This window comes from Euleptes europaea, chromosome 3 (assembly GCF_029931775.1).
Source record: "Euleptes europaea isolate rEulEur1 chromosome 3, rEulEur1.hap1, whole genome shotgun sequence".
Classification (NCBI taxonomy): domain Eukaryota; kingdom Metazoa; phylum Chordata; class Lepidosauria; order Squamata; family Sphaerodactylidae; genus Euleptes; species Euleptes europaea.
Genome location: NC_079314.1, coordinates 62,642,735 through 62,714,823, shown reverse-complemented (window position 1 = coordinate 62,714,823; position 72,089 = coordinate 62,642,735). Strand labels below are relative to the sequence as shown.

The window sequence follows — 72,089 nt, the reverse complement described above, 5'->3', positions numbered from 1 at the left end:
ATTGACAACTATATAGAAGATTGCCCTATGCAGTTTCATGACTCATTTAATCTAATTTAGGATATAAATTAGTAGCAAGACAGTTTTAGGAGACAAAGGAAACTCAAATTTTACTTTGTGAAGTACATTTGTAAGAAAAGAATGTGCAACTATGCTTAAGGGCTAAGTACCCTCTAATTTCAATGGAACTATTGACATTTAAACATAAATACAAAGCAGGAAATAATGAGGCCACCAACCTACAGGTGTGAATTCAAAGAAGGAGATTAGGGTGATATGAGTAGTCTGGTGTGAAACCAAATCTGGATATTAGTCATCCCTGATGACCACAAAATGGTTCAAGTAAGTTTGCCAATCACATTTGCTGTCACTGGTTAACCCTGAGCAGAAACAAATTTCAATTAAAATGAACAAGTAGCAGAAAACAGCATGTGACCACCAAGGTGGATTGCTTGGCTGCCGATACCATCGTCACAATGAAATACACATTGAATACCTTGAAGTATGAATGGATAGAAACTTGGGGCTGCCAGTTCAAAGAATTTAAGATAGAAGAGTAAAATAAGTCAACTATCAGAGTGTCAAAATGTCACTTAGCTGTTTGAATGCTATTGTCTTCCTTTACTTTTAATTCTTAGGTCTTCTCATAGCAATGGTGGGGATGTCAAAGCCAAGTACAGAGCTCTAAAAATGTCTTTCCAACATCTCAGAACCACAGCCTACTTCAGATGAAACAATTATCCATCTTTTGGGTAGGAGTCTGAAGAAACAATTTTGTGTGCAGCAGCAGAGTACACTTTGTCGTTCGCAAATGCCACACAGCTGAAAGGCACTCTGTAGGCCATTAAGACCCTAGGATACCCTCTAGCTAAATGTTCCTCTCCCCACCCACCCCAGGATAACATTATTGGCTTTTCTTCATGTGGTTTGCCTCATGATAAGCTTTGGCCACATCCTTTTCAGGAGTGGGACACAGTACCATCTGGGTGGATAGAAACACAATACTACAATCACTGTATATGATTCAGGATATTTACGGAGTTTTCTCTACTGTCCTGGCAAAATTAGAGCCATTAACATCTTGTCTACCCTATTCATACATAGACTGTACATTGGAAGAAGCCATTAGTTTAAGATAGAATAATGACAACTGTCAGGTCTTTAAAGGAATTTTCTGGAAACCAGTTCAAGCTTTGGCTTGACTTCAAATCAAAACCTCATATATAATCAGCTCAGTTTTCCATATGTCCCACAAATAACCTGATGTGAAATTTAAATATTTGCCTGATCCCAAGAACTTGATAAAGTGCTTATGTTTTTTTAGTATAATTGTGACTAAACAAGCAGGTATTTTATTATTTATGCATTTTATGCTGCCTTTTGTCCAGGGAGCTCAGGGCAGTGTGCCATGTTCTCACCTCCTGTGTTTTATCCTCACTCATGACCACCCCATGAGATAGATTAGGCTGACAGAAAATGGCTGGGCCAGGGTGAGTAAGCTTCATGGCCAAGGAGGACTAAAATCTGGCTTTCTTATCTCAGTCTGGCAGTCTTATCCATCACACCAAAATGAATCTCACATTGGTGTGGAACAGAATTCTCCAGTACAATCCACTTGCAGTTGCCTAGTTGATTCATGGGTACTTCCATGGAGAACTTTGTTCAACCTTCTTCATATAGTGGCGTTGATCTGACCAAAAATCTCAGCTGACAGGAGGATCTCTGTCATCACAGCATGCCTTCATCTCCTCTGTCCTACTGCAGTCCAAAGTGACCCCCCCAAAAAAATGCTGCTCATAGGGGTCAGAGGACCCCCAGGAACAGCATGGGGGCATCAGAGGATATCTTTGGCAGCTGGAATCAGAAAAATCACTTTCCCTTTCACGTGTGGAAATTTTCGCTAGAACCCAACCCATTATGTTTAAGGTACCTACATGCACCATGAGCATCAATTATTGCAATGTGGATTAATAAATACACCTGAGACCCAACAAACCTCTCTGTAGAATGTCCATGGGTCAGTCAGCTTCATTCGCTAGCTATTCAAGATACCCATTTCAACCTGTGTTCCACCCTTCTCACCATTCTTTGCCCTCTATGCCATGAAGAGTCATAGCTTACAGGTAAAGCGTTACACATACAAAGTTCAAAGATCATTACCTAGCATTCCCATTTTCAAAAGGACCTCAGGAAGCACACCTGGGAAAAACCTTTGCCTAAGACTTTATAGACCTTTCCTGAATTTAGAATAGATAGTACTAGGCTGGATGGGCCAATAGAATGACACATTTGTGTCCACAAATGTGCCTGACAAATGTAACCATGTGTATAATTCTAGCAACAAGCAAGGAAAGCCTCCAATATTTATTTATTTATTTAACACATTGCACTTGACCACAGGAGGGAAAACACATTTCTTTGGAGGCTGCTGGGAATGGAGGGAAGCAGAACACACCTCTTTTACATTGGTGCAAGGCTACATCATGAGCCTGTGCATCATAGGGGCAGACTGTCCATTTGACTTACAGGGAAAATTCCTGGTGGGCCACTGTTCTGGATGGCTGCTGGAAGCCAGAGACAAACAGAATTAAGGTCCAGCATCTCTACCAGCACTGCCCAGGCCACTCAATTCACACCCTTCAGCAGCCACATTGATTGGTGTCAGCTCTCCAGTGGCCTCCTCCTGCTAGTTGGCAGTGTGTGAAGAGGCTGGGAACTCCCAAGAAATTGAGGAGTGGGAGAAAAATGGCCTCTGTGTAGTAATGCTCCAGAAATTTCCCCCAGACTTTAATCACGGAGATCAGGAGAAGTAGCCTAGAGCATCACTTGGAAGTGACATAACACCCTCCCCAAACTCTGCCTTCCCCAGGCGCACACACACCCCAAAAAAATCTCTCAGCATTTGCCAAGGCAGTGTTGGATAAGGCAAGATAAGGCAATGGATAAGTTGATACACATCACTGATGCCTCTGACTGGGTCTGAGCTGAAGGGTCTGTGCAGTGCTGACCTGAAGTGCTGCAGTGGCCACTCAGCTTGTCTACCTGGACCATTTTAACTTCACAATCTGGTCCTGATGCATCATGAGTTCCAAGGAAGATGGCTACTGCAAACACACCCATTGCCTGCTGCTCCTCCCCTGACAGAAAACAGGTAGAAAAGGCAGAGTGCCCTTAGTTTGCAAGAAGCAAGAAAAACCAAATACTGGCTGTTAAAAACAGTAGCTGGCTACCAAGCTCACCAAAAAGGGCGCATCCCCATGACTCAGTCTAACTTGCCACACACACACATACAAATCAGGTGTTGTTAAACCCTCAAATTTGCAAATCAGAATTATGCAAAGTAAAAAATAATTGCCAGTTTGCCAGCGTGAGAGCCACTGTGGTGTAGTGGTTAAGAGCAGTGGTTTGGCGCGGTGGACTCTAATCTGGAGAACCGGGTTTGATTCCCTGCTCCTCCACACGAGCGGCAGAGGCTAGTCTGGTGAACTGGGTTGGTTTCCCCACTTCTACACATGAAGCCAGCTGGGTGACCTTGGGCTAGTCACATTCTCTCAGCCTCACCTACTTCACAGGGTTTCTGTTGTGGGGAGGGGAAGGGAAGGTGATTGTAGGCTGGTTTGATTCTTCCTTAAGTAGTAGAGAAAGTCAGCATATAAAAACCAACTCCTTCTTCTTTGCTTAATTTGAATAATTAATGTTGATCACAGAATTTGTGTTTTCTTGACATATGTTATGGATTGTATTTGGTGCAAATACTCCAACTCCCTGCTTACTCCAAATCTCTTTAGTTCTATCATGGAGTCTGGGCAGAGAGTCACTTACTTATGTCTTCCAGTTTGGCTATGGGAACGATGGTAGCCCAAGACTCCTGATAAATTGATGGTCAAGTCCATAAACTGGTGAGTAATTACTGAGCAGTTACAAAGAAACTGTAGTGTAATGGCCTGTCACCCAGTTATTATTTCCTGATTAACAATCTTCCAGCAATTTTGGGGCAATTTTCACATTTGTTCCTCTTTAAAAATGGTTGTCAGCCCCTGTGACAAGTTGTAGAAAACCATCCGACTTGAATACCGGCTTTATGCCACAGCTTTGGCATCAATGGCTGTCATTTTATATGGTGAGACAAAATCACACAGGGGGAGTAAATACATCTGCTAAGTCAAGATGCTGAAGATGAGAACTGAAAAATTATATGGGACACTTGGACAGAAAATGCTGTTTGGCTTCCAAAGGTAGCAAATGGAACAATTTAAATACAGCAGCCTTCAACAGGTAAAGCTAAAAATAGCAGCCCATCTAACAGACAATATGCAATACATTGCCTGCTTTTGCATACATATATTCTCACTTTCTACTTAAAAGGGACTGTCAAGGGGGAAATAGGCTCCTGCTTACACTGATCAAAGAGCAGTACCAAAGTTCCATTGCCACAGATAGAAAAGTAATATTTATACATTAGTGCCTAAAATTAAATGTGAACATTATAGACCATTTACATGAACACAGAGTTCCTGAACTTGTTTCCATGGAAATCAATGGAACTTCAGGGATAAGTTCCAGGCGGATAAATGTGGCTAAAATGTAAATATGGTGGAGACTGAAGTCAGAATCTCTTCTATTTCTCAACAAGAGTCAAATCATTGTCACTATTCTGTTTCTCTCCTCCACCCTGCCAGTTGTGATGCAAAGTGCCATGTCTGGGGTCCTAAACACTATGCATAAAACATCTCTTCGGCAAACCATGTGGTTTTAAACCATCCTTTCAGAAGCATGGCGATCACAAAAGCTGTAACTCGACTGACTCTTTTCATTATCAGCTGCTGCATTCGTAGCAAGGGTTGCAGAATCTCACTGTAATTGATACGACAACATAGCATATTTGCCAGGCTCCAGCTAAAATAATCTGTGTGCGGAAACAGAGTTCTGCCTCCGGCTGATCCTTTAGATTCCTCCTGTGCATACGGGAAGCTGCTACGCAGGGGGAAATCCCCTTAATATGGCAAGCATGTATACACACTGCGGAAGGGATGATCAGTACTGTCAAACTACCCTAACTTTTGCATAATGGCAATTTTAAGCATTTCCTAGAATGTGCTGCATGTCTTGCAAGAGTCTAGTGCAGGAATGCTCAGGCAGCATTTGAAGAATCAAACACATTTAAAGTGGGGGGGGGGAGCTACCTGCAACCCTCACTATCATTATAAGACCCTTTTGTTTAGCTGTATTTTTAATTGGAAACTGAGCACTCCCTCTCCCCTGCACTTGAATGTGTGCTGCCACATTTAAAAAAAAACAGAGGCCAAACTGTAGTATGGCGATCCCCCTTGTAACCACACCCTCCCCCATATTAATGGGGTTTAGAGTTATTGTGCTGGATCCAGACTAAATTTTCCAACAGCAGAACAGAACGTTCCTGCTCCCCCTTCAGTCTACTGATCTCCACAACATGCTGCTCTTAGGGGACAGGGGACCCTGAGGAGTGGCTTGAGGGAAGGTGGAATTTGGCTTGAGGGAAGGTGGCCAGCCCAGTCTGGATCCAACCCAAGAAGCAGTGCTGTGTGTGTCCTGCAGTTCTGCAGTAGACTTGGGTCACTGGCACAACATTCTTCCACAAGTGAAGGTCTATTGGATATAACCAGTTGTCTCTGAAAATTTCCATGTTCAGAGGTCTGAATATCTGTGATTGGGGCATGAATTACAGCGCATCTCCAGACTACAGCGATCACTTCTCCTGGAGAAAATGGATGCTTTGGAGGGTAGTCTCTGTGGCATTGTACCCCACTGAGGTCCCTGTCCTCCCCAGGATCCACCCCAACATTACAAAGAAACAAGAACCAAGCGTACTACAGGAGAGCGTCGTGTTTATTAAAATGTGTAGCCCCAAATGATAGGCTGGTCACTAACTACTGCCACCTTCTGTACATTGCAGTGTATTTCAGGTGACTAGTGAACCCTTCCTTTTCCCACCACCTTCCATGGGAAAGAGGTACATGCAAGTCATATTTCATCTGATTCCAGCTGTCTGATATTCGGTTGAACATGTTCTCAGTGTTCGTATTATTGAATCTGTTTTGAAAATCTGGAACAGGGCCAATTCCAGCTTTTCAGTGGTCCAAGGCCCAAAGCACCCAAGGGCCTTTCTCTGATCACCACCATGTGCCCCATTCACACCTCCCTTCCCTTCTTGCCTGCCCACCCACTGGCATGACCCCCAACTGCTTGTGTGTCCTTCCTGGGCCTACCCATGATCACCCACACTCACAGCCTCCTGCGAGGCTCACATGCCCTTTCCTTCACAACACTGGGTGGTATGTGCAGTAAGGAATTCCTCCTCAGTGGCTACCAGGAGTGCTGCTACTGTATACTATCTGTACACCTTTCTCCAGAGCCACTGGGCATCAGACACAGCCAGTAATGCAGGCTGTGGAGTATTCACACAAGTGGGTGTGGAGTATTCACACAAGTGGGTGGGGGAAGGGCTCACCAATGTGGGGGAGTCAGCAGCAGTGGATCCAGCCAGAAGCCATGGGCTGCCCCTTAGGGTATGCTGACACCCTCCCTGATTTGCAATGCAGGCTTACTTTCCCCTCCCAGCTGTGTACCTGGGACTCAATCAGCATTAGACTTAATGGAGTCATTTTCTTTCCCTGGGTGGCTATCAGGTGTGTATGATTGTGAATACAACAGTACAGTATGCTATTACAATGAGAGATCCATATACCTTTCAGTCACCCCTCTCCTTTCCAGGTAGGGTTGCCAACCTACAGGTACTAGCTGGAAATCTCCTGCTATTACAACTGATCTCCAGCCGATAGAGATCAGTTCACCTGGAGAAAATGGCCGCTTTGGCAATTGGACTCTATGGCATTGAAGTCCCTCCCCAAACCTGCCCTCCTCAGGCTCGGCCCCAAAAACCTCCCACCGGTGGTGAAGAGGGTCCTGGTCCACAAGTTGTGACCAGAGGAGCAGTGGCAGGTGGTCATCCAGGGGAGAAAAAGGAGAGAAGAGGACCTGTGACCAAGGCTGCAGCCACGAGCACATGTGTTTTTACCCCCATTTTCTGGGTTTTGTACATTACATTGGATACTTTTTAATAGGAACATCTTAAAAAGTATATCAATACATTAAAATGAAATTTGGAATCCCAAGTCAAGGTACTAAGAAGCTTGACCTGCTGATGAAGCGTTGACGCTTTCCTGTCATCCTTTCTATGTGTCGGCTTCCCCCGAGGGAAAAAAGAGAGAGAGAACACAGTGTTCAAAGGGGGAAATCTTCCAAAGAAGTAAATGGTGCAACCAGACTTGAAAAGAAAATGCAAGAGGAAACAAGAAGCTGGCTGAGAGCCTTGTTTCAATAGAAGAACCTCACAAACAGCTCTCCAGCTTGTTCCCCTTTCTCGGTTGTTTTCCTAAGTAGCTTTTGGGCTCTGGAAGCCAGCTTTAATAAAAACAAACCTCAGTGGTATACAGGGTGCTTCTCATTTGCAAGAACAGTTACAGGAACTCTGAATTGAAGGCAGCCAAGAATTGGCTGCATAATTGAAATTTTGCAGTCATTTGAGTCCAGGGTCCACAGTATCTAGCCATGCTTTCTAAAAGAATAGTGAGGGGCTACACCTTCAAAGAAAGCTTGTGGGGGTGTCTTTTGTTCTCTGAGGTACACAATTAGGCTGAGATGTACTGCTCAAGTTACATTGTGCTCAGGAGTGACTGTAATACAGTGGTCAAGGAAGACTGATCTAAGGACTAGGATAGCCCTGGTTCAAATCTCAGCCATAAACTCATTTGATAGCTTTCAGCAAATCTTTGTCTTTTATGGCCCCTCCTAATATGCATATAATAATACTGGCATACCTTATTGAGTTGTTGCTCTATACTTGTTGCTGGTATTATTGAGACAGTGTCTGTGAAACACTTTTTAAGCAAAAGGAGCTACCAAAGTGCAAAAACCTTCTTATAACAGTAATCCATGCAACACCAGGGGCCAGCAAGAGCTCATTCAGAGCCTCTGCAGAGATCAGTGAAGCCTATTCCATAGACCAGCTTGGAACCAAACAAGATGTGATATCAACCTGTGAATGGGTCCCTAAGGGCCCCAAATTCAGACTATAGAAGAAGAAACCCTGGACTTTATCCAGGGTTGCCAGCTCTGGGTTGGGAAATACCTGGAGATTTTTGGGGTGGAGCCTGGGGAGGGTGGCAACCTCAGTAGAGTATGATGCCACAGAATCCACCCTCTAAAGCAGCTGAGGGAAATGATCTCTGCAGCTTGGACATCAGTCGTAATACTGGGAAATCTACATTTGGATTACTTATAGGGTTGCCAGGTCCCTCTTTGCCACTGGCAGGAGGTTTTTGGGGCAGATCCGGAGGAGAGGGGTTTGGGGAGGGGAGGGACTTCAATGCCATAGAGTCCAATTGCCAAAGCGGCCATTTTCCCCCGGTGAACTGATCTGTAGCAGCTGGAGATCAGTTGTAATAGCAGGAGATCTCCAGCTAGTATCTGGAGGCTGGCACCCCTAACTTGATCCTTAATGCAAAATGTAGAACCAGTTGGGAACAGCAACCACAGGGCTACTAGCTAATTGAGACAGTTGCTCAGAGTAGTAAAAAGCAGCTGGGCACTGAGACAACCGCCTCCAGATCTATGTGTGGAATGATAACTTGTTGTATTTATTATTGTCAAGTATTCCATTTTTAAGCCTGTATTGCTTGTTGCTATCTTTATTTCTAATACTTTGACCAATAAAAACCTGGATGTTTCCCTTTTTTATGTCCATTTCCTTGTAGTTTGTTTGCCCCTCGTGAACAGCATGGTGCAGGCAACTGCATACACCTCAAATGTAAGAAAGACATAGCTGGGTGAACCTCTGTGAATCCACAGTTATCACATCACACCAAAGAAGACTGTACTCAGGGGCAATCTTAAGGCTCTACTTAGAGGCAATCTGGCCAAAAGTGAAGGTGCCCCCCCTCTCCCCTTTTATTTCCACCCAACTCACTGAAGAATTAAGGGAATGACTTACCCCAAGATGTGTTGGCCCACAGTGGGGGGAGGGGGGAGCCACCTAACATAGCAGAGCTCACCTGTTTCCCTCACCTGCTTCTTTGGTCCCCTGTCTGTCACCCAAAAAGAAGCAAGGGGGATAGGTGGCAGTAGAATCCACACCACTTCCCACTCCCTTCCTTGTGCTCAGCCGTGACAAGAAGGTATTGGTGGCTGCACAGGCAGCTGTCTTCGTCAGCTTTCTGGGGCAGATCTGGCTGAGCGAAGCAGGCAGGCAGGTGGGTGCCACAGCCCACCAGCGCCCCCTCCCTCATGCCTGGCGCTGGCCAGCTGTCAGAGAGGGTCTCGATCTATGGTCACCAACCTCCACCAACCTCACCCCAGGGCCCCAGTCTCTGTCCTTGTTTTTGTATCTTGAATTGCTGCTGCAGCTATGGCAGAGAGGGTAGCGGTACCAAAAGCAGCAGCTTGGTGGTCAGGACCCTCCTCCCCGAGCATGGGGCTTGGTTTAGCTGCCCCAGTTGCCTCATAGCTAGGGCAGCCAGTTCTACATTTTATATTTTCTGCATTTATTGAAACCTGTAGTCCCTAAAAATAAGACCAAGATCCAGCCATGCCCAACTAACTTACCTGCACAAAAATACGCATCCTGCTAGTTCCTTGAGGTCTGATTGAGCATTGTAATGCATAACCCAGGTGAAATGTCATGTGCACACCTATTCCCTGCTTTAGCCCTTGCTGGATAAGGGTTCCTAGATGGGAATGGTTGCCTTACTAGTAATTTACTGAACATCAGAAGCAGTTCATTCCTTTACCTGTTTTCACAGGAGAGCAAGATATTAAAATGGAAAAACATGCTGCCGTTAGATGTTAATTTCCTTATAAAGATGAGAAACCACCGAAATCCCTCATCAGGTGGCTGATACACATGAGACTAAATTAAATTCTCTGCAGGTTGTAACAGAAGCATAGAGGGAGAATGTTTATCTCTTTTTAAAGAAGTGAATCATAGGGAAGTCTGATTAAATGCAAAAAAATATTATGTTTTGCATTTGCTCAGATGGGATGGAAATACCTGACAAAGAATGTTGATGTTTCAACTCTAAACTTCTGACAAAGTGGGCACCAGTCCCAAAAAGCATGAACTGCAATAAAATCTTAGTGCTTCAAGTCTCCTCTTTATTTTTACATGTGCTGGGAGGGGGGAGCTTTTTGATGCCAGTGGGACACAGTGGGACACAAAAAGCATTTGATATGTGCCTGTGCAACATTACAAATCAATGTACAACATAGAGAGAGGAATCCTAAGCACATCTACTCAGAATCTTACTTAGGGGGGCTTCCTCCCAGGAAAGTGTTCTTAAGATACATCTGAACAAGTGAGCTGTGGCTCACAAAAGCTCATACCCTACCAGAAAATATTTTTGTTAGTCTTTAAGGTGCTACTGGACTCTTGCCCTTTTCTACTAATAAATAAATGTTCCTGGAAGGCTCAGGGAAGCAACGAACAAGATCACCTTCCTGTTAATCCAGCAAGGAATGAATTTGTCCCAGGGACTGGGAGTATATAAATGTATGCAGGCAACTTCAAACCAGATGAATGCCAGGTGCTGCTAATGGGAGGGTGTGCTGTGCTGTGCCTCTAGGAGTTTAGTTAGCCATCAATAGTTAGGTCTCTGAATACACCTTGGAGCCAGCTGACCCCCATTCCATGCCACAAGTCCAAACATGAGGGGATTCCAAGAGTTGACCCGGAACTTTCAATTAAATATTCCCAGTTTGACATCAACTGTGATACATCGTGTAAACCTAAGCACAGAATCAACATACAGCGGGTGAATAAATCCCTATTTCTCCCCCCCTTTTCAGTTTCCTTTTCTTTCTACCCCATTTCTTATTTTGCCAACCTAAGAAAAATGTAGAGAGCAGTCCATTCCTGCTGCTTCAGCATATGCCTACTAGGTATTTATGGACGGGCTTAACCAAAGAGGTTTGGCAGAAGCAATCAAGTATATAATACAAGAATGCTTCATGATAATTAGATAGCTTTAGAAAAATAATCTATTATAAGTAACCCACAGAGACAAATCAGTTGGCTTCTGTTTGCTTGGATCATCAGGGGTGAAAATCAGAGTGATTACTCTCTGAATTATAGTCAGGCAATTTGTTGAGCTGCAGCGCAGTGCCAGCAATTTTAATATACAGCATTTGACTGCATTGTTAGCTAAGATAAATAAAAGCAGGTAAACCTAACTACTGTAGGTAAACCTATATTCCTCTGGTACCCAGTAGTGGCCCACTCAGCGAGATGTGCTGATATCCTTGGCCACCATCACAAAGTGGTGCTTACTATCAACAGTTGCTTGGGAGTGTGTTACTGAGTTGAGGTAGAATGGATTTATTATATCTACTCAGAAGACTGTAGTAGCCTGGACCAGCCAATGGCAGCAAAGGCACAGGCCACTAGAGGCTTCTTCAGAAAGTCAGCACCGCATGGCTGCACCAGAATTACACAAACCTGGCAAACCACCACGCTATTTCATGTGCCTCCAGTTGATGGCAGCTGGTTGGTAACCCAACCACCTCCTCTTCGGAGCCAGCACTTGGGAATGCTAGTTGAGGAATGCATTACTGTCCTGGCTGCTCATGATTACCCCATATACATGAGATCACACCACTTAGCTCTGTATCACTTAATCCAGAATAATCAACACCCTTTGATTCTGTATTCACAATGATTCATATGTCACGCATAAACAGTCGCTGAAATGGTTGGAAGATCCCAAAATCTTTTACTGGTATTTAAGCACTTTGCATATGAGTATGACAGTGTGGTTTAAGTGTGTTATGAAGTAATTAGGGGCCAATTCTTACATTGCCTGAGTTGCAACTTCTGGGTGGTGACATGCCATGACACTGTGGTAAGAACTGAAATGTGGAAGAGAACATGAGATCATGAGAAAAGCCCTCCTGGAGCAGACCAGTGGCCCTGGAGAGCCAACAAACAGGGCAGAGAGGCTGAGGCCTTCCCCTGATGTTGCCTCCTGGCAACTGTATTCAGAGGCTTACTGCCTCTAAATATGGAGGCCCATATGGAATACAAAGAGAAAATTTTATGATGTGCTACTGATTCTGCAACACCAGCAACACTCCTTCCTGGGAGCTGATAGTGCCAATGTGGAAAGTGACACAATATGGCCCTCCAACTTGGGTTGGTGTTTCAAGTGTTACCGACATGATATGGGAGGTGGCCTTGCAGAAGGACTAACCAAAGCATTCAGAAAACAAGAAAGGGGGTGCCATTCTTCTGTTCTATATGACTTCTATCATTGTGATGTACACAGCAGCTTCTACTACTAGGCTAAACTAGTAATCTTTTGCTAGAGGTGGCCATAAGATGCTTTATATACCACTGACTCTCTGTAGTGGACCACATGAATCTGTGTAAGACAAATGTACAATATAATCAGCTAAGAGGTTGGACTATGGTACATTAAAGGAAGTGACAGGTAGGCATGCCTTATTTGTTGACAATGGCTTAGAATGTACATAGCACAAGTGGAGTTGTGCTAAATGAAGGACAAATCTTCTACCTCCCTCTGCTGCTGCAACCTTCTAGGTCCTCTAAATTGTATCTACAAGGGTCAGTGGACTACCAGGTCTCTATAGTATGAAGGGGGAATCAGCAAAAAGTACTTTCCCCCATTTCCACAAATAGAAATACTTTCAGCAAGCAGAATAGGAGCACAGAATCCAAGGCATTACTTCTTGTCCTGGTGGGATGAAACGGATGTATAAGGAGATTTGATGTGTAAGAAAGCTCTTTTTCAACTGATTGCAGTTGCTGCATGCGTACATTGGCTTGGATCCACTGGAAAATTGTGCTTGAACCTCTGGTCCAGGAATGTAATTTAATAGAGGGAATGGGTCTATCGGTTCTTGTAGGTGATCCGGGCTGTGTGACTGAGGTCTTGGTATTTTCTTTCCTGATGTTTCGCCAGCAGCTGTGGCAGGCATCTTCAGAGGAGTAACACTGAAGGACAGTGTCTCTCAGTGTGAAAGTTTGTTGGAAGAGTAATATATATAGTCAGAAGGGGGGGTTGAGCTGAGTCATTGTCCTGCAAAAGTATCAAAGGTAATGTGCTAATCATTGCCCTGTAAATATCAAGGTAATGTGCTAATTAGGGTGTGGTATGTTAATGTGGAACCATTGTATCCTGAATGCCAAGCAGATGCTCTAGCACTGAGCCACTGGGCCATGATCCCTCCCCAAACTCATGGGTCTGATGAAGCAGGCTGTAGTCCACAAAAGCTTAAGCTTTAAAAGAAAGCAATGCAATGCTGCTGCAGAGCTAATTGGAGGCAAAGCTTTGGTCCTTGAAAGTATTGTAGTACTGAACTTATTGTATGACTCTCATGGTAGCTGATCAACAGAAAATAACACATTCTTTAGTATTTAAAACACCCTGGAAGTTATCATTTTCCCCATCAGAAGCAAACTTGTCAATTCTAACTGCTGCAGAAGAAGCAGAGTGCAGAGTGGTACTGCACCCTGTTGGTCTATTCCATTATAAGCAACCCATTTTATACAGCATCCCTCATTTTCACAAAATCTATCAAAACAATGTGATGGAAAATGCATCACCTTGGAGAAATGTGTGATATGCATAAATAATAGCTTTAACAATAGGCTGTAAGATCCATACTATGTGCTGAAGTGAAGGAATACAACTATAAAAGATTCAATTGGATTCTGCTCAAATGGCAGAAAAATGTAATTGTGAAGTTTAAGAGAGATATGTGCTTTATTTGAGGGACTAGAGAGTTGTTTGTAGAGGATGTGGCTGCAGCTGAATAAAGAGTACAGATGAGAAATTTGGAGTTTGTGGGTTGGATCCAGCCAACTTCCCCATCAATCTCACCTGATTCTCTTCCTTACTACAGCCTCCATTGCCCACATATTTTGTCCATGCAAGTCCCATGAACCTCAGCACAGTCTTTTTAGTGTCAAACAGGACCCTTTCCTCCCTTGCTCTCCTCCAGGAAATCTGGTTCGATCCAACATCATGCTCTGACCCCAGCCTTTTTGAGCCTGTGGGCTCCTGTGGAAATCTGACACAGCATGGTGGGCGCAGCCACAAAACGGCTGCCAACGGAGATGGAGCCAGACACAAAACGGCTGCCGCAGCTAACCTACAGTAACACAGTGAAGATCCTTGTGCTGTGGTGGAACCTATTGCTAAAGTAATGTTTTGTAAAATTTGCACAACCCACCAATTCCTCAGCGGCCAATCAGAAGACTTTCTGGGCAAAAGCCCCACCCAGCCCTACCCACTTTCTAAAAACACGTTGTGGGCTCCAGGAGAGATGTCAATGGGTGTCATAGCACCCAAGGGCACCATGTTAGGGACCCCTGTTCTGTCTTGTAATCTTGTACATGCTACAGACACTGGGAAAAGGGAAAGGTAATGTTTGAAGCATCACTGACAATGCAAAAGTCTACTCAACAAGAAGAGAATATGTTCTGAAATGCTATTTGCAACTATTCAAAACAAGCATTAGGCTAGATTTAAGGCCTCACTCTGTTATGACCTTGTAGTAAGTATCTATCTTCTCTAGAGCTTCCCCCACGGGTCCAGGTAGATAGATTAAAGCTTTGTTGAGTTAAGTAGTGATTTATGGAACATATTCCTCTATTACCTCAGCTCAGTTTATCTCAGGTCCCTTTCTATCATCTATTGAGATCCAATCTGTTTCAGGATTGTATATCTCTATCACTGCTGTTCTGGGAACGCCCAAGGATTCCGCCCCCGTTTACACATGTAGAAGTCTCCCAGTGGCTGATTATCTCTGTATTGCTGAGATCTGGCACCAAAAAGCATCTTTTCTCCACCATCCCTCTTTCCTTTCTGGCTCAATGAAGCAGACCAATGTCCCCAATCAATCACTGAGCTTGTTACCACAAACACTCCGTTGCTATGAACCCCTCGTTGCCATTTTTCAATGTGTTCCATTTTGACTGAACAGAACTGATGTTACTCAACCACTGGCCTTTGGGAGGTAGCTACACCTTTACACTACACAATATGATGTGTGACAGGGGACAAAGGCCTTCCATACCTTTATACAAATTCATGTGTTTTTCCACCATTTGTAGCCTTGAATATGGGGGGCAGAGAGAGCTTTGCCCATAATCATTTGTGCCTCTGAAGCGAATGAAACATGACATCCACCCCGGTTCCCATAGTCTAAAGTCAAACATGCTTTGCTCACTCATGCACCATAATGCAGCTCAAGGCAGTTCCCTGCTCATTCTTGAACGGGGAGTTGTACAGAGATGATTTAGGACTTTTCCTGCAGGGGCTTTTGCTTATCACCATGGCGCTTGTTTAACTTCTAAAACTACACTCTGAAGGATGACTGAGAAGCACCAAATATTTAGATGAATGGTTTGTTGACAACTTATTCCTTCCTATGAGTTGTCCTTTAACTTTCACCCATAATATTGTCTTGAAGACAACTTTTGCAGACGACTTGTCCAACATTTCCAAATAGGTGGTGATGCTTTTGCGCTGGTGAGTTAGGTCCTCATATACAAGCACTGGGGCTTTATAGGAAGGAAAGTCAAACATTTTTGGTTCCTTAAGGCAGATGTGGCCTTCCTACATCATTTCCATGAGACAGGCTGCCATCAGACTTCATCCAATGATTGTTTTAGTTAAATATGCAGATAGATTCTTGATACCTAGTGTCTGCCTACCATTTGTCTCATGTTGATGACCTCTCACTAGGTATGTGGACTGGAAGCCAAATAAATAAATAGGGATGAAACAGAGAGCTGTTCCTAAAATGCATGTGCAGAAAAGCCCAGAGATACAGCAGATCTGTATATCTAGAGCAGGGGTGTCAAAGATATGGCCCCTGGGCCGACTCCGGCTCCTTGGGGGCTGCTGTCTGGCCTGCAAGGCAGCCACACACACACACACACACACCACTCCTGATCTGGGCTTAGGGTTGCCAACCTCCTGCTATTACAACTGATCTCCAGCTGATAGAGATCAATTCACCTGGAGAAAATGGCCGCTTTGGCAATTGGACTCTATGGCAGTGAAGTCCCTCCCCTCCCCAAACCATGCCCTCCTCAGGCTCCACCCCAAAAACTTCCCACCGGTGGCGAAGAGGGACCTGGCAACCCTATCTGGGCTGCAGACTTTGCAGGGCCATATCTGGGCGGAGTAGCTGTCCCCCCCCCCGACTGCTGCACGCACCATCCTTCCCCATCACTGAGGCTGGCTCCAAGGTGTAGTGCTGTGCGCGCACGCACACAAACAGTCCAGCCGGAGGCTTCCGCAGCGCACAGATCTGCTCCCCAAGTGGGGCGTAGGCAGGCTATAGGTGGGAGGGGACTTCACCAACCCACTCCCAGCGGCAATTCCCGGGGCAGCTTGGCTCGCCCGGGGTGCCACCGAGCTCCCAAAGCACCATTGTTGCTGGGTCACGTCAGGGACTCCACTCTCGCTTAGCCAGCCGTGGCTTCTTCTTGCCCAGCAGAGCGCGTGCTCCCCGCCCCGCCCCCACTGAGGTGGCCAGAAGGTGAAGGGGCCTGCCTGGCTGACCCACACCCTGGGCTGGCTGGCCTCGCCGATGACTCCCGGCAGCCAGGAAAAGTTCCCAAGCAGCAGCAAAAAAAATCACACAAGGTTGGAAGAGACCACAAGGGCCATCCACTCCAAACCCCTGCCATGCAGGAGCCCACAATCAAAGCACTCCCGACAGACGGCCATCCAGCCTCTGCTTAAAGACCTCCAAAGCAAAAGTTCTTCCTATTGTTTAGGTGGAATCACTTTTCTCTTAGTTTAAATCCATTACTCTGTGTCCTAGTCTCTGAAGCAACAGAGAACAAGCTAGTTCGCTCATTAGTACCCTGCGTTTCCCCTCCCCTCCCTTCACTGAGCCAGGACAGCATTTAACAAAGGAGAGGCAGCTCCCTTTTGTTTTGCATCTTCCCTCAAGCTCGGTTTGTAGGGAAAGGCCCACCCCCCCTCACCTTTCCCTAAACTAGGAGAAAGAGAAGGGTAAGCTTGGCTCCTGCCCGTTTCCCTCGCTAGCCAGCCATCCCAGGGAAACAGCTGCTTTCCCCCAGGAGCTGACGAAGCCCAGGTAGGGGCTGGCCAGGAGAGAACGGGGCAGAGCATGAGTTAAGGAGCGGGGCGGTGGAAAAGCAGGGCAGGGAAAATGCTGCCCAGCTGGGTTAAGGAACAGGTGGAGGGAATGAGGAGGAGGCAGGGATGGTAAATAAAAGGAAAGGTGACAAAACGGCCGGGGAAGAAGAAGGCTGGAGGGTCTGGTCCAGTCCAGGTCCCAGAATTCTCTGCAATATTGGGGAGTTCCGTGACAGATACGCTGAGGATTGTTAACAGAGCAAAAAGGTTGCAAAAAGGTTTCCAAAGCCAAATAGATAGAAAGTTGGAAAAAATACTGCCTTAGCGTAACGCTGAGTGGAAAGAAAAATCACTCTGTTTTATCCACTTCTCCCATGATGATAACAACTGGGATTACAGAAAACCCAACACAGTCGAGCAATGAATGCTACAGAATTTCCAGAAGATGCTGACTTGAAAGAAAACCTGACAGAGCATTGCAGATGTCCCTGCTATACATGACCTGCAGCTAATGAAGCTTCCTTGATTAATGAGTTGATGATGAAGGGGGTTTAACATCTGTAATCCTGATATTTTAATAATAATGTACAGAAACATGCAAAGGCAGTTATCTGGGGACATAAAAAGATTGATTAACAAAGAACAGAGAGGCTTTTAATTGAGTGTTTTTTAGTTTTATCATTATAAAGTAAAAAATGGGAGGATTTATTGTATTTATGTGTTCTGTTTAATTGTGTGTGTGTGTGTGTGTGTGTGTGTTGCATTCTAATGTTTGCCACCTTGAGTGGACAGGCAGCAAAGAAATGTTTTAAATAAAATAGAAATAAACTTTAGTTTATTTTTGTGTGACCTCCTCATGGTGCAAGGGCTGTCTCTGTTAATCTCCGACAGCCTGCCTTAACCTCAAGGGCAAGTGTGTGTGGAACCGCACTCTGCACTCTCTCAGGAGCAATGGTCTTGAGTGACCTCACTCATGGCCTGGCCTGACCAGGTGACATTTATGTCATATCCGGCCCTCCTAACAAATGAGTTTGATATCCCTGATCTAGAGAGTGGGTTGATGCACAGTTGAACAGTAGAACACCTGCAAGGTTATTCTGCAGAAAGTTTAAAATAGCTGGGATGAAAAATTGATTAAATGGATTCAGTCCATTCAGTCCATTTAGATTATTTTACTTTCTGTTCTAGGAAAAATGGCACCACAAAAAGCTGGGCGGGAGACTTCAGTTGGATGGTTTCATCATGCTCCGTCAACAAGGATTTTTTGAGGTTTTAGTTCCAACAAGGAATTTGATAAGCTGAACATGCAAAACTGCGACACCCAGCAATCATGTCATAAACCATCCCTAAATTGTTGTCTTATTTAGCCCAGTATAGCAAATGGTGGCTAGCTGCCATACTAGCCCCCAAAGGACAAGTGTTATACAGTGTCTTGGTTCACTGGCTATTCCTAGAGCTACCCTACATCACTTTCAGGTTTTCTCCAGAAGTGATGTGGTAACATAGCTGACATTACCATTTTAAAAAAATTATCCTGCTGCTGCTTGGAGTGGCATCGGACAACTGGGACTGCTGGCGGAAGGCCTCCTGCCTTAGCAGGAAGCATGGCAACCCTAGTCCTGACCAGGGTTTGTGTAGTACTGGGGGGAAGGGTTGTGATTGGGTGCATGAGAGAGGGTTTGGACACCGTTAGGAAGGGAGGCGATTGGTTGTGGCTGTAGTTGGCATCATGGGCTTTTGCCAGGGCTGTTAGGTAGGGTTGCACCTGTGGGAGGGCAGCCTTTTCCATTTATCAAAGACTGCAGACTACACTGTGGGTGTGATGGTATAATTTTCCGCCTCTTTTAGGGGGTCCTAATTTGTTCATATTTCATTATATGATATTGTTAATTCTTAGGGTGATGAATTCACCCTATAAAGACTCTTTTCTCTTTTCCAAGTACTTCCAAGTATTCTAATTTGGGTTTTTTTTCTTTTAGTTCTTTTTGTCCCTACTGTGAAACATATGCAATATCAATAATTTAATTGTTATTTCAATTTAGAGAATATAAAATGTAGCCACATTAAAATTATGTATTTTAAAAAATCAATCTTCTTGGCACTCCAGCCGCTGAATATCAACCTCTCCTTTTAATCACTCTCTTACGCTTCTTTTTACCTTGAGGATGTGATTACTGTACGATTAACAGAACTGATCTTACTTGGCTTTATTATTTCATTAGGTATTTAATTTATTGAGTATTTAAATTATCTCAGTGCAGTCAGACAGCAAGAGATCTTTCTATGATTAGACTGGAAATTTATAAGAAATGATAGTATGAGCCTTTTTAGGAGTTCAGATTTTCCTGCATCTTGTTTTAAGATTTAAAACTCACGCAGAGTTCTCCAAACAATGGTATCTGCTGCAACAAAACCTCTTGTTGCTTTATTCTGCAGTATCTGATTTATTGAAACCCTGGTGCAAATAGTTTAAGGAGAAGAATATGCACATCTTTGTTCCTGAACCTTTTCATAGTCAGAGTGAACAAAGAGAGGCAGCGTGGTCTTGTTGTTAGAGTGTTGGGCTAGGATCTGGGAGACCTATGTTCAAATCCCCACCCTTGCTGGTTGAACTTGCTGGGTGAACTTGGGCCAGTCACTCTTTTTCAGCTTAACCTATCTCACAGGGCTGTTGTGAGGGGTAAAATGAAAGAGAGGGGAATTATCTAAACCGCTTTGTGTCCCCAGTGGGGAGAAAGGCAGGATATAAAGGAAGTAAATAAATAAACAAACAGTAATTGTGAATGACAGGTCAGTTCTGCTTATGGTCCTGGCCAGAAACCAGTTTCATGGAAGCACCAATTTGAGGAAGGGTTGGAGAATGCTAATCTTGTTGCCACAGCTATATGCTCATCTGTTGCTCCTGGGTAACCGCTAGAGAGCTACCTGGTACTTCTTAGGGGCTGGTTTTGACTCTAGTATCCTGTTGCCAATCCCTAACATGGTGATTATTTGAGGACTACTCTAAGAAGTGTTCAGGCTCTCTTCCTCTCCCCTCTCCCAATATAAAGTGAAGTGTTTTGAAATACACTGATAACATATGACAAAGTTACAGTACGTGTGACAGGCCTTTTCTGCCAACTGAGGGGACCCACACAGCCTCTTTGATTTGGGGAACCAGGTTTGTTTTAAACAGTAAACCTTCCCCTCAGTTACAAGATGTTCTTAGGGTAGCAAGAGCAAAGGGTTTGAGTTCGCTACCATGAGGTAAGTTTTCTGGTGAGCAAGTAGAACAGGGGTGGGGAACCTTTTTCCTGCCAAGGGCCATTTGCACATTTATAACATCATTCGGGGGCCATACCAGATGTAGATCTCCCGGTGGTGGGGAGAGGCTAGGGTTGCCAGGTCTCCAGCCACCACCTGGAGGTTGGCAATCCCAGGGAAGGCCACGCAGAGAAGGCCTGGAGGGCTCCCCCGGTTCTCTCCCCACCCAGGCAGGAGGACAGCCAGCGGTGGGCCCGAGCAAACAAGGCGCCGGGGAGGCGCCGCCCACGGTCAATTGGCAAGGGAGGAAGGAAGGAAAACAGAGAAAGAGGAAAAGGGAGAGAGGGAGAAAGAAATGGAAAGAGGGGGAGAAAGAAAAGGACGGAGGGAACCAGATAAAGAGACAGAAAGAGAGGGGAAGAGAAAAGCCTTCCCCCCCACACACACACACCCTCCGGCCCCACACGACTTGGCCCCAGGCTCCATGCCCTCCCCACCCCAGAGTCCACAAAAGACCCCCTGAAGCCCGATAGGCTCCTGTGTGCATGCTCTGCCGCTGGAAGCCGCGGGCCTCTCCCCCCCCCCCTCGCTGCTCAACAGCCGACAGGCAGCAAGAGGGGCTTACCGTGTGCCCCGGTGTTCCTGCACGCTGCGGCTATAGGGGGCAACCTTAGGGGAAGCGTCCCTCCCCCTCCTCTTGCCGACCAACGGCCGTCGGTCGGCGAGAGGAGGTCCAAAGGGCGCAGCAGCACCCCTGCAAGCTGTGGCCCCAAGAACACCCTCAGGGAGGGCCGCCCTATCCCGCACCTCTGCGGCAAGGCCCCGGAGCTCCCGAGGGCCACAAAAAATGTCCTGAGGTTCCCCATCCCTGAAGTAGAACATGGAGATCACTGAGGCATGAGTTGTATGTACATAACAAAGAAGATTTATTTATCTACAGGTTGGTTTTAAAGAACAGACCAGCAGCAAGGTCTACAGATAGTCAAAGGAGAAATCTGGTGGAGGGACGTAAATGTAAACTAGTTATGGCTTCAGAGTGTGCTTTGAATTCTCTTCAATGCTTTCAGGTACAAATAGGCTTTCACTGACTAGTAGGGTTGCCAACCTCCAGGTGGTGGCTGGAGATCTCCCACTATTACAACTGATCTCCAGCCAATAGCGATCAGCTCCCCTGAAGAAAACGGCCACTTTGGCCATTGGACTCTATGGCATTGGAGACCCTCCCCTCCCCAAACCCCGCCCCCTCGGGCTCCGCCCCCAAAACCTCCAGGTATTTCCCCAACCTGGATCTGGCAACCCTACTGACTATCCACTAGGTTGGATCCATTCACACAGGATTCCACTCACACCAGCCTGCCCTTTCCCAAGAGACATCACCAAAGACAGGCCTAACGAGAGCGTCTATTCTCTCCCAGAGGCAGGACTAAACCACTCTGCCATGCTACCAGGCAGAGCTGCCCTCCAAGCTATCAGCTCTTTTGCTGAGCCAGGCTTGAACTACGACTGCACTGGCCCTGAGGCAGAGCTGAACTATCTCTTGCTGGGCTTCCCTCCAACATTCCACCCCCTATGAAAGGTGATTGGATGCTGGAGCAGCACTCTCATAGGCTCAGCTGACTGGCTGTTTCCCCTTCACGGGCAGGGCAGACTCCTCTCCATCACATTAAGATTGCTTCCATGTGGGTCTTTTGCTCCTCCGTTATCTCCTCTTTCCTTGGCCGTTTTCAGAAGAATCCACATAACATCATCCTCTGTTTGTTCTTCTTCAGAACTTCCCCCTGCTTTGTATGATCTTTCCCAGACCTGCTGTTTTTTGAAAGGTTGCAGTCAAAGCACATTGGCATGCTCTGTGGATGTGAATGTGCAGATATTTGCCAGTCTTATTCACATAGGTGCTATTTTCCTAAATAGCTCCCTACAGTGACCACTGCAGTCCATACCATCTGGGGGCTATTTGGGGTCTTTTTTTAAAAAAAAATGGTAATTGTTATATCACTGTAGTGCTATAAAGTTATAGCAATTACCAAAAAAAATCAGTAATTGATATACTGCTATAGCAACATAGCTTGAAAAAACACTCCAGTTGTGTGTGTGTGGGGGGGGGGAATGGCTACCACTGGGGGCTGAGTCTAGGAAATTGTGAGAAAAACAGCTATGCAGATGATTCATTGCCACTAAAAATATTTTTGTATTTGCAACAGCAATGAGAGTTCATTAGGGCATTCTGAAGATATGTAGGGTTTGGGTGCTGTTCCTGTCTAAAAAGGACAAAAAACGTGTGTGTGTGTGTGTGTGTGTGTTTTTTTTTTTTTAAAGAATATCTGCTCTGTGTTACAAAGGTTTGGGCACTGTTCCTGCCAAAACAGTTGAAAACCTTTCTATTCCATGTTATGTCTAAATCAGTTAAACAAGAAACTTGCTTTGTAACTTTTAACGCTTTCTCAAGTCTCAGCTTTCCAGTAACTTTGTTACTGTGATACTGAGAGGGCTGGAGAAAATAAAAACAAAGCCATGCATACCAAACTCTTCTGGAATATTAAATGTTTCCCTGATGAAGAGACTGGCTTCATTTGGGACGGAATTTGGATTTTTAACTGTTTAGCATCACACATCAAATTAATTATAACATATGACCAATGTCTCTTGCCTTGAAAACCCTACCAGGTCGCCATAAGTCAGCTGTAACTTAACAGGGGGGAGGGGAAAGCATGCTATACAATGATTCCAGTCAGAGCATTGTCCTACTGATGTTTAACTTGCACACCTACCAGAAATGATGTAGCTCTTAATGGTGTTTTGTGCATTCAAAACATTGACTTGGGGACAATAACCATTACATAATCCCTTCTTGTTCTTAGGTTTATTTGTTGAAAATATTCTTGGCACAATCCAGTTACTAATCACCCTAGCTGGAAACAACTGCATCCACTCTGTTTTACACACTGGAGCTTTATCAAGCACAAGGACTCTTGTTGTTTCTTCTGTTGGAAATAGAATGACTTGCATGATGTGCTTGGAAAGAGCTCTCTTAAAGAAAAGCAATTCATCTGCAACAGAGAAGGTTTCCCAAAAGTTACCTTTTGTTCCCTCCTTGTGAGCTTATGTCCCTTTCCTTCCAGGCAACCAACTTTCATCATAGCCCCCAGGTGCATGGAGGCAACAGCAATGTCCATGACCTTTCTTAAGGCAACAGTAGCAAACAATGCTGGCTGAAGAATTACTGATGGAAGCAACAATACACCACTGAATGCCAGCAGGAGGTTCTGAAGGGTTTCAGAGTATTAATTTTCAGCAGAAGCACCCCATTTTCATCACGACATGTTATTTACTGTAAGCCGCTCTGTGTCTCGGAGAGAAAAGCATGGTAAGAATGTTCTGATTAGGGAAATCAGTACGGCATTATCCCATCCCACTCCACTCAGCAGTCAGGATACTCAAGCACCCACCAGTTCAACTTATATCCTATGTGCCCATCATGAGCCAGGAACCAGTTGTTCAGCAGAAAGTTTGTGTTGTTCATTGGCTGCTCAAGGTTGTGCATTGTGTTACTTTCCATACATTCACAAAGCACATTAACCTCTCCACCCACTGCCGTGCCTCACCATGCTCTGCCACTAATTGTTAAATGAAAAAAGGAGGGGGGAACATTGAGTCATATAAGCACTGTGGGGTTTTTTTTAATTCTTGCCACTTAGTGTCTGATCGTCAGCTCTCTGTCTAGATCCGCAGCAGCTAGCATATGTACATTTTTATACAGCCTCATGAGTCATAGTTCTCCCTGCTCAGTATCATTTAATTACCGGACCCAACCATCTATGACCCTGAGAGAAACTTGATGGCATCTACTGTGCAGGTGCAAAAGTGGTCCAACGTAGAAGGAAATGAAACTCTACTGTGCAGCTGGAGAGCTGTATGGCATTCTATTCAAGTTAGACAGCCGTGAGACATTCAAAGCCCCTAACAATCTCCCACAAATTTGCTTTCCACTGCAAAGTATTCCTTGCATCATTAATCACGTGGCACTAAAATATTTCCACAGCCATGTTGAGCTGGGCTATCCTCAGTTGTGGGTAAGCATATCTTCAATCCATGAAGGTCACTTAGCTGTCTCAAAGTCATAATATCTAAGCCTAACCTATCTTGTAGGGTTGTTGCAAGGCTGAAACAATGCTTATGAGATCCTTGGAAGAAGGGCAGGATACAAACGTAGTAACAAGTGTAAGGGAAATGGCCACATCAAGTCTGTCCTCCGGATGTTTCATTAATGCCATGAATAGACTCTGGAGTCTTGTGGAACCTTGAAGATTTTTATTCCATTTTTATTCCAGCATAATGTTTCGTGGAAGCCCCTAAATGCTTATAATGGAATTTTTTTAAAGAGTTAGTCTTCAAGCTACCACAAGAGCCCTACTGAGTTTTTCTGCAGTAGATTACTGTGACTTTCCCTCTAAGAGATATTTCTTTATTGCTTTTCTATGTCCTCCGTGTACCTTTCTTCATGTCTAAAAGAAAGCCAAGATTGCAACATACATCCATGTGACTTGTTTTTGAACTGAGTTGCAGCTATGTATTGTCTGTTCCATGCTGTGTATCAGTGTCTAATACATATGCTCTGTCCAATAGCCACTTCACAATCCTCACACCTGATGATGTTGTCATTTTAAAGCACAAACGCCTGAAATCCATGGAATTGATTCCACTACAAGAAGAGAGAATCCTCTAATAATAACTGCCATCAAGTTCCTAAGTCAATGTAACCCTTTCCACTAAAAAGGCTACTATTTAATCACATGTACGTTGAGGTTTGTAGCTCTAGGCTATTATATCTTGACACAGGAGAACCACTGTTTCCCATCACTCCTGGCAGTGGTTTAAATTCATTCGTTTTCTTTCATTGCACTTTTTTATTGTGAGTCACACAGAGTCAAGGAGTGAGAAGCAAACTGAAATAATAATGATCAGGTCTGACCTGTAATGACTCCTTCATCGATAAAAAGTCAGCTGGAATAGGATTGAAGTCACAAAACAGTATTTAAGTTGCTGTAGTTCTTCATTACTGGCTAAATGATTGCTTGGGAAGTATCCAAATGTCAATATATCACACATTCCCCCAGGGAGGCCTTCACATAATAGCAATGCTGTGGCCAGCACATAGAAATTGAAAACCCACTTGGATACATTTTCTTGGCAGATAAACAGTGAGAAAAGACCTGGGAAATCTCCATGGTGAAGGAACACTCAGTGGGGCTAAAACTAACAAGCTTTTCTGTTGAAAAAAAGAGGAAGGGTCCTCAATAACAACCAAAATGGCTATGCTGCCATGGGACCTACATGGACAAAGGATGTGATGGATGGGGAATGTAGTAAGGGGGGGAATTAGGTGATTGCATGAAAGGCTGGCTGGATCAAACCTATGTTGGGGGGACTTAGACTAATCCATGGGGAGACCTAAGCAAAAACTCTCCTGTCCCTGATACTTTTTGTTAGCACTCCCTGAGAAACCATCTTAAACAACTTCATACCAAACCTGCTCATTATCCATGAAAGGGGGTTCAAGGCAAGGATGCTAACTAGGCCAATACTTCCAAGTCATATTTTTCTCATAGAAATCAAAACCACTGGTATGACTGAAGTCTCTTCACATGGTTGCTGTGGCAGCTGTGAGAAAGCCACATGGAGACCCTGCACACATTGATTCCTCAGCCCATGACTAGCCAGTAATGTATATTTTGCACCATGCACAGGATTCAGTTTGCAGCATGCACCAGCAAAATGCTTGAAAAACGTAGTTTGAAGCAGTTTGCCAAAAGCAGAATCCAATGCATGAAAACAAAATGTTCAAGGCTGTCTTGTACAGGGATTTTCCATGCATGACATATACCCAATGTTGAGCTGGGTTGCTGAGAGACTTTGGTAAAAGACAGATTTTACTTCAGGGTCCATTTGCAGGTTTTGACTAGAAATATTGCTTTGAACTAGTAGTACCCATGGCGCCCAACAATGTATTTACTTGTACACTTGCTTCTGGAATCTTGGGGATAAAATCCACAGGGTCTTGAATGGAAAAGAAAAAGGGAGAGAGAATGTCAGGTTACTCCCTACCCAGTTGACTGGTGCTGGGGTCATCCTGGGCAGGCATCACACTAGGGTTGCCAGCTCCACGTTGGGAAATACCTGGAGATTTTGGGGGCAGAGCCTGAGGAGGGCGGGGTTTGGAGAGGGGAGGGACTTCAAAGCCATAGAGTTTAATTGCCAAAGCGGCCATTTTCTCCAGTTGAACTGATCTCTATTGGCTAGAGATCAGTTGTTATAGTGGGAGAACTCCAGCTACCACCTAGAGGTTGGCAACCCTACATAACACAGTTGTGTGCCCTTGGCTTGCCAATATGCAGAAATTTTCATATGTCTTGGCAATCTCTCTGACATAGAGCAAGCCTCCCCTTTCTTTGGAAACTAAAACTAAGCAGCATCTCTTCCACAAGGCAAAGAGGCATTGCCTTTATGTCTGTGGGGAGTGTCCATTTGAAAAGACCTGGCATAGAAAGACACTTGCCTTACAACCTCCCAACATTTAAAGAAATCTCCCAACAGTGTGTGGTGGCACAAACTACCTTCTCAAAATTCCAGAAGTGCCTGTACAATCAACAACTTTGGGGACCTCTTTTTCTAAACATTTGGTCTTATCAGCATGACAATTTTGGCCACCATCCCATCACCCTTTCTCTGCTACCACCTAACAGGTGCCACAAGGGAAAACTGGTGGGAGCTCACTACTGTTGTGCTAATGTATGATATCACTACTAACAAAAAATGAAATTATGTGATTATGCTGGGTTGACACTCTAGGAGTCACCTAAACTCTGTGGTTTGGTCAGACGTGACTTTGCATGTTCATGCAATGCTGATGTGAGGGTCCCCGCCCCCAAACTCTCCCAGTAGGTTGTCAGCCATGGCTGGCAATGCTATCAAATGCTCAGTCTGAATAATCAATGGCCTGCTGGTACTTTCTCCATGCAGTAGCTTAGCAGTTGTTCCTCACTGTCTTGGAACTCAGTAACGGTCATTGTCTCACAAGTACAAAATGGAACTGTGTAACAGCCAAGACTCAGCTACAAAAATCAACCTGTTCCTTTTCCAGCTGGACTGCTTCCAGCTGAGACCAGCTTGTCAACTAGATAGCACTCTTTCCCTTCTATTGGAGAACAGACCAGGAGGAGGAATGTGGATGCAACTCAACAAGATTTCTCTATCAAGAGTTATGTGTTGCAGGAATGTAACTCCCAAGGATAGGGGGGTCCTTCCACCAATTATTTCCAAACATTTATTTAGTGGCTGGAAATACTCAACACTGAGGGGATGGCAAATGGTTATGAATGTCACATGACACTAAAAAATGGTGTAGAAGCACTGAACGTTGAGAACTGCCTGCACATCTTACCAGTTAAAAACACAAAGTCCCTTGATGAAAACATACAGGAAATGGAAGATATCTTCAATGGAGCCTACTTGGGGGTGGGGGGGACATCCCTCTTATGGCTCTGAGGACATCCTTCCTGGAGATCAGGAAACTAAGTACTGCAATTATCATAAGTGAAGTTTGTGTCCTAAGGCAGTAGGTGGCAGCAATGTAGCCTGCTCAACAACATCCATTCATATAATTTACTTAAAGCAGAAAAATCATGAGACGATGATGGCATCCTTGGAAAATGATAGGGCTGTACTCAAGCTTTAAAAGTACAGAGTTACTGTGAAAATAAACATAAAAAGGTAAAGGTCCCCTGTGCAAGCACAGGGTCATTCTTGACCCATGGGGTGATGTCACATCCTGACATTTTCTAGGCACTTTGTTTACGGGGTGGTTTGCCAGTGCCTTCCCCAGTCATCTTCCCTTTACCCCCAGCAAGCTGGGTACTTATTTTACCGACCTCGGAAGGATGGAAGCCTGAGTCAACCTTGAGCCGGCTACCTGAAACCAACTCCGTTGGGATCGAACTCAGGTTGTGAGCAGAGCTTTGGACTGTATTACTACAGCTTACCACTCTGCGCCATGGGGCTCCTAAATAAACATACCCTCACATAAACCACCCTTAGAGAAAGGTGGGATAATTCCCATTTATACCACCCTGAACACCTTGGACATCAGTGAAGATTCAAATAATAAAGATAAATTTAGAAAGTGGTGATTATGCCAATGAATATGTTAACTGTCCACATTTTTAAAGCTATTTTCTGTTTGTAAATTGTGTACGTTTTTTTAAGTCTCCATATTAGGATGAAGATCTGAATTTAAATATATCTGTATTTTCACCTCCTAACAAGATCCTGTGACGAATGGCATCTGGTTACATCCACAGTTTTTACTGCTTAAACTCCTGCCATGTACCCCCAGTCCATCTGTTTAAACCACTCAAGGGTCCAAACCTATAAGAATGTCAGTAGTACTGCTGCCATATAGCTATCAACTGCCAGAATGCTTTCTTATAAACTTAAGTGTAAAAGGAACACAAATGGTATCAGGAGAACAAACCCAGTAATGTGTGACACAGTTAGACAGAGGGTAAAAATCCCCAAAGCACAGAAATGTAATCAAAAAGTTTAAAATGGATGATAAAAGAAAATCAAAAAGGCAGAAAATGCCTAAAAATAACACAGGCATTCAAGAGTAATACTGCACTGGCCTTTAACACTGACCAGTACCATATTTTAAAGCACAGACCTTACATGTATTACCTGAGCCCTCTGGTGAAACAATTTCAAAATGGAGGCTACCATATGTTCTTGTAGAAAAAGCAAAGAGTAAGATCTCAGTCCATACTTGTCTAATCTATCTTAAACCAACAATGGACCTTTCACCGAGGAGCTATTGAAAATGGTACTTGTGAATCCCTCAGGCTCCTCCCTCTTGGAGGGTTAAAAAAGCTCCTTATTTATTAAGAAGAATGTAATCAACAACCAACCAGATAAGACTATGCAAAAAAGGTTGTGAAACTGGATGCCTTTGAAAGAAATGATGGAATCAAGCACTTGTGAGTAGGTTTTGGGGTGGAGCCTGAGGAGGGGCGGGATTTGGAGTGGGGAAGGACTTCAGTGTCTTAGGGTCCAATTGCCATAGCAGCCATTTTCACCAGGTGAACTGATCTCTGTCGCCTGGAGATCAGTTGTAACAGCGGGAGATCTCCAGCCACTACCTGGAGGTAGTGAGCCATTCACCCTACTTGTGAGCCATTCACAAGTCTACAGGGTGGTGTGGTAGGGTGGAGGATATTTCAGCTAAAGCATTCCCACCACTCATACTTAGTATAGCATAAAGAAAAGAAAATGAAGCCTCTGCAACAAAAGACATTCATACATTGGCAAACAGGTCTGTAGCAAGGGGAAGGTTGTGGGATATAGGCAAAATGAAGTGGCCACCTAAATATTTCATTTGGCTAATGAAAGTCATGGATCTCCACCACAGACCCTTAAAATTTCTGAATTCCAAAGCCTCCAGCCAGAAATTTTAACAACTCCTTTCACTATTTAGCTTCTTCCTCCCATTAAGACTTCTGATCTGAGAATACAGTAGTGAATAATAAACAAGATGACACTGCCAAGGGTTTCTTGAAGAACACCTGCCTTCTAAGAAATAAACAGCAGGAACTTGGCACAGGTATGACTGTGTTCTCCTGGATAAAACTTCACTGAAACTCTCAATGACCCCCTTCAAAATCAGGTCATGAATTCCCCTGGTGTGAACTGACAAGATGCAAAATAAATGCAGTGCAGAAGCAGCTTCAACTAACCATAAAAAATGTTGTTTCAGCAAGACTGCCTAACTTAAGAAAATGAAGCACCACAACCTTGGCATTAATAATTTAATGCAGCTTCCTAGATCCTGCTATTAAAAGCATACTCTGCTATCAGAGGTAGCCACAGCACCTGTAATTGGTGCAAATTATCTCTCAGAATACTAACCCCAAATCTTCCTCTTTCCCAGCTGCTATCAAAACACAGTATTTTAAGGTCCTCAAGATACCACTGGCCAATAAAAAGGGAAGATTCCTAGTAATGACACGCTAGCATAAACAAACATTTAAGGATATAATAGCCTCAGTTAGTGGCCTTCAAGCCATGAGCCAGGACCCTTCGCTGAATCAGAAAGCCCCACCTGCTTGGTGGCGGTGAGCCAGTTTTTCCTTACTTTTTGGAAGTACCCCCATGTATAAAAAGCAAAGGGTGCAATGCCTCCTACTTCTATTTATACATATGCTGAATGAAGTAGTAATATGGTAAGGAAAGGTCATTCAGAAGCGGAGAGGATTCCTCGTTAGCACAGGCAGATTCAGAAACACTCCTCAAAAAAGCTATCCCTTCCCCTTTCTTTCTTCCCCACATGGCCCAGCCACCCCTTCAGTGTTACAAGTGTACTTGTGGCACAGAGCCCCCCAAAGGGTTGCCAGCTCTGGGTTGGAAAACACCTGAAGATTTAGGGGGTGGAGCCTGGGGAGGGTGGCAACCTCAGTAGAGTATGATGCCACAGAATCCACCCTCTAAAGCAGCTGGGGGAACTGATCTCTGCAGCCTGGACATCAGCCGTAATACTGGGAGATCTCCAGGCCCCACCTGGAAGTTGGTATCGCTACCTCCCCCATGATGTGACAACTCAGGCTCCTCTTCCTGTCACATGACTCAGCCACATTACCTTCTGTCATGTGCTTACCATTTAGTGGGTCCCATGTTGCCATCTAGGGGTAAAGGTAAGTCTTGGGTCTGCAATGGTTGAAAATGAAGGGGCCTAGATAACTTGAAACAGCTTCCTTTAATGTGTCATATCCTGCCATATATCGTCAGCTGGGCTAGCTTGGTGGTGTTCTGCATCTGGGCATTTAAACAGCAAGGGCATGACAAGAGCTATTCTCTATAGGCTTGAAATTCTATAGGCTGTTGCTGGAGGATGGGAAAATACCACATTCATTTAAGATACAAAGATAAGGCATTAGACCAGTGGAACTTTGTAATGCACCATGTCTGAAGACATTATGAGAGTCATGAGTATCTCCAAAGCCCTTTCCTGGTGGAAGTTTTCTAGAAAACTCCCCATCTACATTGACTTGAATCTTTGTAAATGACTGTAACACATAAATGTAATTAGTCCGGCAATATGTAATCTGTTTTTCTGTGGGTTAATCCCATGTTAGGGATTCATGACTTGATCTTACTCAGAGTTTGGTCCTTTAGTAAACCCATCCAGTTCATTTGTGGTTACAACATTCATCTCACCAGTTTGGAATGCTGATCTCAGAGCTCAGGAATATATGTCCACACCCAAGATTCCAAGTTGGCTGGTTCATGAGTCTGTAGTGATAGAGCTTGTTAAATGCTCTTTGTAACTATGGATGATTCAATGTGTACCTGTTGCTCAGTGTAATTTCAACTATATTTAAAGCTACTGCAGAATCATCTATGTGTACAATACAAAGAGTTCTTCTTAAAACCCATTCCTAAAGCGGGGGCTGAAACTCCTTTGGAGTCAGCATGACCCTGCACCAGCGTAGGTGCCATCTTATCACAGAATAAGGGGGCAAACATGCCTGTGTCTGGGGGCTGCTGGCCCCTACTGCCAGTGCTGCGCAGCCTTCTGGCAAAGCCCATGCCGGCATGAGGGGTATTCCCGGGGCGTTCCCAGGGATGGAGCTGCCTTTAGGCAGCTTCCACAGCCTTTTCACCCTGGGAACCCCCCCTTGAGTGGCGGCGGGGCTGCGCTACATTTTTCGGTGGTGCAGCCCCATTGTCAGCAGTGGGGCATTTCCCCCCTTTTTAAATTTTTTAAATTTTGGGGGTCTCTTTTTCCCTCCACGGCAGCCGGGGACCCTTGGAGGAGGGGGTAGTTTGTGCTGCCGCAGAACTACCCTCTCCTTCAAGATTGGGCTGCCCTCTCTGGAAGTATAAAAAATCTGTAAGGGGAAGGTGTGCTTGTAAATTAGAAATGCTGTCACATTCTGAATATCATACATGATGGACTTTTATCAAGTTATACGAACAAGCTGAATTTTGTCCAGCATATATAGTCTTGTTACAGCCCCTTCTATCCAAATTTACTCAGAAATAAGATCCCAACATAGATTTCATATTCTGGCACTATATCCTCTTCTTCGCCCCTACCTTAACTGAGCCAATTCAACTTCAACAGTTATTACAGACAAAACAGAGATATTTCAAAAGAGCAGGCACAATTTGCAATTCTTACCACATGGGTGGCCCTTCCTCACATTTTGTGCAATGTTGAAAATTCAGTCAAAACAGTCTTTAAGGAACTGGGAGGAAAATGTGAAGCAAGAAACCATACAAACCTTAGAGACAGCCCAGTTGCCTCAGAGAAACTCAGCTGGGTCTGTGATTCAAATGGAGCTGGGGGGAATCTCAGCAAGTCTTAAAATAGAAGCAAAAATCTTTAGAATGTGGAGTAGATCTGAATCGACATGTTTCGGAAAACTGCTCTCCCTATATTTGGGTACTAATAAAAACTGACAACAAGCACATTAAAAAAGAAAAACATCCAAATGATATGCAATTGGGTATAGAGGTCTTTGGCACTCCACCTTCATACAACAAAAGAATGTCTTTTGGAGGATTAATTATTTAATAGGGATTAAATTATTACCAGCAATTAAGTGTTGTGTCTTTTTTATCATAACTTCGCTCCTAGTGACTCTCTTCTTTCAAACTTGTTTACATTTGCAATATACCTTAGGTAAACAGAGTGGCACAGAGCAGAAAAGAATAATTTGGGTCTACGCAAATCACACCTTTTCTGTACTAAAGGCTGTGAAAATTCTACTTAGATAATTTCACTTCTCTATTCTGTTCCTATGATAGAAAGTTTCCTTTATATTCTTTCTCATCAAAGATGACACTCTCCTTTGTTAAACTAAATTCATTAGTCCACGGATGCTGAAAATGGCATTGAACTGCACAGTACAGAAAGACAGACTACCTGTTGGTGTGTAAATAATATACTATTTATTTCTGGGCCAACATATTTAATGGTAGGATCAAAAACTGGATGGAGACAACTATCTGTGCTAGAAGATGAGCATCACAAAAGACAAAGGTTTGTTTTGTTTTTCCAGCTAAAAGCCAAAGTCTTATTTGCCAAGTAGATTGAATGTTTTCCAGAAAAATAGTGGTTTAGGTACTACTAGGTCCATAGAAGTAAGAGCAATACACATTTTATTTGACATTCTTTGGAGCAAGCTAATTACTATGTGCTGCACAGACTGAAAAAACATGATGTCAGAAATGCTCACAATAGATTTAAAAGGAAATGATGGGGGGAAAGAGAGTTTGAATGGGTAGTGCTTTTCAAGCACCTGTCATCATGCAGAAAAATCTATGAGGTAAGTCAGGGACCAGCAATTATACATAAAACATCCATCAGAGTGGCATCTCATGCCCTGGACTTGTTACTTATCCTAATTTTATGGCAACCAGAAGGATTGTTTATTGACTAGAAATAAAAGATAGTCTAGCGGTTGGGAGCTGAATGGGCTTAGGAGGCGGGGTTGGGCTTGCGCCAGTGCCAATGTCTCTTGCACCGTCTAAATTGGCATGGGCGACAGCATAAGAGGAGTTAGGCCGCCGCGATGGGGCGGCAGTGAGTGCCATCGCAGGAGTGGCGGCACAACCACAGCGCCAGTGACAGAACAGTGTGGGAGCACACACCAGTGCCTAAGGGAGCGTTCCCAGCACTAGTTCAGTTTCTAAGGGCTTTCAGCAAAGGAATGCCCATTTTTGAAGGCATTCAGTTACGCCAGGTATTTACCTGGCGCAGCCCATAGAGCCCCATGCAATCACCCTCCTGAGTGGACCACTCATAGAATAGAATCATAGAGCTGGAATGGACCACCAGGGTAATCTAGTCCAATCCCCTGCACAATACAGGAAATTCACAACTACCTCCCCCCAACACCCCCAGTGATCCCTACTCCATGCCCAGAAGATGGCCAAGATGCCCTCTCTCTAATCATCTGCTTAAGGTCATAGAATCAGCATTGCTGACAGATGGCCATCTAACCTAGACTTATACCATGTTGTACAATATTATCACAATTTAAGGAACAAAGTATGGGAGTACTTTAGAAACTAATAAGGTTTTAGTGATATCAACTTTCATAAGCCACAGCATAAATCCATGGCTACAAATAGATTGCAAGGAATTTGAGCACCTTTGCTGTGTAAAAGAAGTAAAGTGAGGCACGTTATGGAGAACATGGATAAAGGGGATTTTTGTCATAGTATGAGAAATCCAGGTCATCCATTGAAACTGATGGGAAGTACATTCAGGATGGACAATACTTCTCCTCAGACAATTTATGATATGGTGATAGCCATTGTTGTATTTTAGAGGGCTTTAAAGGGGGTGTTAAACAAATTCATGGAATATATTAACATCTAATGGAGAGCTTCCACATTCAGAGGCACTTGCCTCTGAATATTAATTGCTGGGGGAAAGAGAGGGGCAGGGGAGGTTTGATGCTTTCATGCCCTACTCACTGGAAGCCACTGACTTGGCCACCTTAGGAAGCCGGCCACTGGGCCAGATAAACCTTGATCCAGCAGGACTCTTCGTGTGCTTTTGAGGAGATAACAGCCTATGAAAGTTCATACTGAAAGAAAAAGACCCTCCACCCAACTACTTATCTTGAATGCACAAAATTAAAGTCATAAAAGTCACTGTTAAAATTCAAAGTCACCATTAAAAGTGGTTGAAACTGCAGAATTCATCAAGAGGTGCAATACAATTAGGTTTACCAGCTCTAGGTTGGGAAATACCAGCTCTGGGTTGGGAGATTTTGGAGGTGGAGCCTGAGGAGGGTGGGATTTGGGGAGGAGAGGGACTTCAATGGGGTATAATGCCATAGAGTCCCCTTTCCAAAGTGGCCGTTTTCTCCAGGTGAACTGATCTCTATCACCTGGAGATCATTTGTAATCCCAGGAGGTCTCCAGCCACCACCTGGAGACTGGCAACCCTGAATGCAATCCACAGAACCACTGGCTGAGTGAGGAATAATTACGGACGTTTTCCAGTTTAGCACAACTGAGGGGGATTCCTAACAGTGTCTATTGATCACCGTTGCACCTAACGGGTTCTTTCACGGCTTTTGAACCTCTGTATAATTTTTATGTTTCAAAATGTTATAGTTTTTTAGGCTAGAGCAAAAACAAGGAACAACTGCAACAAAGATCAAAACCAAGAAATAAAAAGTTGCAGGAAAACTGTATGTATAAATATATTATCAAAAATGGGTACAAATTGCGTCCGTGTATGCAAAATACCAAAACAAATCAGAATTGCACAATCAAAATATAGTAGATACAAATCATCACCATATAAAACAAATCAGAAATATTTGACCACACACACATTTCTCCCAAGTCTTCTTCAGTGGTCATTAATCCCATTAAAACATTGCTAGAATTCAAAAAAATACATACTAAATAAAGAGCCAGGGCTGCTCTGTATCATAATAGACAAACCTAAAGAAGCAAAAAAAAAAAAAAATTCCTACAGAATATTTCCAAATTCAAATTAAAAATAAATTTGATAAGTTACCGCTTCATGCCTGTTAGGCATCAGGCCAAAACATTTAGTTTTGGAATTGTTCCATCCATCATTCATTATTTTTATTCTCCTCATCTAGCCTGAGGACTGTTTTATTAGCATCATTTTTAGTTCGCCGAATACTGTTTTAGGTTGGTTTTATGACCTGGCTTACTTTTATTATGGAAAGTTCTTATGATCGGTTTTTACTTTGCAAACCAGCTCAAGTAGGTCTCTGGAGGAGCCACATATACATTTTGTAATGTGCCTCTGAGGAAGGGGGCTCTGACTTACGAACGGCTACGCCAAAACAAAAATGGTTCATCTTTTGTTTAAAGTGCCACTGTACTCTTATTTCATGTTGCTGTTACGGGCTAAGGCAGTTTACCTATCTGGAATTAAACGTTCAGCTTTTCAAGAGGAGGCGCTGACAGAATATCTAGCATTCCTCCCCCATCAGAGTCCCTGACGGCTGTTAAAGCGGTTTCTTCGGGTCTAGAACATTCAGTCACCTGTCAAGAGGTCGCATAAGGACAAGAACCGACCGAAGCAACCCAGCTGACGTGAAGTCTTCACGTACCATAATGGTTTCCGGAAGACCGCAGACTACAATTCCCAGCATGCACCGCTGCCAGCTACATTCCTTACGTCTGGAAAAGCGGGAGGAATACTAATCCTTGAAAGGCCTCGCCTGGTTAAACGACCAAAACGCCGAGCAAAAACTACAACCTCCACCATTCATAGCACGGCTTTGCGCCTGCGTAGCAACAAAACGCGGAGTACTATTGGCTGTTTGCAAGCCGCGCCTCTAAACGTCACTCTTCCCGCCTCTGGCTCAGTGGGGCTGTGTATAAAAACCGCGTCGGCGGCACCCTTGCGCCTTTAGTTCCTGGCGTCTGAGAGGAGAAAGATGTATCGTTTTCGTTCACGGGCATCCACGGGGTTTTCTGCCGCTGCTACAGCTTTACCTATCGCTTGCCTTCCTCAATCGTATCCGCTGCCTCGGTCCGGGAAGCCGGCCTCACAAAGACGTTTCTATAGTAAAAAGCGCTCCTGTCCTTCCATCGGCTGATTGTCACTGCCGCTCGAGAAACAGAGAGAGCGAGAGAGGGGAGACCAGGCCGGAGACCGAGATCCCGGTGCGGGAGCGCCAGGAGAAGCCGCGGGGAGCCATTGTCGGTACAGGCCGCAGCCATGCCCAAGTCGAGGCGGCGAGGAGGGGGCAACCCTCGCGGAGCATCAGGTGAGGGCCAGTGCGCGTGCTCCGATGGCGCGAGGCGTTCTGGGAATTATAGTTTCCGCGCCCGACGGTGGCCGAAAAGGATCTCGGGCCTCCTCATGTTATGCGAGGGGCGTTGGGAGGGGTGGGGATCTGTTGTGGTGGTGTCAGGGCGGGGCGGGGCTATTCCGACGTCTGCCGGAAAGACACAGTCTGGGCTCCACCCGGTCAAGCTTTAATTATGCCATTTCCGCTTTAGGGAACGCAGCCTCTGGCCCCAGTTTAGCCAGCTGTCAGACTAAAAGAGAATTGGCGATGGGTGGTGTAGCGTAGAGGTCTGGGTGAGCGAGTTATGAATCGGGAATCCCCCGGTTCGAATTTCACTTGCGTCATCCACTTCCTTGGTGATCTCAGAAGCAAGGGACGTCATCTCTCCTTGTCTCGTGTTAGCAATATAGGGATAATAACGCTTTTCTTGACACCTTGGGTTGTTGGGACGATGGTGACAAGATAACGCGAGTAGAGCAGTTGTAACCCTTTGTAGTGCTCTTCAAAAGTGAAAGGATGGAACTGTACCCATAAGATGCGTTGTTGGAGGGATAACTCTTGCTTTACTGTGTCATCATAAGAGTTATGGCAAAATAATATATATAGAATGGTGCAAACCCTTAAAAGGGATCTGTAGAATGCCACATTATGACTTTTCGGTCATTTTGTTGCACATTAATATGGTGGTGGCGTAGAAGTCTCAAACTTGCTAAGACAGCACAAAATGAGTGCATATCTGGGTATGGATGGTTCTGCTTTTGGGTTAGTAACTTTTAAAAAATACCAGTACTGGTAATTACAACAATCCTTTTAGACAGCTGAAATAGTCTGGCAGAGGCATACATCTGCAGTTTTTGTAAACTTGGAAAATTTACAAAAGATTTACGAACTTAGGTACCATTGTGTTACAAATTTATGAAGTACTGCTTGTAAATGCAACCGCTGTTTAAAACCTGTGTTAACTATTACTCTATGCTTTCTATTGAAGTACTATTAAACCATCTGTGCTTTTTAAAATATTATAGGAGAAAGCTGACAGCTGAAGGGTCATAATTGCTTAAATTTTCCACAGAAGCAAATGCTCTACTTGGTCCTCTTGCTGGTCAGAATGAAAATCATTATAATATTGTTGACGGATGCTATCAAATAGACAAAAGCAGCAACGTGTCTGTCAGCTGCTATGAAGAAGGAAACAGTGACAACTGGAAGCCTAAGCGGCCATATTCATTATTAGACACTTAGAAAATGTCAGTGTGGCATTAATACCTGGTTGTTGCTATGAATAGTACGAGTCCACATGAGACAGTGCAGAGCTTACTCATTGCAAGGGCATTTCAGTAAGACGAGTTCTAATCCACTGATTGTGTGTTGCAGTGTGTCACACTGGAAAGCTAATTCCAGGCACCTTCTCCAGGCCAGAATGTGTTTTCTCTCTTCCTGTAACCTAACTTTGATGTTGTATTTTCCTAGTCCGGCAAAACCCTCATTTGTGCTTAATCTTCTGTGCACTGTGGAAGGTTTAAAACTGCTTTATGCAGTTTAAGCTCAAATACTAAAATATGCGCATGTGTTGTATGTAGCATAGTAGCTAGTTGGAGGAGGCATATGACATCAGAAACAAGGGATCTTGAAAGAAACAACCTGTTTATCCCTTGCTCTCAGGCTGTATTATGACTAGGTATCAACATTCATAATGTGTGGTTTTAAAAAAAAGTTTATACCCTGGCAAGGCTGTCTTTTGGCCACAGACCTGGCAGGCAACGCAGTCTGAAAGGATGGGGAGCAGAAGGAACTGTGAGCAGCTGGAGCAATATGGTAGCGTCTGCTTCCTAATGATGCTGCATTCATCTTCTCTCAGTGGGATGCTTCTGGTTCTTCATACCATGTTTTGGGATATAATACTGGGAGGTTACAATAATTCCTGCCCTTATTAACGGTGTAGTTTGAAAGGTGGTCTACTGCTAAATCAAGCCAGAGTGCATTTCTGTGTCTTGCAGAAATACAAGGAAGCTGCCAACATTAATTGTGCCTGCAGCAACGTTCTAGTTTTATGATGTCAAAATGGGTCGATACAGCACTGCTTGAGACTCCATGTTAGACAACTGGCAATATTTCCCAGCCTTTCTTATCTGTTAAATTTCTCTCCCCTTAGGTGCCCAGCACAGAAACATGCAGCCTTTTAGTGATGAAGATGCATCGATTGAAACTATGAGCCACTGTAGTGGCTTCAGTGATCCGGCTAGCTTCACAGAGGATGGTATGTTGTGCCTTATCAAAAACCATAACAGAAATGAAGCAAGGAAGTTTGCCCCTTGGAAGTGATTTAATACAATGCAGTGTTAAAGTTAAAATAGTATACTACTTTGCAGTAATATAATATGCAAAATAGTATATTACATTATACTGTACTGCATCAGGACAGGCCATTTGCCACCCCCTTCTGCCTGATAATTCTAGATACCTTTTTCTTCATCTTTGTGACTACCTAAGGCTGAAGATCATCAAAAGCAAAAATGGATGTGGAAAACGTCTGCATTGTTCCACATGACTCTGGGTTCAGAGATGCATGGTGGAGTTGAGATGTGTAAATAGCTTGTTGTAGCTATCTAGCAGCACTGTTTTGATCTGCCTGTTCTTTAGATTTCCTAGAATCCTAGAGTTGGAAGGGACCACCAGGGTCATCTAGTCCAACCCCTTGCACAATGCAGGAAATTCACAGCTGCCTCCCCCCCCTTGATCCCTACTCCATGCCCAGACGATGACCATTAAAAAATCCTCCAGGATCCCTGGCCTATCTGGCCTGGAAGAAAATTGCTTCCTGACCCCAAAGTGATAATCAGTATTTCCCTGGGCATGTAAGTAAGGGGCATGAGATGGGGTCCCCACGAGCAGACACCAACACATCATGGCATTCCTAAAAGGGGTAACTCAAACTCACTCACCGGTCACTCACCGTTTTACTTCTTGGAGCCTTAATCTGGTGCTCAACGCACTCACCAAATCACCGTTTGAGCCGCTCCAAGAACTTTCATTAAAATACCTTCGCATTAAGGTATTGTTCCTGATCTCCATCACTTCAGCAAGACGCATTTCCGAAATGAGGGCCCTTTCCATACATAAGGGTCTCTGCGTCTTTCACAAGGACAAGGTGGTGCTGCTACCTGATCCCACCTTTACCCCAAAGGTCAATTCCAATTTCCATAGGTCACAAGAGATTAATTTACCATCCTTTTGTCCAAGACCCTCCTGCCAGGAACGCTCCTGGCATACACTTGACCTAAGGAGGGCAATACGTATCTTCATTGACAGAACGGTTAGTCTTAGACTATCAGACTTCATATTCATTGGGAATAACAATCCTAACAAGGGAAAGAGAATGTCGGTCGCGGCAATTAGCCATACCCTCAGGTTATGTATCCAAGAGGCTTACAGGGCCTCCGGCGTTCCCGTCCCTGAGGGCATCACTTCCCACTCATTGCGCAGTGCGGCCACCACAGCGGCGTTTGACAGACAGGCTCCGGTAGAAGATATTTGCCGGGCTGCCACATGGTCGTCTGTCTCAACATTTATTAAGCATTACAGAGTAAGTACGTGGGCCTCTGCCCAAGCAGCCTTCGGCCGAAGGGTGCTACAACAGGTGGCAGAGGAAGGCTCATAACCCACCCTCATGGGAGCTCTTGTAGGTCCCACAGCTCAAGACGCCTGAGCCTCAAAGGAGAATGGAGCCTTGATTACTTACTGTGAAGGCTCCTTCTCTCTTGAGGTGAAGGCGTCTTGCCCACCCTAGTCCCGTGCTATGTTATGAGCCACCTAGTCTTGTTCAGGAGACCCGATTCTTATCCCGGAACTGCTTTTGCAGCCTCATGGGTAGTGTCACATATTCTTTGGTTAAATTATACCATAGTTGATGTTATATGTGTTTTCTTGATTGTTTTTTATCGAGTGAGTTTTATTCCTGTTGTAGCTAGGCAAGACTGTAACTGAGGTCTGCAGGCTATTTTCCGCCAAAGGGGAGACAAGAAGTTCAAAATTGGTCCTGCCTACCCTGATGATGCAAGGAAATAACCCACAGCTCAAGACGCCTTTGCCTCAAGAGAGAAGGAGCCTTCACGATAAGTAATCAAGGCTCCAATCTCTGGTAGTAAACATCTCAACACCAGAATTTTCTTTTTTCATATTTGTATAGTGCCTGAAATTAACGAAGAAGCAACACAAGAAGAACTTGAGTACAAACTGAAGGGACTCATTGATCTAACACTGGAGAAGAGGTATAAGAAATCTGAAAAGATGAATTCAATAAGCCGTGTTTAAAACTGGGGTGCTGCTTCCTCATGAGTCATGGGCAGTATATAATTTTTCACTGACATTTTCTCATGTGACTCTTCTATGTCCCCAATAGTGCCAAGACAAGGCAGTCAGCTCTGGAAAGTCTTAAAAATGCCTTGACATCTAAAATACTATACGAGTTCATCTTGGAAAGGAGAATGACACTAACAGATAGCATTGAACGCTGCATAAAGAAAGGTAATGTATCCAAAAGCCTTCTAGAAAGTAGTGACATCCTTGTAGTGGGGGTTAATTGCTTTCAGGCTTAATTCTACAGTATTCCATTGTCTGTATAGGCAAGAGTGATGAGCAGCGTGCGGCAGCAGGACTGGCTTGTCTACTTTGTGTGCAGCTGGGCTCAGGGATTGAAAGCGAAGAGATCTTTAAGACCCTTGCACCAGTGCTGAAGAAAATCCTTTCTGATGGAGCAGCAAGTGTACAGGCAAGGCAGGCTGTAAGTAGAAAATGGGACAGTTGGCAGAAACCACGCACAGGTTTAAATAGCTGTTGACTTGGGTTTTAAACTCACATTTTTGAGGTTGGGGTGCTAAAATTCTTCCACTGGTGAAATATGGGGTTGGGTGCAATGACTGACAAGCTGAGTTAAGAAAGGTGCCCCAGAGGTGAGGCAACCAATGAAAGCAGTGCTCTAAATCCAGAAACGGGTTGTACTGATGGGTTAGGAGCTGACTGGGAGAAAATGAGGTAGAAAGATGGAGTTAGGTATTCGATTTTGAGTGTTTGTTTAAAAGAAGGGTTAAAATTTATCTCAAGTTGTATGTTCTTTTTAAGTAAACTTTGTTCTAGTTCTAAAAGAAACTTGTGCCTGTCAGTTTTGCTTCAGTGATTGTTCCAGGCATGAGTAGGTTTTTTAGTCAGGCCTAGGTTAGGCTGGAAGTTGAAATAGTAACAGGATAGGAAAATCCTGTGTGGAGTTACGGCTCTGGCTAGTTCCCTGGCCCTAGGATGTCAGTCACAGATTCCTGTCACATCTTCCTTCAGAGAATATACAGTACTGTGTTTTGTGACAGTCTTGAAATGGTGAATGAGCAATGTCTTCTCTTTATTGACCATTGTTTTGGGGTCACTGATAAGGGGTAATTTTTTTAGGTTGAAAAAGCCTTCAGTATTATTGTCAAAACAAATAATCCTTTGACTAGAGCTAGGGTCAGTCAGCAAGTGGTGAACGCTTAGAAGCAGAGTACGGCAGCTTCCTTTCATTACTTAAGCATCCAGGTCTGGCCAAGGTAAGAGCAAATTATTTGTTGACCCACTAATCTTCTCTAGCTGCTACAGTTTATAAATGTCCCTTTTTACTTTTCAATAGTCTTCTTAAAAGGTTGTGGCCAGCAGTGCTTAACTGAACTGTTAAATAAAAGTGCATATGTGAAGCAAAGTACATTAGATGTGCCTAAGAATTACAGTGCATTAAAGGTTAGATGACTGAGCAAATGTTAAATAGGACAGAGGAGTGTAAGGTGTAAGCTAGTTGTTAATCACACTGAGGGTTCAAAATGTCAAGTAAATGCCTAACAATAACACCTCAGTAAAATTCTTCTTTCTTTTGTTTAGTGTGCTACCTGTTTGGGAGTTTGTTGCTTTATTGCCACTGATGATATTACAGTAAGGAAACTTTTAAAAGTACATTTTGTTATTTTATGGAGAATTGCAGCATCCAGTTCAGCAACTTTCTTTGGCCTGTTCTTTAAAACCAGGAATTGTATTCAACTATGGAATGCCTGGAAAATATCTTCACCAAATCCTATCAGAAAGAAAGAAATTCAAATGGAATTTCCAGCACCCAGAACACAGTTCTTCATATCAGCGCCCTGTTGGCATGGACCCTTCTGTTGACCATCTGCCCAATGAATGAAGTGAAGAAAAAGCTTGAAATGTGTGTATTGTGTTCCCTTGGAACCCATCCTGGGAGTGGTGCTTTGGGCAGAGCAACCCTAAGCACAGTTATACCCTTTTAAGCTCATTGCAAGTCCTTGGGCCCAGAAGGGTGTGACCCTGCTTAGGACTGCACTGTCTTATTTGTGTGTGTGCTTATCACATAACTCCTTTCTTTCATATGAGTTAGAGACTCCTTTTCTTTCCCCTAGGCATTTGCATAAATGTCCTCTTCTGTTGTCCTGTGATGATGTAAACATGAGGATTGCTGCTGGGGAAACACTGGCCCTTCTCTTTGAACTAGCAAGAGAAACAGATGCGGTAGGTTAAAAAACAACATACCAAAGAGATTAATTGGCAGTGTTTGGATTTGCTGTGTGTTAATATTATTTGAAGCATTTGTTGCATTCCGATGAATAAATCAACATATGACTGGTATAGAGTTTTTAAATAGGTATATTATTTAACGGAATTGTTCTTCTAGCTGTAAATGGATTCCACCTCCCTGGATCATTTTAGACCTTCTGTCTGGGAACTCAGGCATATAACTTTCCATCATAGCAGTAAAACAGTGTTTTGCAGAACGCAAAATAGTGTTAAACGGTAGCAGGTAGCCTTGGCTTTTGTGCCCTCTTGAATATGGAAGGTGCAGCAATATAAGCCTGTAGTGTGGTGCCCCTTGATGTCCCCATTGCGACTGACCTCTTAACTTTCCCCTCATGTTGTACTGGGGATCTGTGTCCATCATTGGCTGCATTCTGGAGGGCTGCTGCGCAAAGACAAAGGCCATTTATGCATGAGAGGTTTGCCTTGGATTTGCCACTCTTTAGATGCACATTTTCCCCATCCAAATTCCCAAAACTCTGCGGGGGTGCTTACTGTTGAGTTTTGATAATTTGGATGGGGAAAATGTGCATCTAAAGAGCAGCAAATCCAAGGAAAAATCTCCCATGCATAAATGGCCAAAGAAAATCTGCTCCGATGATGGAAACGCCTTCTGTTGGAGGAACTCATCTGTGGGATTCAGTTAAGCCACTATTCCAGTCTATGAATCTGAGCTATAGACATTTAATTTTGAAGTGCATAAATATTCAGGTCTTCAGTCATTTATGTAGTGTTGTGACTGAGGTTAATGATCTCTGACCTCTGCATCAGTTCCTGGACATTTTACACTGTCCTTGCTTGAGTAACAAATTACTCCTCATCCTACTCATTGTTTCAAGCCTACATACAGTTCTTGCTAATAAATCTGTTACCTTAATCAGAGAAGGAGCTGACATAGCATTACTCATGTTCATGTGATAAATAAGTTGGACAGTCTAGAAGGGCACTGGGGTTGTGTGGGAGGAGAGTGTGTGTAACCAGGAAAGGGGAAGAAATTAAAAGGTGCTCAATGCTGCTTCTTGAAATCAGTGTAAACTGCGAGGTAATGGGAACACATTTGCTGGCTCACTTCCACTAGTCATATATGGGGTAAGGACCAGCTTTACAAAAACTGCCAAACTCAGGATGCTTTTAAGAGCTGTTAATATTAGACCAGTTAAACAGATGACTGTGTCCTATGTGTCATTAGAATATGTCAATAAAAACAACTGCAAGGCTACTTTTGCTTAAAGTGCAACCTCATTTAGAAATTTATTTCATTGATATTAAATTTGATATCTTCACAAACTATTTTTTTAAACTAGTTATGTGTAAACTATGTACCACGAAACACAAACACATGTATGTAACAAATTTCTTTTTGTATTTCTTTCTTTTTTGTGACTGCTTTCCCCTTCCCTGTACTTCCCTTTCCCCCTCCCTTCTATATTAAAATAAATAAATAAAATTGAGGGGGGGGATTAATTTCAAAAAGTAGCATCCTATTTTGAGGGAAGGCTCAAAGGAGCTGTTTACTCTTAACTTGTGAAAGCTGCAGATTTTCAATGTGGTCAACCTTGATCTCTGATTTCTGAATAATAGTATGTTGTACTGCAGTATAATGACTTTAAAATAAATGAAACCTGAGCTAGGAATAATAAGTAATGAAACCAGTTCAAGAGTTCTGGCTTTCTGAAACTTGTGCCCAACTGTGAAATGGTGTTGTAGATAACTGTGGCTTCCTTTTTCTTGTGCTAGGATTTCTTTTATGAAGATATGGAGCCTCTAACACAGAAATTGAGGGCTCTGGCTACAGATGGGAACAAGCACCGTGCCAAGGTAGACAAAAGAAAACAGCGATCTGTCTTCAGAGATGTCTTGCGAGCTGTGGAGGTAAATACCAATGGAGTGTGTACTGGGCAAAACAGACCTCATATTTCAAAATGCTGGTGCAATTTGGAAAGCTGACTTTTAGTGAGGCCTGCGGCTCATTTGCCTAGATGTGGAGCACAGCTGGACCCCAACTGTGCTTTCCTCGTGTTAGTAGTATCTTTTGTGTGGAGATGAGATGATGAAATTTGGTCAGTTTCACTGTGGAAACAAACTCAGGACTGGCTTTGTTTTGTGCAAACAACAAAGTACCATCAGAAGGCAAATGATATAAGAATGCAGGCCAAATCATGTCATTATGTGGAGTTTATTATTTAACTTTAAAATGGGAAGAGATAGGGGCCTGTGTGTAATGACATCTGCTTGGATAATGGGAATCTCTTCCCCCTCTCAGCAGGCTGTGAGAGCCCTTTGAAATTTTGTTCCTGGGGGCTTGGCAGACCTCCAAGAACAGCACTGGGGGCCAAGTGAGGGTGTCTAGTGAGAGGAGAGAATCTCTGAAAATGCCTGCCCCTTCCAAGATGGAAACGCTGTTCTGGTTTTTGAACCAGTCCATTGGATACAAGCAATAGAAGCTTCAGAACATTGTTATTGTCTAGTTGTCGTTTTCCCCTGGCATAATCTTTAAATCTGACTTTAAAAATAAGAAATCTTTAAGATTTTGAATTGCATTTTATAAGCAGAAATATTTTAATGTGCTTTTCCAAATGCCGTGACTACTTGAGATCTAGTCCTAGCTTTGATGTATTCGGTCCAGTTTTACATAGCCTTTATTGGTTGAAATTGTGTTTTTGGGCACAATCTAACATGCTAGCTTCGTCCTATAAGCCAATAATGTTTAAAGTCCAAAGTACCTGGGGAGGCACCCTCTCTCATATGACATGTACACACATTGTGAATCAAGGTCTGTCAACAAGGCTTACCTCAAAGTATTTTAGTTTGGTAGCCTCTAGGAGCAGGACCCTCTCAGTAGCAAGCCTATCTTTGTGTAATGCCCTCTCAAGAGCTCTGTCATTTACATTATTTCAGAGGCAGATTAAGATGTTTTAGTCTCAGCTTTTGGGGGTGAGGCTTTGGTTGGTGTAATTTAGCTGTTCTGGAGGATTGTCACCCTACTCGCTCTTTGCATGGGTTTTTAGTTTTTCCTTTTATATGCTGTAAACTACCTTAAAAGTCAGTTTTATATGCTGTAAAAAAGGCAAATTCTATGCTGGCCATATTTAGATGAGGAATAGAGACTAAAACTGCTGATATCATACTGCCCTTGTACAAATCTATGGTGAGACAACACTTGGAATACTGTGTACAGTTCTGGTCACCACACCTAAAAAAGGATATTACAGAGCTTGAGAAGGTTCAGAAAAGAGCAACCAAAATGATTAGGGGACTAGAGCAACTGTCCTATGGGGACCGGTTAGGACGCTTAGGGCTGTTTAGCTTGGAAAGAAGGCGGCTAAGGGGAGACATGATAGAGGTCTATAAAATTATGCATGGTTTGGAGAGAGTGGACAGGGAGAAGTTTTTCTCCCTCTCCCATAATACTAGAGCACGGGGTCATCTGCTAAAGCTGGAGGGCGAGCGATTCAAAACAGATAAAAGGAAGTATTTTTTCACAACGCATAGTTAAATTGTGGAACTCCCTGCCCCAGGATGTGGTGATAGCTGCCAGCTTGGAGGGCTTTAAGAGGGGAGTAAACATATTCATGGAGGAGAGGGGTATTCATGGCTATTAGTTAGAATGGATACTAGTCATGCTGCATACCTATTCTCTCTAGTATCAGAGGAGCATGCCTATTATTTTGGGTGCAGTGGAACACAGGAAGGATGGTGCTGCTGCAGTCGTCTTGTTTGTATCTTCCTAGAGGCACCTGGTTGGCCACTGTGTGAACAGACTGCTGGACTTGATGGGCCTTGGTCTGATCCAGCAGGGCCTTTCTTATGTTCTTATGTTCAGTGCAGGAAGGCGATATGCAATATGGTAAATACTGTTTTTAGCATCCAGTGGTAACCTTGCTGAATGTGCAGAAGACTCCTCTTCTGTCCAGACAGATTTGTGGTCTGATAGTGTTCTTGGCACAGATAAGTCCCAGCTTGATAGGCTGGATCCTGTAGGCCGCAAATGGAGTGCTGTTCATAGGTAGTGGCTCTTCAACAGCCTGCCATGTCACACTGGTGGGTTGTGGTGGGGAAAAGATACCAGCAGAAGTTCTTCCGTCATTCCTTGCACAAGGCGGCTAGTATAGTGTTTCTGTTGCTCTTTAGCAATGGTTCTTATGTAGCTGCTTTCTGAAACCAAGTTTTTATATTGCTGTTTGATTATTTTTGCAGGAGCACGACTTCCCTACAGAGACGGTCAAATTTGGACCTGAGCGCATGTACATTGATTGCTGGGTTAAAAAACAAACCTATGATACTTTCAAGGAAATTCTGGGAACAGGGATGCAATATCACTTGCAGGTAAACAGATAGATAAAATGATTTTATATTGTCTTCCCTCTTGTGTCTGTTTCATAACTCTGAATGTGTTGGAGATTCTGCTCATCTCCTTCAAGAGTTCTCTACAGTTTCAGTAATAACTTTAACTTTGAGAAATTCCATACTGAAATGTAAATGCATTCTGTGCCCTCTGCCCTTCCTTTCTTTGTGTGGTTAGAGTCCACACTGATCTACTTTAAAACCTTGGGCTACAGTAGAGTAAGAGCTAGAAATGAGTTCTGATGTTTCCCTCTTCCAGTCTTAGCAGGAAAATCCTGGACTTTATCCAGGGAAGCAGGGTGGGATATTAGCTTACTAGCTGTCACTGAAGACAGTTGATGTAATATTTGAACAGCTAATGATTTGATGTTTTATGCAGTCCAATGAGCTTCTTCGGAATGTCTTTGAACTGGGGCCTCCACTGATGCTTGACGAGGCAACTCTTAAAACCATGAAGATACCCCGTTTTGAAAGGGTAAGCTAGTTTACCTGCTTTTCTTAGCAGGCTTCCTTTCTCCCTTGTAATTTGCCACGTATCTGGGATACATAGCAGCTCCTAGCAGTGGCACAAGCAAAGCTAGCAACGTGCCATGTGCTGCTCAGCACAGGGTAAAGCAAGTGAACTCAGGTTCTTTCCCCTCCCCCACCTTCATAATAGGCAGTGCACGTGAAGAAGTATGAAACCAGCAGCAGTGCAAGCAGTGGGGATGGCGTGGGGGGAGGAAGAAAGACCATTATCACTTCTAAACTATCTTAGAGTTAAGAATCTAAGGAAACATCCTTGTAAAAGTCACTGCACTGCTGGCATCAACATTATCCAACTTTAGGTGCCAGGTGAAGATACTTTAGTTGTTGTTCAGGTGCTTCGATTTTTTCTTTTGTCTGTGGGAAGGTTGTTGGTTCGTATTTGTATGTTCTCCTTTTTTGTTCACATAACATTCTAAATTGCCTTGAGCCACCTGTGAATGTGATTCATGAAGACGAGAAGTACTGTCCGTCTTTGGGGTGTGAATGAAGTTGTCTGATAAAATGCTAACATTAGGTTAACTGGCTTGTTTAATCGGTATTTCTCTCCTCCCTTTATAGCACCTGTACAACTCTGCAGCATTCAAAGCAAGGACCAAGGCCAGAAGCAAATGCCGTGATAAAAGAACAGATGTTGGCGAAGCATTCTAGACCAGTGCTTCAAGACCTCTTGCTTGATTTCTTTAAATCTAATTGTTTAAGTGAAATTATTGCTTTGTTTAAAACTGTCTTAGGTGTCTTGCACATGCAGAGGAAATTGCTGTGGTGTAGATTACTGAATAGATGGACGTGTGCTGTGAGTTGAACAGAGTGCAGGGAGGGAAATATAAAAATGGGGGAGGGAGGGAAATACAAAAATGGGGGAGGGAAGCTTCAAGGTGGGGTAAGGCTGGCTCATGGATTTGGCATTCTTGCAATGTGTCAGTCATGTGGTGCTGGGGACTATTTTGATTCAGCTCACTATTTTTACCACTAAGGAAATAGGTGAAAGCTGTTAGGAAAGCTATTCCGCAGAGTAAATATGTCTTTGGGCCAAGCTGCTATTTAGAGAGGTTAATGAAACTTTTTAAATCATACAGTGACTTTATACCATGTAGGGCTCCTAAAGCTCTGCTTAAGAGCACTTAAAATGAAGTAGTGTATAAAATTATTTAAAGGTCAATGTTATGTTAAATCTTGGATAATAAAGTCTTTCTCTGAAAACGGCTTTTGCTCAAAACTTTGAATGAGTTCATGTAAAAGAGGCTGGTCGTGTTTGATACAAATAGCTATGAAGGGATTTACACTTTAAGGCCTAGTAGAACCTTTGAGATTTAAATATACAAAATGTGTTAGTCTGCTCTTTGATGCTCCTCCTGAGCAGGCAGAGGGATTTCTTAAGGTGGGGCTGGAGTTGACATACCCTGAGTTTGGGCAGCGAGAGTGGCAGGTGGGAAGGGAAGTGTGAGTGGGGGGGGTGGGAGGGGCACTCTGTCTCCCCTCAAAACCTGGAATTGGTCTTGCCTCATGGCAGACTAAGGATTCGTGGCATTGCAGGGCCCATTGCCGCCTTTGGTCCAGTTGCCTGGTGGCCTACACTTTGTGCTGTACAGTTTCTACCATGCTGCTTCTTGAAAGACAAACTAGCCAGTCTGGACTGTGTGCTTTATTAGTTATACTTTCTCAAATGTTACTTCTAAATTTAAAATACATCCAGTTTTCTACATTCTATAAATGTGCAGTTTTTAATATAAATATGAACACATAAAAATATACACATTAGAAGTTGGATAAATATCACAACTAAAACAGCTGCATATGTTCACATAGCCCTGTCTCCTGCCCTTCCAAAAGTTGTGTGTGCGTTAAGAGCCAGGCCTCACTTGTTACTGATGGGAGTCAGCCAAGCAAATGTTGGCAGGGAATTTCGCTGTTGTGTCACCACTGAAAAGGCCCTTTCCCTGGAAATTCATTATTTCAAATGTCACTTGTAGCAGGGCAACTGAGCAAAATTTTGGCATAAGGCCTGAAACTAAAACAGGGGCCCCCTAGACAGCTAGTGGCCTGAGCTGGATAGCCCTAGTCTTGCCTGGTCTTGTCAGATCTCAAGCTAAGCAGGGTCAGCCCTAGTTAGTATTTTGATGCGTGACCTCCAAGGAATACCAGGTTCCTGACATGAAGCCAGGCAATGGCAAATCACCTCCCAACAGCTCTTGCCTTGGAAACCTTATGGGGTTGCCATAAGTCAGCTGTGACCTGATGGCAAAAAAAGCTGCTAGTAGTTATGGCTGGTATTGGGCTAGAGGTATACATTCCTGCCTGAACCAACTTAAACGTAAAGTGCACAATTGCAAGCTGCAATGTGAAATTGCTTTAAAACATAAAAAGCCTTGTTCAGAGAATAATTAGTGGTATCATTTCTCAGTATGTTGAAGGAGGTCAGGAACTCTTGCTTATCAAAGATGGCAAGATGTTTTTTGTCAGTTATTGCTGGCTCCATGGCTCCTTTTAGCCTGTGCTACTGTGGCTATGTGTTACTAATTGCAATGCGTGCAAACATTAAATTCCTGGGTGTTCCTAATACTGATTAAAGTGCATGTGATAGTTTGTATATAATTACAGTGCATGCAGGCTGCAGTACAGAGGGAATACAGAAGCCGGTGTTCTGGTTGCACAGCTACGGGGAGAAGGTAGCAGGGACATTGATGTTTTGCTTTAATCCCCATGAAGACAGTCACCAGGGTATTGTGGGCAGTGGCTTACATAAGTGGCACTTTAAGGCAGGATCTACTGCATTCCTTGTATCGAAGAAATCAGAATCTTACAAGCACACATCACCTTCAATGCAAACACAACTTTGGACCAACTGAGTAATAAGGCAGGGGTCCCCAACCTTGTTGAACCTGTGGGCATCTGGTATTTCATTGCATCTAATAAGACCCTCAGGTTGTCTTTAATTTGTCTTCCAGGAACAAAACCAGCTTGATCTTCATGTATCAAGGTTGTAATAACTTTTTAAATACAATTTGATAATATAAAGCATAAATTTTGTAATCCACATTTAACAAAGAGATGGGTCTATAATTAGTTACTCTTTCTGGGTCTCTTCCGGTTTTATGAATTAATGATATAAAGGCATTTGACTACGTCTCAGGAGAGAGTCCCGTATCCAATATAGTATTGCATACCATCATAAACGGATTTTTAAAATCATCTTTAAATAGCTTGAAAAACAAAGCAGTGATTCCATCAGGGCCCAGTGTTTTATCTATTTTCTGTCTTGATATTGCCTCCTCTATTTCTATTGTTATTGGATCACCCATGGATCTTTGTTATTCATCGGATAATTTAGTGACATTTACTGTTTTCAAATACTTGTCTATTTTCTTCTCAGAGATATGATCTTTTTGGTACAGTTTAGAATAAAAAGATACAAATTCTTTCTGTATATCTGCTGATGAGTACACCGGTCCTCTTTCAGTCAGTATTTTACTGATAATCTTCTGCACAGAGTCTCTTAGTTGGCTGGCCAATAATTTACCAGGTCGATTTACATGTTCAAAGTATCTGTTTCTCATATTTCATATTCTTATTCATTTCTTCCATGACCACCAAGTTAAGTTGATGTTTAACAACTTTAATCTTCAACAAAATTTCTTCCCTCTGGCTTCTTTAGATTCCAAAATAAGTTGCTGTTCCAAATTTTGTAACTCCCAGAGTATATCATTTGTTTGCTGTAGTTGTTTTTTCCTCCATGCCGTGTTCGTCTGAATCATAAATCCTCTCAGTACAGCCTTAAAAGCATCCCACACTATATTCAAACTAATAATAATCAACATAAAGCTGCCTTTATTTTTTTGGATGAAGAAAAAGCTTTTGATATGGTTTCATGGGATTATATGAAAAAAGTTCTGCAAAAAATGAACTTTGGTGACAGATTTCGGACTGGAATTAATGCTATTTACAATACCCAGAAAGCTAAAATATTAGTGAATGAATCAATATCGGATAATTGTGAAATACACAAAGGAACCAGACAAGGATGTCCGCTTTCTCCATTGCTTTTCATTTTAGTCTTAGAAACTTTGTGTTGTAAGATACAGGACACAGATGTAATTTCTGGCCTTAAAAAAACATGGATTTAAATTGGGAGCTTTTGCAGACGATCTATTACTTATTTTGAATAACCCAAATCAATCAATCAAGCTCTTTGTTGGATGTATTGAAGCATTATGGAGATGTTTCAGGATTTAAGATTAATCAAGACAAGACTCAGATATTGTTTAAAAACCTTGCAAATGAAGAACAAAAGGACTTTATACAAACTTCAAAATGGGAGAAAACAAATAAAGTACTTAGGTACATGGATTACAAACAAAAGTAAGGACCTAATAGCCAATAATATGTTAAACTGTGGGAAACAGTTAAAGATATGATATCTTGGTCTAACAAAAATATCTCCTTTTTGGGACGTATTTCAGTAGTTCAAATGAATATTTTACCAAAACTGTTGATTTATTCCAGAATTTACTAATAATTACACAGACTAAATATTTTGATTTGTGGAGAAAGGATCTGTTGAACTTTATTTGGCAAGGGAAAAACCCTAGAATTGTCCATAAATACTTGGTTGATTCAAAGGAAAGGGGAGGATTTGCTTTACCAAACTTTAAATTATATGCAGAAGCATCAACTTTTGTATGGCTAAAGGACTGGATTCAACTGAAGAATACTCGTTTATTGGATTTAGAAGGTTTTGACAATAGATTTGGGTGGCATGGTTATCTGTGGTATGATAAACTTAAAACACATAAGGCATTTCAACATCATACTGTTAAATCTTTAATAAAAGTTTGGCTAAGATACAAACATCTTTTAGAAAATAGAACACCATTATGGATCTCATCACAAGAAATGTTAACGCTACGGCATTGAGACCTTCCCAATTTGTAACATACCAGGACCTTTTAACATGGGATTATAATAAATGTGCCCTAAAGGTACAGGAAGAATTAAAGGAACATCTGACTTGGTTTCAATATCATCAAATAAACTCTGTATATAAAGAGGATCTGAAGATAGGTTTTACTAAAGATAAATCAATTCTACAACGAACGTTACTGGATAATAATGACCACTTAATCTCAAAGATATACAAATTGCTGTTGACAATGTATACAGAACAAGATTAAATTAAATTAAACCTACAATGATCATCTGGGCACAAACATTAGGTCACAATATCCCTTTGAACAGATGGGAAAGACTTTGTTCACTACGAGAGATATATAAGATGATCTACCGATGGTATTTAACACCAAAAAGATTAGCTAAAATGTATAAAACAATGTCACCATACTATTGGAAATGTAAAGATGAGATTGGCTCTTTTCATCATATATGGTGGTTATGTGAAAAAGCAAAAAACGTTTGGGATATGATCTATAATGAAATAAGACTGATATTACAACAGAATATTCCTAAAACACCTGAAATGATGTTGTTAAGTATTATACCGGAATCTATTTTAACCCACAGAACATTTTTTATATATGCCACTACAGCTGCAAGATTGGTATATGCAGCAAAATGGAAAATGTCGGAGATACCAGATAAAAGTGACTGAATACATAAAATGTTGGAACTGGCAGAAATGGCTAAACAACTGCATTAGTAAATCATAAGGAAAATACGGAATTTGTGGGAGAATGGGAGGCCTGGACGACATATTGTGTAAATGAATTTAACATGGGAGAAGTTAAAGGATATGAATTGCAATAATTCAGTTAACAGTATTAATGATGTAATTTAAGACTTAAATTAGAATATAAATAAAAAGGGGAGAATAGGTAAACAGATAGAGGGGGGGAGAGGGGAAGTTTAAAATGTTAGTATTATGTAATAGGATTGGAAATATATTGTTTATATTACAAATCTATGAAAACAAAATGATTAATTATGTACTTAAAAAACAATACAAAAAATTATAAAAAAAAGAACCTGTGGGTATCTGGGAATTCTGAAAACATTGGGAACTACTACAGAACGGCTGCTAGGGAGCAGGGGGCTGGCCTAACAAAAATGGAAAACGTACCATTGTCACAGAGTAGGCAGAGGTGGGCTATCTGGCTGCCTGAAGAAGCTATCAGTTGTGATCTATTTCCTCTGTGTATGACAGTCAAATCATATGTGTGATTTCATCTGTCACCTTCTCACCATATATTGGTGTGGATCTCTTGCATATTCTCTTCACATGGTCTCATCTTCTGAGTTGCATACTGAATAATTTCTGGTCTGCTGGTTCCCAGAAGAATCACATCAGCGATCTTTTTTTGGGGGGAGGGGGGAAGACAAGCCAACTAGAGGGGTCCATGGCTTTAACATGCATTTCAGTTCTGAGGTGCCAGCAAGCACAGGCCCCCCGTGTCCATGACTGTGTGGATGAACTCTTAGCTAATTCTTTGATAGCTGCTGTCCATTCACTGGGCATGCTGCTCAGGAGGCAGTTCTTGGGATATGATGGCCAAGAAGCTGCCTCCAATGGCGAAGGATTCAATGGATCCATCCCATTCTCCTATACAAGTTTCCACATATCTGCTGAAAATTGCTACCTATTTTGTATTCAGTTCTCTGTTTCCACTTCAGTTTCATCAGTTCGCTTGGCTAACAACATTAGGAAAGATTTGTAATTTACATGTTTTTAAAATGCACATTTTTGAACTTTAAAATGCAGAAGGTCTTGCAATATTTCCTAGAGAGCCAGTGTGGTGTAGCGGTTAGAATGTCAGACTATGATCTGGGAGGCTTAAGTTCAAATAGCCATGGAAGCTCTGGATGACCTTGGGTCAATCTTTTTCAGGCTAACCTGTCCCACAGGGTTGTTGTAAGTATAAAACGAAGGGGGATATCTCCTCTGAGAGAGCTCTGGAGTTGGTGTCTGGGCTTTTTTCTCCTCTGGCTTTTTTGCTACCTGATGTTGGTATGGATGTTGCAGCATTTTTGGCTGCAGTTGATTTTTATATGCCGGCTTTCTCTACCACTTAAGGGAGAATCAAACCAGCTTACAATCACCTTCCCTTCCCCTCCGCACAACAGACACCCTGTGAGGTAGGTGAGGCTGAGAGAGCTCTAAGAGAGCTGTGACTAGCCCAAAGTCACCCAGCTGGCTTCATGTGGAGGAGTGGGGAATCAAACCCAGTTCTCCAGATTAGAGTCCACCGCTCTAAACCACTGCTCTTAACCACTACACCATGCTGGAGAGGTGGCATGAGAATGGTTTGTATTCCCTAAGACTATTGGGTCATTGGATTGTAATTTAAAATAAAGTTGAAAGAGGAGGGTGTATGCTGCTTTGGGTCCCCACTAGGAAGAAAAGCTGTATATAAATAAATAAATAGAGTTGCCAAATTTGAGGTTTGAGCACAATGTGCCCTTGTATGAATATACTGAGGACCATAGAAACACAAATACATATCTGAAATAAGTCAACAAAATGAATAATAGGATCTTAATTCATATGGTTGTATGACCATCAAATTTATATTAATAGCAATGGCTCTGTGTGTTTACGAGATGGCTGTCTGTATTGGCTGTGACAGCGAGATGTTAAATTCTCTGCAATGCATTGATGCTAACAACTTTTATATTTCATATTTTATTAAGATGATGGATTTATATATTTTTTATGAATGTTATGAAGTATATGGCTCGGTACACAAAATTAAAACAGACACTATCCAACCAAATATTTGAAACTTGACAACTTGGCTGAAATGAATACTAAATATAGATGGAAAGGACACTCTGTTTCACAGCTGAGCTTGTGGCTTCAGCAGAGACACTCCATAGATTTCCAGAGGACAAAGGGACCAGTTGTGTAAACTGTATTCTGCAAGAACCTGATACCGGAATTCTTTTGAACAGGAGGTTAGCGAGACATGGTCCAAGGGGTAAGTAATTTCCAGCTGATTGTAGATTTAATACTATCAAGAATGGATCTGTTCTATGGTTAACGAAAGCTTTCAGTGACCTTTTTCTGCTAAGATCTGTGCCCTGAACAAATGTTTGCTGAAGGTTGTAATAAGACTACTGCACCAGTGACAAACAGCGAATGACCATGACTCATGGGAATGTCAGGAACGTCATATTAGTTCAGTTAAACAGGGAATGAATATTCAGTGTTCTTTCTACTTTCTTTCCAGGCACAAGAATTAAAACTAAATGGGATGCAGCATCTTGTTGTTTGTTTTACAAAGTCTCTTAAGTGTATAATGGGGCAACAGGCTTGAGGTGCATCGTATTAATTACTACTTATACTAGACCTGAATTAAAGAGAAACCTCTTGCTTTGCAACTCTGTAGCAAGAGACACTGTGAAACCACTGCCTTAAAAAAACAAAGGCCTTAAATTATTGGTGTTCAGTCTTTGGAATGCAGCAGAAGCAGACGTTCTGTTAACCCATTGGTCCTGCTGCCCAGTGATAAGCTGTACAGCTGGCCACAGATGGCTTCATAGGAGAAATGCCAAACTAGCAAGAACTCCCTTCCTCATGTGATACTTCCCTAAGGGAGCAATGATCCAGGTGCCCTGAACTCAGTGTTGCACATCTAAAAGTTTTTCTATCAAACAGTACTAGTCTGTTTCTATCAAACTAGTACTAGTCATTAGCACATTATCTTGATACTTACAGGACAATGATTAGCACATTACCTTTGATACTTTTTGCAGGACAATGATTCAGCTCAAACCCAACCCCTTTCTGACTGTATATTACTCTTCCTACACACTTGACACTGAGAGACACTGTCCTTCAGTGTTACTCCTTTGACGATGCCTGCCACAGCTGCTGGCGAAACGTCAGGAAAGAAAATACCAAGACCACGGTCACACAGCCCGGATAACCTACAAGAACCAACGAACTCTGACCGTGAAAGCCTTCGACAGTACTAGTCTGTTAAGACTGTAGGCAATCCACAGCATCCTCAGTAGTTGGCCAGTGAAGAAGTCTTCAAAAGCCAGATTTTTGATGAGTCTATTTTTCCTTTCCGTATGTGTGTATGGAAGACTTACACATGGTGCACACAAAAAAGGACAAGCTCAAATTATGCAAATACTGCAACATATTATGTGTGTACCTGAAATGGCTCCTGTCGTGTGCATGTTGCCTACATTAAACTACCAATTAGCACAACCAAATGCATCATCTTCTGTTCTGAGCCTCTAGCTTTTCCCATTTGGCAAGATGAAACTACAGAATCTGAATGTCATAATCTCTGAAAACTTTGGCCGATAGTCTTCCATTTCATCAAAGTGCATTAAGTTCCCAGTCCACCTGATAAATCCAACATTGCCTTTTCCAGTTTTTGATACAAAACTCTACATTAATACACTTGCAACAATAAAGGAGAGAATTTTTAGATTCAGTATCATTCATGGCTTAGGGTTGTTGCAATTTCTCAAGGTAATGCAGAACATCTTCAGGGTGCTGAACTTCTGCTATTCTGATGTAGGATCTTCCATATTAGGAGAACCTTGAAGCCTGACATCTTCAGCCCCCATGGGAATGTCCCTCGTTGTCCATCTCAATCGACTAGCAGTATCAATTCAACAACTGTGGTACCAAAACCCTTTTAACAATAGTGTCTTTTCGAGTGATTTCCCATTCCACTTTCTGTTCTAGCGTAGTCATCACTGAGGAAATCCATATTTTTATCTGAGTCATTTCCCCAGAGTTCTCAAATAGTAACCATGCTCTTGTCTTTCAGGTATGATGGAGAGATCATCTTTTGAAGCCAACTTACGAAACTCTCATGAAGAAGGAAAGCTTTACATGGTTGATTCCTTAAACAACTTAAATGAACAGCGTCTTTGTGTGGTTCATTCTCAGCATCAAAGTATGTATGCCACAGAACATTTACCAACCACCTCTCAAGATACCAAAATAAGATGACCTATTTTGTAGCATATTTAAATTCTCTGAATGTTTTAAGGAAGAGGTGCCCCATTTGCTGATGCATTTCAACAAGGTATCACCATTGATCTCAAAATAGCTATGCCCATTGCAGTTTCCCCTTCAAGGCCTTGATCCTGATTCCCCTTCCCTAGGCCTTGATCCTGAAAAAATATGGTATGACCCCCTTTTTCCAGAAAAGTAAATGGAACTATGTAGCAGAGAACAGGCACGAGCTTACTTTTGGAATCACATGTATGCAGTTTAGCGTCTGGCAAGGTTAACAGCACAATCCTATGCAGAGTTAGTCTAGTCTGAACCCATTGAGGACTGCACTGTAAATAAACTAGCAACCAAATTAGGGGAATTTCACCAGGTGCAGATTGCCATGGTATAACTGCCAATTTTCTTAGCATCTGCCAAAAGTTCATCTTCCACCAAACTCTTAAAAATACAGCAATTCTGCTTTCTATTTCATCTGGTTACTTTCTTGGGTGACATTCATTTACAAAATATAATTGATTTGTGAGTGATATGGCAAACGGGGGTTCGTGGGGGGAGAGAGAGACCGGAGATCGTTATTTCAAGAAAACAGTTTATTTGCAGCTGCTGACTCAGAGGCCCTAATGGGCAGAAATCTCTGAGCCCCGATCATATTGAGGAAGGGATATTTATCCAAATTCAAGATATGACAACCCATCAACATTCAGGGTAGCGCTGATAACACTCCAGACATCGAGGCGGCAGTAGAGTAACAGTAGAATAACAGTTTCACCCAGTTCTTGTTATGGTTTACTGTAACCCTCCATGACTCTTGCCCCAATTCCTTAGCACACAGGCATACACACAGAGAGATATCCTGCCCAGCAACAAGCTATTCCCTTGCTGTCCTAATACATTTCAATACATTTACAGAAAGGAAAAGAGATTATTACAAATTGCTAAATCAGTGGATCTTCCATAGTCAGGGGAAGTCTACCTTGCTGTCACATGAGCAAGAGCTCACCTGAAATGGTAGCAACCACAAATTTTTGCAAGTACAAAAGAAAATGAAATCTTATTTCTGAATCAATTTTTATTTGATTTTTGCCCATTTATACTTTTGCACAGACTTGCCTCTTTTTTACCCGGTGTAGGCAGCAGAAGGGCATTGTTAACAGATCCTTTAGGCACCATGTCAGAGGATGAGCAAATGACTGAATCCCTGATGCTATGATTAACATTATTAGCGCCTACAATAGTGTGGTCTGAGTAGATAAGGAGATAGAGTTGGCAACTGGGATAGTTGCAGGTGGGCCGGTTTCTGTTTGTGGGTGGCTGTCTGTAAGTAAACATAGGCCTACCATCAAATATAGGCCTACCTATGTGAGAGATTGGTAACAGCGTCCAGGATGGATTGTAGATAATTGATATGAATCTGTGGGAGCCATAGGTATTCTGCTGCCTTCTGAAATGCTATTATGTTATGCCTCTTGACAAATTAGTTCATTGCTTACTTGTTCACTGCTTGTGAATCTATGACCAGGGTGCTTTCCTGTTCAACTTTTAATTAGCTGTTTGAAATGTGAATCTTTGTCCTGCTCTGGAAGTTATTACTGCTATATATTTTCTTATGAATTAATGAAATAGGTTGGAATAATCAGCTTGTAAGTATCTTCATTCCCTTTGATAATTCTCTTAACAACAGGGCAATTGATTTCTTTTTTAAGGAGGAGCAAATGCAATCCATTCCAAGGATCACATTTCTTCAGTGGGGTTTAAATGAACAAGACAAGCCAATTACCTTCTTCCATGTAGCCTCAACAGATAATTCTGTTTAAAATTGCTCCATCCTGATTTTATTTCTCTGGTATATTTGTATCTAATGCACACATGGCAACAAGGTTATTTTTAGCTCCTCAACTCTCCTGCTGTGTTTGGTAAGCCTTTTAGAACATACAGTTTCCTGGCAACATTCCTAAAGTGTGATTCTTGAATAGATGCAGAATCTGTTGGCTTGTCCTTTAGCTTAGAATAAGGGTACATATAAGACAACTGGCTAAAGGCTACCAGTAAAATACAAGTTATTGATTAATGTCTTTCCAATCAACCAGGAGGGTGCACAATCATGCAAAGGTTGTTTATACGTTCTAATACGCCAGAAAAATATAATATGCTAGACAATCAAGAGGTGTCATTGATTACAGCAGGGGTGGGGAACCTCAGGCCCGGGGGCCGTATGCGGCCCCCAAGGACATTTTTGTGGCCCTTGGGAGCTCTGGGAACCCTGCCGCGGGAACCCTGCCACGGAGCTCGGGGGGGGGGAGTGCACGGAGACTGGGGCCCGGTTGCTTGGTGCTCCGTGCGCTGCCGGGTGTGTGTGTGTGGGCGGGGGAGGTGGGGTGGCTGGGGCCTGGTCGCGCAGGCCGGCATGCGCGTGTGTGTGTGTGTGGGGGGGAGGCTTTTCTCTCTTCCTCTTTTTCTGTCACTCTTTCTCCTTTTTATCCCTCTCTTCCTCCCTCTTTTTCTGTCTCTTTCTTTGTCTCCCTCCGTCCTTTTTTTTCTTTCCCTCCGTCCTTTTCTTTCTTTCTCCCCTCTCTCCATTTCTTTCTCCCTTTCTCTCTCTTTCTCCCTCCCTCCCTTTTCCTCTTTCTCTGTTTTCCTTCCTCCCTTTCTCCCTTGCCAATCGACTGTGGGCTGCGCCCCCCTGGCGCCTCGTTTTCTGGGGGCCGCTGGCTTCCCTCCCACCTGGGAGGGGGGAGTGGGGGCGCCCTCCAGTCCTTCTCTGGGTGGCCTCCCCTGGAGTTGCCAACCTCCAGGTGGTGGCTGGAGACCTGGCAACCCTAGCCTCTCCCCCCCCCCACGGGAGATCTACACCTGGTATGGCCCCCGAAAGATGTTATAAATGTGCGAATGGCCCTTGGCAGGAAAAGGGTTCCCCACCCGTGGATTACAGTGAGAATCTACTTTTAGCTAACATCAGATATCTAACACCAATATCAAGTGTTTTCTACATTAACTGCTACTTTGTTCACTCCAGAAACGAAACACCTTTCTATTAATTGACATTCCTGTATTCCATTATGCTAGTGTAAGATAGAAACATGAGAAATTTTGTGTAATAAGGTGGCCATTGATGCCTCAGGGCTGTTGAAAAGGCAGGCAGTATGTTAGGCAAAAGCATGGAAATCCTAGAGAGATGGCAAGTAAATAGTTGGTGAAACCATTTCCAGGGCAACAGGAAATGACTGGGGAATTATGACTCTCAGGATCCAAAGATATGCTTTATGTGGAGCCATATGTAAATACATGCACCCTCTAGTTTGAAGAAGAATAAGGGATCAAATTCACCCCAAAGTGACTGGAGTCATTTCTTATTAGTAGTTTGTTTGTCTTCATGGTATTATTTGGTATCATCCAGTGAAAAGTTCCTATAGGTGTTCAAAATGGGTGAATTCATTTTTGCAGTAGAGTTTGCATACCAGTGAGTGCTTGGGGGAGTTTAAAGACCTGAATTTTAGAGTCTTTTTTTGCAAACCTTTTGACTTCAATGGGCTGCTGTCCAATTTGTGGTTTCAGGAATGAAACCATGGATGTTGATATTGTTTCCCTCCAAACACTCAGGCAGATGCTCTTTATAGCTATCAGCTGCTTTGCACAGATCAGATTTCAAAATAGCAAGCCTGTGTTAGAAAAGATGATTTATAGGGTTTGATGTGTTTGGTTTATATGGCATGCTTTTAACCTGGGGGCCATCACATTTGTTTGCAATAGAAAAATGAGAAATTGTGGCCACAGATATACCCATGGTCATTTTGCGGCTGCAGGGAGGGGTCCAAAATCTGGGGAAAGCCTGCCAAATCTTCTGTTGCAGCAGTTGGGCTGGAGTCCTGCTGCGGCAGTTCGGGGGGCCTTCTGGGCAGGGGCCCAGCAGCCTCCTTGGCAGCCAGCGAATCACTGGCTGCCTGCAACAGTTCCTGGGGGTGGGGTTAGGAGAGGACCTGAGAAGCACAGGCCTCATTTCCTGGGCCTGGCTGCTCAGTTGCCTTCTGACACTCCTCCCTTCCTACCTTGGTTGCATGTTGTTTGACATGGTTATTGACTAGTTGCTCTGTTCCTTATGACAGCTTTATGGTGGTTTCAGATATTGGGCCAGATGATCAGATCCATTTGGGGGGAGGCTGCGCCAGCGTGGTCACCCCCCTTAAGGGGTCTTGTTGGTCGAGCCCTGCAGTGGCATGCCTGGCTTGGGGGCACTCACCCGGTTCTACTGCCATGTGGCAAGGGAACCACACGGAAGCTTGCTCCCACGTGGGACCACTGGCTTGCCACTGCATGTTACCCCCAGCATGTGGGTTGGGGAAGGGTTCCATCGGCCGACAGGCGGGTTGTCCAGTGCCTGGATCTGCTATACCGCACCAATGCTCCATCTGCTGTGATCAATAAAGTTGTGGCCTTTTTCAATCCACTTAGTTCTCGTTGTATTTCTGTGTTACCCCCTTCTCCCCTCTCAGCCACCTCTCCCTGCCCTTAGGACTGCAAATACCAGAACTGACATTTCAACCACACATACAGTTGCAGTTCCATTTAGTGACTCAGCATCAATAATAGATATAAAAACAGCATGCTAGGAATACTTTTAAACCAACTTCTGAAATAAGTGGCTAAGTGAAGGCAAGGATGCATGGGGGGGCAGTTGAGAACATAAAAGGCATGCACTGTTAGCAGCTTGGCAGGGTTCCTTGCTCACTGACTACTTACAATACTTTAACACCCTTAGCCAGTTCACTTGTTAAGAACTGTTCATTAGGCGGAATGGATAAGAGACATCTATTAAGAATTCTACCACTAGCTTGCTGTGTTTGAAAGCCCACGTCAGCAGTGCTCCAAAGTTTATTATTGTATCCAGGAAATAGCATCAGTGGTGGTGGAATTTAATGCATAATGGATTTGTTATGAAGGGGGAGGAAATGTTGGCGAATAGCCCCATGGAGGAAGGCATTCAGTGTTGGAGAAGTGAGAATCGCCTGGAAATCTATCTAGGATAGCCAGCTCATCAAAGCTATGAGGGCTACAGCTGGAGAATGATGTATAATTCCAGTTTCAGAGGGGTAGCCATGTTAATCTGCTGCAGCAATATTAAACTAACATTCTGTAGCACCTTACAGATTATAACATTTGTTCCGGCATGAGTTTTCATGAGCCAGAGCTCATTTTTTCAGATTCAGTATGAGTGATATGTATTATAAACAGAGGGTTGAACCCACACACTAAATTTTCCAGTGACAGAATGGAACTTTTCTTACCTCCCTCCTCCCACTGCAACTCACTGATCTCTACAAAATGCTGCTCCCGGGGGACAGGGGACCCAGAGGAATGGCACAACGGGGGTCTGCAGCAGGTGGAATTTAGTCTGGATCCAACCCAGAATATGGAGCAAATTGTGGCTTCCTGACAGTATCAGCTTCCCTATTTAAGTGTGTGTGTCTCTGGAAGCATGTGGTTTATTTTTCCAGAGTTTCAAAGGCCTGAGAGAGCCAGCCAATGGTAGATTCTTACAGTAGATAGTGAGGTTCAGTTCAGATGTAACATGAAACCATGTAAAAGGATTGTGGTCTTTTTCTCAGGCTCTGAGGCCCAACAGCCACATTTGTCCTCTTGGGCATAACTTTGAGACTAGGCTGCAGTGTGGGGTGTGTGTGTGTTGTGATGCTCTCGCAGCTTTGCCTGATGCAGGACAATATGGCTTTGCTTCTGGCAAGGACTCATGGTCAGAAACATATTCTAACTGTGGTTCAGCGTCTGCTCTGGCCTCCCATTGTCATCTGAGCACAATTCAAAGTATTGAGTCTGACCTGCGGCACTCCAACTAGCAATTTGTTAAATGTCTAGGTCTCCTTTGAACATATATCAGTCTTGCAGGGTTGACTTACCTCTGCCCCCATGTTCCATCACAGCCTTTGAAGACTGGGAATGCTCTCTTAAGTTTGCCATTTACATGCCAAATTGTCATTAAAAGAAACAGCTACATGATGATCTGTTGATTAAAAGTTAAAGGTCCCCTGTGCAAGCACCGGGTCATTCCTGACCCATGGGGTGACATCCCATCCTGACATTTCCTAGGCAGACTTTGTTTACGGGGTGGTTTGCCTTCCACAGTCATCTTCCCTTTACCCTTTAGCTGGGTACTCATTTTACCGGCCTCGGAAGGATGGAAGGCTGAGTCAACCTTGAGCCGGCTACCTGAAACCAACTTCCATTGGGATCAAACTCAGGTCATGAGCAGAGCTTGAACTGCAATACTGAAGCTTACCACTCTACGCCATGGGGCTCTTCTGTTGATTAAGCATGCCATTTTTCTAAAATTTATTTTCTAGTGCAGACTTTCTAATGAAATAGCAGTGTAGCAGTGGGATGCTACAGTTGCTGTGTGTCACTTGTGGGGTGGGAAGGGTGAAATGAGATGGATCTAGTTCAAAACTTATGAATATTTTCTGTATCTTTTCTTCCATAAAACCATAGCCATCTGGCCAAGCAAATTATTAATGGAGACTAAATGCTAGACTCTTCTTTCTGTTTTACAGCAGTCTGGCAAGAGAACACAGATAGTGCTGATTGTTGGATGATGCAAAACAGCATGAGATGCCATAGTTGGTTCTTTGTCACACTGATCATCACTTTAATTGTCAGCTTGGCACTTGTTTCCTTTGTAATAATCTTGATAGGTAAGTAACTTCTCCTTGTTTCTGAGGATTGATTGCAGCACAAAGGAAGCCTATAATTTAATAGCCAACTTTCTAAGGAAAGTTTTCTAACATACTCCTAGTCCTTTTTAAACATTACAACAATGTGTACTGGAGGCCCACCAATCATGCATAATGGGACTACATCAACCTGCAAACCTCACAATATGCATGTCTACCATGTTGTGTAAACAGAGACAAGACGTGTATTTACCATGCATGTACAGCTTAGGTATGCATGAACAGCCCACTGGATTTTTCAGAGTTCCCATTCACACATACCAAGGCTGTATGTGCATGGTAAATACATGTGTGGTATGCATGACAACTATGTAAGTTGGAAGGATCACAGGTAGCATATGCTTCTGTTACATGCAGTTGGTGGGCTCCTGGCATGCATGATTGTGCTTGTAATGTCTGAAAAGGCCTCTGGTAAAGTTACTGTAAAGATAAACAGTACAGGGGAGAATCAAGTACACTATCCTGAGCTTCTTGGAGGAACGGTTGGACAAACACAATGATAAACATGAGGCATTAGGAATTAACAAAATTTATACACCACCTTTCTCTCCTCATCAGGGCCACTGAGGCAGCTAACAGATTAAAAACCATTAAAACAAAAGCTAAAATATGCATACAAAAATATACAAACAACAATTAAAACATAGGGTAGGATCACTAAGGGAATGGCACACGAAACAAAAAACTCTTCACCTGTAGGCAAAAGACAGCAATAAAAGGGGGCAGACAAATCTCCCTGATGAAAGCATTCCAGAGTTTTGGTGCCATGACCCTCTCCTGGGTCGCCATCTTCCTAATCTCAGAAGCAGGTTCACCTATGCGTTCTTGTCCCCTGCTTCTTGGCACAGTTCATTTTGATCTCTTGCTTTGGGACACAGAAATGAATGCAGCTGCTTTGTAGGTTGGAAAACTGAACTTCTGTTCTAAAGTAAATAAAACTAGGTGAGATATATTAAGAACCTGGCTTAACTTTCCAGGCTAGTAACATTATCAGACTGAACAACAGGCTGTACACATAAATGGAACCATAAATCACCCTTATAAAAAATTGAACAGACGAGAAATGTCAAATATGTTTTGCTTGGGTTACTGGAAATATTAATATGCAGCCATCTCACAGAAGTTTTATATTCCTGCTGAGTAGAGACTCCACTTGTCCTCTTTCCAGAAAAAAAAGTGTGTATTGGGATCACTCCCATATAATTCTGAGAGAAACTGGAGCCACATGGGATTGGGTCAAGGTTGTGATCAATGTCAAGAGTGGAATGACTGTTCTACAACAAAAAGGCTGCTCTACAACAGCAACCAAGATGCCTATAGAAAAACTGAGTTCTTTTTTTTATTGAGTTTTATAATATACAAAAAAAATTATAACAACAAAAAAAGGGAAAAAAGGCATAAAATAACAATAAAAAAGAACCAGGAGTATCAATATATATTCTAATACATTTTTTAATATAATTTTTGAATCTTATAAGATACCCCCTTTCCCACCACCCATCCCCTCGTGTGACCCTTCACCTGACTTCCGCAGACGTGTCATATCAGTTTTAAAATTACAGTTATGTATATAATGTATAGATATTAAAAAGAAACCTATTTTCTATAACTCACTAAATAGCTTTATAAAATCCGTTTTTGCCAGTTTATCCCAATATGTGGCGACCTTTTTCCACGTATTTTTAAATTCTTCCATATCCGTTCCATGAAGGAATTCCGTTAATTTGGCGTAATGGTGAAATGGATGAGGGAATTGGGATTTAATGTAGATTTGGATGTTTGGGAAAGATTATGGAAAAGGGAGTTTAAATTTACAATTACGAATGAAATTAAAGAAAATTTATATAAAATGTTTTATAGATGGTATATTACACCTGTGATGATAGCTAAAATGAAAAAAGGGGAGACGGATTTATGTTGGAAATGTGGTAAGGAAAGAGGTACCTTTATGCATGCATGGTGGACATGCAAATTTTTTTAAAAAATTTGGATAAAAGTTGTAAAAGAAACTAATAATTTGATTAATATTCGTGTAAAAAGAAAGCCGGCATTTTGTTTATTAGGAATACCACAAGAAAATTTGAATAAAAATGACAGAATTATTTGTCAATATAGTTTTGCTGCTGCAAGAATTGTAATTGCAAAAATTTGGAAGCAAGCGAATAAACCTTCAATAAATGATTGGAGAGAGAAATTATGGACTTATATGAGGATGGCTAGAAAAACTGAGTTCTAAGCTCTTTACAGTAAGGAGAGATTTCAGCTAAAGGATGATGGTGGTGATGATGATGCACAATATGCTTCATTATGATGGATGAGGCTTCCATAGATTCCAGGTGCATGGTGCAATTCTTCTTTGGAACCACCATGTGTAGAAACACAAAGGCAACATGAACACATACACAAGAAGCTGCCTTATCAGACCCTTAGTCCATAAAAGTCAGTGTTGCCTACTCAGACCGGCAGCGGCTCTCCAGGGTCTCAAGCAGAGGTCTTTCACATCACCTACTTGTCTAGTCCCTTTAAATGGAGATGATGGGGATGAAACCTGGGACCTTCTGCATGCCAAGAAGAGGCTCCACCACTGAGCCACGGCCCCTCCTCAAAGGCCTTCCCAGTGTTAAGTTCTGTATCAGAAAGTAAAGTAGTTTCATGGGTTCACCTTTTCTGGCTGTTATTATTCCTATTTAAGGAAAAGGGAACAAAAAAAATTCTCTGCCTTATCAACTAATGAGGTAGTTCATCTTGATGCAGGTTCCATACAGTGCACACTGTACCCCACTCCTCTGTGATGTGCCAATGTGGTATTTACAATTTACACTGTAGAGTTTTATTTGCTTCAAAGAGAAGAGGTATGATTAAAGGAAAGTCTGGAGTTTGGGCTGTTTGATACCTATTGTGACTGTGAAGCATTACAAGTGTCTACTTTCCAAGATTATGGGGGAGGGGACCACTACTGTCTCCAGAACTACATTCCATTATCAGTATTTGCGTTATCACTAAGAATACTTCCAACCTGCGTTGACATCAAACATCACTAAAACATCACCAAAAAAGAAATGCTTTTGGGTACCTGGGAGGGATTTCCAACGTGCACCAGGGTTTGCAACCTTGTTGAGCCTGTGGACACTTCTAGAATTTTGAAAGCAGGTAGTGGGCTCCATCACAAACTGGCTGCTAGGGAAAGGCATGACCAACAACAAAACATTTGCCATGTGGGCTGAGGCCAGTCACAACATGTTGGTAAGTTCCAAGCCAAGCGTCATCCTATGATAGAGGCAGCTGTTTCCCAATGAGTGCTTCTTGCAGACATAACACTGATGCCTCCTAGGCTTCTCTGAAGCACCTCCTGTTCCACTGAGATGGAGGAAAGCCAGGACTGACTCTTTGCTTTGGAGAAGGAGGATATGGGCACCAAGAAACACATTAGCAGGTGCCACATTGCCCTCAGGTGCCACATTGAGGATTACTGGAATGGACTTTTTCATAGCTATTCAGTATTTGTGCATGCATATGCAAGAGGATCATTGCTCACCAATGACTGCAGTTGACTCCTTTCTCCACGTACGTGGTTCTACCAGGCAGATGGGTTGGCTGGGACATACCCAGGACCTTGGGCACCACCAATTTAAGCAACATTTCCCACCTGGCTGCAAAGCTACTGAAAATGGACACAGTAAGAGTATAATATATGTGGGATGAGTAACAAATTGGCTACACGTTAAAGTAGCTGCTACAGTTTAATGTGTTCAAACAATATAAAATAAACAATAATTATGTAATATACTGCGTTATGAACTGCAGTTCATTTAATAATGAACTGGCTTAAAATTACCTCTTTTCTTTTGCAGTTCACACAGGAGATAAGATGGATGATGTGTCAAGAAAAATCGTGCTAGAAAAGAAGAACATTGAAGACCTTAAGAAACTAAATGACATGATTTTACAATGCCTAAACCAGACAGAATTGCTAGAAAACATAGGAAACCTTAGCAGGATGCAAACAAGACAATCAAGCCCTGATCTTCCAGGTTAAAGAATACTGAGCTGGAAATACCAGGGCAAGGGGCTTACTTGTGCAATGAATTCAATTCTTTTCTAATTTCAGATACAGTCTATACAAGACAGCTTTTTTTTTTTTTAAATATATATATTTTCGGTGTGCTCCATGATGCTTACTGCAAGCCCAGAAAAGCAGCCAGCACAAACATTTGATTTTGAAAAGCTGCTTCTAGACCCCAGACCTATAGTCACAATCTGATATTGCCCGATATGTATTGTGGTTCATATTTATAGCTCACAATAAATTTAGAATAAGAAAATAGCATCTGATTTCTGAAAGGCACATGTTAGCAGCTGCACCTCACAAAGTATCCAGTACTTCCTACACAGTACAATATAAGTGCTGGCGTATGGTACTACTTTGCAAAGTACATCAAGTTTTAAAAAATCACAGCAGTGATTAATAAGGGCAAGATTAATTAGGGACGTGTCAGAGTAAAAGTTGGGTTTGTTCACATATGCACATACATGTGCAGTTTGATTACTCTTATCCAAGTGTGAGGACTCAAGCATTTGGTTGGAGACTGTACCTGGTGATCTGAAAGTTCCATAAGTGATAGTTAATATGTTTTTCTTGTAGTGATTACATGCATTCCCAAATATGGCTGATCAACCCTGACATAATCCATGTAATACCTTTATTAGGACCAACCCAATGATATATAACAGTGTACAAGCTTTCAGTTTCCTGAGGACCTTTTTCAGGACGGATGTTACAAAACGAAAAAGATCGAACAGCAGATTTTAAGCATTTTTTCTGGTCATGGTATCAAGAAGACCTCCTCGTATCCTGACATAGCAACTGGTGGAAACTTTGGGAAAATCTTTTAGGCTCAACTCAGAATATTCACATGCTTGCAGGGGTGTAGACTTGGGGGGAGGGTAGAGGGGCTCATGCCCCCACTGGGATTTCTTGGTGAGGGCAATGCCCTTGGCCTGCCAGGCCCTCCAGTATTTCCCAGAGGGGACAATGCCCCCCCCCCAAGGCTGCCAGGTAGCATCATGAAGCATCTCAGGCTGTCAAGTTCTCAAGTTCCGTCAGTCCTGTTTGTCTTTGTAGCCACTTAGCATGTTCATTAGAGGCACAGGGCTGGTATTGTTGGTTCTTGTAAAGATAAGAGGGGGAGAGGACCTTCAGTGGATAACACTATCTGTGAAAAACCCATTTTAGGAGCTAGCAATGCCTTGCTTTGGAGAAGGTAAGGTTAAGGCTTTCCTTAGGCGAAGGAGTGGTGGACTCTAATCTGGAGAGCCAAGTTTGATTCCCATTCCTCCACATGAAGCCAGCTATGTGACCTTGGGTTAGTCACAGTTGTCTTAAAGCTTTTCATCCTCACCTACCTCACAAAGTGTCTGTTGTGGGGAGAGAAAGGGAAGGAGATTGTAAGACGGTTTGATTCTCCTTAAAAATATAAAGTTGGCATATAAAAAAAGCTCTTCTTCTTCTACTTCTACTTCTTCTTCTTCTGTCATTTATATGTGACCAGAAACATGTGGGATACTCACAAGTAAAACATCTAATCTTAAAACTGGATCTAATTTAGAGCATCATGAGAATGCATTTTCAAATAAAAGAAAAGGGCATTCTCATTAAGTAGTGAAGTACAAATTTAGAACCATGGCAGCTCAACAATTGTAAACATCAAGAGCTTCACTTAGTGTCCAGATATGTCATGACTACAATCTGTGCTCCCTGCTAAAAGAGAAGGAAAATAGTTGACACTTTATAAATGGCTGTGCATATAAATGAACATAACTTCTAGAAGCTGATTTTTACAGTAGAGGTACTGTCTTCTACTCCATACAGGAATAGATCATAAACAACTGCACCTGAAGCTCAGCATCAGCTCTGGGGCCTTCAGTTCAAAAAACGATTTATTTCCTTTTTATTTCCTAACGCTTCTCTGGTTTCTGTGTTGTTTTTTGTCTATTTGAAATGCACTTCACGATACACACATTTGAAGTCCAGAATAACAATGAGTTTTCCCCAGAAGAATCAGGCTCCCATCCATGCTGCTAATTTATAATTTTGAAGTACACAGTCATGCAGATGGGAAGAAAAACAATTTCAACATCTATCAATAATCATGATTTTTTTTGTTTCCCAATTGTGTAGACTCCTTAATAACTGTTTGCTCTAATTTATACCCTTTGGGGAACGTGACTTATTCCCAAATTGACAAGGTGCCATTTTTGAGCTTAATGAAGCAGAGGGAATTGTTTTGTTGTTCAGCATTTATGAGCACTTTCTGAATCAGTTGAGGTTTGGCAGTTTTGTTGAGAACATGGTGGTAACCATAGTCCACATCACATAGCTATACCATTGTAGAACTACAAGGAATTTGAAGGTAATTTCGTCAAATTTTGTACAGGAAGATTGGCAGGAACTTTGTACTGTTGTTCTTTCTTTCAAGCAGTGAGATGTTCAAGGAGCAGTGCTATGGGCTTCTTTAGATGAGACAAAACTGAAGCCTTCAGTCTGCTTTATTTACAAATATACAAGCTGGGCATATTGGAAGTAAACAGTTATTCTATCATCACTCAGCATTACATTACCAGAATACAACTTAAGTAACTTCCTACCAGTCTGCACCACTAGTTAATGCCTGCTAGAAATATGAGC

The 72,089-nt window shown here is 42.8% G+C and overlaps 2 protein-coding genes across 3 annotated transcripts; both read left to right on the top strand.

The window, feature by feature from the left end:
• The first annotated feature begins 37,118 nt into the window (after positions 1–37,118).
• On the top strand, positions 37,119–49,398 carry IFRD1 (interferon related developmental regulator 1). Of its 2 annotated transcripts, XM_056845987.1 has the most exons (12): positions 37,119–37,237; positions 39,414–39,518; positions 41,448–41,529; positions 41,661–41,785; positions 41,884–42,041; positions 43,160–43,210; positions 43,303–43,481; positions 43,693–43,801; positions 45,602–45,736; positions 48,062–48,190; positions 48,588–48,683; positions 49,295–49,398. In XM_056845987.1, the coding sequence occupies exons 1-12, from the start codon at positions 37,189–37,191 to the stop codon at positions 49,382–49,384; spliced, it is 1,308 nt and encodes a 435-aa protein (XP_056701965.1). In that variant the 5' UTR covers positions 37,119–37,188; the 3' UTR covers positions 49,385–49,398. The 2 variants fall into 2 exon arrangements, with proteins under 2 accessions (XP_056701965.1, XP_056701966.1); XM_056845988.1 differs by lacking the exon at positions 43,160–43,210.
• A 9,080-nt stretch (positions 49,399–58,478) lies between these two features.
• On the top strand, positions 58,479–69,522 carry LSMEM1 (leucine rich single-pass membrane protein 1). Its single transcript, XM_056847505.1, has 3 exons — positions 58,479–58,605; positions 65,225–65,365; positions 69,256–69,522. The coding sequence occupies exons 1-3, from the start codon at positions 58,479–58,481 to the stop codon at positions 69,438–69,440; spliced, it is 453 nt and encodes a 150-aa protein (XP_056703483.1). The 3' UTR covers positions 69,441–69,522.
• Positions 69,523–72,089: the final 2,567 nt, after the last annotated feature.

What these genes read in the sequence shown, in the direction of transcription:
- IFRD1 (XM_056845987.1), top strand. Translation starts at nt 37,189, where the DNA reads ATGCCCAAGTCGAGGCGGCGAGGAGGGGGCAACCCTCGCGGAGCATCA. An exon ending in TAGCAAGAGAAACAGATGCG is followed by an intron (nt 43,802 to 45,601) that starts GTAGGTTAAAAA and finishes TTCTTGTGCTAG; the next exon opens with GATTTCTTTTATGAAGATAT. An exon ending in AGATACCCCGTTTTGAAAGG is followed by an intron (nt 48,684 to 49,294) that starts GTAAGCTAGTTT and finishes CTCCCTTTATAG; the next exon opens with CACCTGTACAACTCTGCAGC.
- LSMEM1 (XM_056847505.1), top strand. Translation starts at nt 58,479, where the DNA reads ATGATGGAGAGATCATCTTTTGAAGCCAACTTACGAAACTCTCATGAA. An exon ending in GGTTCATTCTCAGCATCAAA is followed by an intron (nt 58,606 to 65,224) that starts GTATGTATGCCA and finishes TCTGTTTTACAG; the next exon opens with CAGTCTGGCAAGAGAACACA. An exon ending in CTTTGTAATAATCTTGATAG is followed by an intron (nt 65,366 to 69,255) that starts GTAAGTAACTTC and finishes TTTCTTTTGCAG; the next exon opens with TTCACACAGGAGATAAGATG.